The 50865-nt window shown below is 31.0% G+C and overlaps 3 protein-coding genes across 3 annotated transcripts; 1 reads left to right on the top strand and 2 right to left on the bottom strand.

Annotated features, from left to right (window-relative positions):
• Positions 1–11073: 11073 nt before the first annotated feature.
• Positions 11074–12871, bottom strand: LOC100807292 (RING-H2 finger protein ATL34). Its single transcript, XM_003518195.3, has one exon. It carries the CDS (start codon positions 12542–12544, stop codon positions 11384–11386), a length of 1161 nt encoding a protein of 386 aa, XP_003518243.2. The 5' UTR covers positions 12545–12871; the 3' UTR covers positions 11074–11383.
• Positions 12872–33328: 20457 nt separating this feature from the next.
• On the top strand, positions 33329–36813 carry LOC100803240 (transcription factor bHLH94). The gene is made up of 3 exons (XM_003519136.4): positions 33329–34448; positions 34985–35419; positions 36293–36813. Exons 1-3 carry the CDS (start codon positions 33939–33941, stop codon positions 36386–36388), a joined length of 1041 nt encoding a protein of 346 aa, XP_003519184.1. The 5' UTR covers positions 33329–33938; the 3' UTR covers positions 36389–36813.
• An 8770-nt stretch (positions 36814–45583) lies between these two features.
• LOC100805705 (RING-H2 finger protein ATL54) lies at positions 45584–47188 on the bottom strand. Its single transcript, XM_003518193.4, has one exon. It carries the CDS (start codon positions 47106–47108, stop codon positions 45963–45965), a length of 1146 nt encoding a protein of 381 aa, XP_003518241.1. The 5' UTR covers positions 47109–47188; the 3' UTR covers positions 45584–45962.
• Between the last annotated feature and the right edge of the window lie 3677 nt (positions 47189–50865).

Here is a 50865-nt window from a genome sequence, read left to right as displayed (position 1 = left end):
TTTGGGATTCTAGCTAATAAAAGGGAGTAATACTTCAATAAGAAAATGTTAAAAGCTTTTGTTATTTGGTACGAAATAGTTTGTACCAAAGCTGTTATAAATGTCTCAAGTAATCAAGGTTTAATTAACGAGTAAATACATAAGGCCTAAAAAAAATACATAATTTCAATAAAAAAAAATACATAACTAATAAATTATGAATTTTTTCCCCATAAGAAAACGCATCTGTATTATTTTTTTACAAATGCTAATTAAGGACACTCATTCTAATATTAGTTGTTAAACATTCTAATATTACATAATCTCAGTCTCAACCTAACTCAACCCAACAATAACCCAATCCATTTTTTAGCATGTTGAGAGCCGTGCGTTGTTGGGTTGACCCATTTTACTATCCTATTGCAAATAGATTGAGTATTTTTTTTTCTTAAAAAAAAAAAACTCTTTATAAGAAGAGCAATTCCTATCAATCTTTAGTTTGCGTGGGATTTTTCAAGTTATTTGTGAGTAATTTATAGGAATCTTTTATGCAGTTTTCCCCTTTTAATTCATATGCTTCCATGCTTTAGAAAGTACGTATAAAAAACACACCAAGTGTTTTCTTTAACCAAGGGTTTGTTACTTTGGTCTTTTCAACTGAAACCCAGTAGTCTGCAATATTAGTGCCCAGTACTCAACAATCACATTGATTAATTATGCATGTAAGTATGATTCTATTGGGCTATAGTATTCTATTGGATCGATCTTATTTGAAATTTCTTATATATGCATAATGATCGAATGCTTTTAACTTCTGCTCAAAGTTTTTTCGACATGTTAAACTTATGACTTAAATTAGTTAATTTGACTAACTTAACCAAATTACCAATATATGCAAGGAATGATATATAAGGTTGATCTGGTGATTGGTGAACGATAAAAAAAAGGAAAAAAGATAAGTTTAAATCATTCAACTCATATTTTTAATAAAACTAACAAATTAATATTTATGAATAAAAAAAGAAAAAAAAAATTATGCAAGGGTTGGATTGGTTCATGCCGTCAAAGAATGTTAGCCTTTTTATTTTAAAAAAAAAATGTGGACAATATGATTTGTTCTAGTCTTAATTAACTCGTGAAAAGTGGGGTAAATTTCCCACTTAAAGGAATACTATGGAATAATCTGAAATAAGCACCACATTTTGGCGCAAGGAAACAGAGAAATTTAATTAATTGCAATTTATTTCGAAAATTCCACATCTACATGATTGATTGGGCCATCACACGGGTCAGTTTATCCCTATTTATAGTTTTATAATACGATTAGCTCAATTAGAATGATGTTATGATGGAGATTAGGATAGAACATTAAGTAAGTTACTCAACACTCATCGTATAAATTAAGATAAAAATGATTGATTGGTATGCACATTGAAAACTTGAAATATATCTGTGGGCGATGGCATGAGACGAGGAGCACCTGTTCACCTAAACGTGGGTCGCATCTCATGTGTGTTCTGTCGATTTGTTTAATTTGTAATATAAAATTACAAATTTTTAAAACAATAAACTGTGAATCCTCGATCTGAATTGTGGTCGAATACCAATCTTTATCTTTGTAAGATGGATATTATAAGATACATGTTTTGTTATTTTAGCACAGCTAAAGTATGATCAATTTACTTATGATTATGGATTTTTTTACTGCACTTTAAGATTACGGATTTAATTACCAGAAATATAAGATTGATATTGCATTAATTATAGTTGGTTAAATTTTGAATCTTACTTTTTTTTTAATTTATTTTTTTATGTATAACTTATGTAATTTTTCACTTACAGATTTGATTATGTTACTGTTATCTTATTCAATATGAGGTTAATACAAAATTAAATTATATACAATAAAAGAATAAAAGTGCGCTTACAATATATCAAAATTAGCTCTTATCTTTATCATTATATAATTAAATGACAAAAGATCGATCAAAAGAAAATCTAAAATTTATAGGTATGTTTTAAGTGTTCTCATTGGCCATTCGGCATGTAGTATATAATATAGATTAAAAAAAATCTCATTAGAGGTTATAATCAGAGATTCAGAGGCGTGCTGAGTCTTTTAATTTTCGTGAGTCTTAAAATTATTTTTATCGTATAGTGATTAATTTTACTTAAACATTCTTAATCGACAATAAATCCAATCCATTTAAGTTATTCTCACTAGTTATGATTTTAATTTATTAATTTTTATTTTAAAAATACCCTATCTCTAAATTAATAATTATTTGACATTGTTAACATTATTTCAAAAGCAAAATATATGCGTTTGAAAAAGAATAAAGTTTTTTTTTGAAGAATAAAGTTTATGAAATTAATATATCAATTGATGTATTATTATTTTTTATTTATATAATCACTATTAGAAATTTTCATATTAGTAATGGCTAAAAGTAAATAAATTAAATAAGCTAGTATAAAACAAGGTAGAAATTTAACTAGTCAATAATATAATATAGACCAGGAAAGGTGGCAGAGCCTCCTAATTATATTATATTATATTATATTAGAAATAAAAAGATAATTAAAGAAATACACAGTTAAGAGTAAACAGTAAGTTAAAGGAAAGATCGATTTAGATGAATAGAGGAAAAAATAATAATAATAATAATAGAAGAACCTTTTAAATTTTCTGGATATTAAGTCGAGTACTAAAGATTACTAACAGTCCACACTCTTTGGATCTTACGAAGATCTTATTTTCCTCTAAGTATCAACCTAACTGTAAAGGACTTCCATCGTTTTCAAAAACAGATATCAAGGGCACATCTTTGCAGGCATACAAATTCCAGGTTTTCTTAAAAAAAATAAGCAAAAATAAAGTAAATGTCTAGGTTCTAAATTATATTTTCATTTTTTAAATGAAGATAACTAAGGTCCCTTAAGGATGACTTCGAAAAATTTAGCCGATCATAGTAGTTAACATACTTACAGTTAGAAGGAAGAACAAATGGGGAAGAGGAGGGGGGGGGGGGGGGGGAGATATGAAGAACATTGGATATTATTGCTCGCAACAAACTATTACAAACATTTTTCTTCTTTTTCTCTCACTATCTTTTTAGTGTCTGTGTGTGTTTACAATTGAGCTTCAAGGCTCCTTTTATAGAGAAAGATGAAGCAATCAAACAAAAGACCCCTTCAGTCAAGAATAGTAAAATTACTATTCCTTTACTTTGTCATAGGGCCTGGTGATTCTGTTTCATCAATCTTGAGACCTTTATAAGATTCAGGAAACAAAACTAATGATTTTGTTTCATCAATCTTGAAATTAATTTCTAAAGTATTTTTGAAGTTGATTTCTTTTTCGTAAAAGTCATGTAAATCAATCTTCTCAAGTAAATCCTCAATACTATCAATATTTGAATTTTCTTTATCTATTGATGAGAATAATTTTTGTATGAAAATATATTCATCGTCTTCCTCAGTGTCATTTGGATCTGTTTCATTATTTATGAAACTTTGTCCTTGACACTTCTTGTCTTCTTCCCATTTTTAAATTACTTTAAGGAGTTTTTGGGAAAGGAAATTTTTTCTTTTCTAAAAAAGAGTTTTTAGTTTCTTTGAGTTCCTCGTAGGGAATATATGATTCAAAATATGAGTAATGCCATAAATTCATCATAGACATTTTAGAGGGTTCCATCTCCTCTTCCGGAGGATTTTGTATGTCTTCATAATTAGTAAACCTTACTGAAAGACTATTTTATCGATTTGTTATTATAGTTGATCCAGGAGTGGTTATTGCACTCCTAGAGGATCCAGCATCGATATGTGTTTGCCATTGATTATTCTGATTTCTGGAGGAATCAAAGATTTCGGGTGGCAAAAATTGAATTCCATCCGATGATAAGGCTGCCATTAGTGGATTAGTGTTTATCCTATATCTAGGGGATGCTTGATCACTTATTATGCTTATGAAGGTGATATCTAAGTGTAAGTTATGTCCCACAAAGTTTCTTCCAAAACCTATTTTCTAGACTTCTAAGTTTATGTTTTGTATGAAATAACTAAGATTCATTGTGTAATTAGGGGCAATATACATCAGGGAGACTGTTTGATTTAAATCTACTGTATTTCTATCATCCCTATTATGACCTAAGAATTGTTATCTCTCCCACAAAGGATCTTGTTAAGAAGTTGTACTAAGAAGTTGTTGTCTAGTTTGTCCAGTTTGTTCTGAGATTAGTCTGATAATCTCGTGTCTCCCATCAGGAAGATGAAAGTCATCAATTCTTTTATATCTGTATAAACTAGTTCTATAAGAACTTAGCCAATTTAGATTATATAATTGTCTAGGATTGAATGAGTCTATCATAGAATTTGACCCAATATCAATATTTGATTCTATGTCTACTATTTGTTCCAATTGTCTGGTTTGGGAGTTTCTTCTTCTGAAGAACCTATCCAGGATTCTAAGATGTTGGTTTATAGATTCGGTCACAGGATTGTGTCCTGAGATTGTTTGTGAGGTACATGTGAAGGGTATAGTTCTCATTTTCTTGGTTTTGCTAAAACATATTTATTTGAGGATTGGCTAGTGTTCTTTCTTAAAGATAGTTTAGAAAGTTGTGTTATGATTTTGTCGAGTTCGTTTGAAGAAAAACGAATTTGTTGGTCTTTGGATTTAAAAATTTCCAAAATATCGTTGACTTTGTTTTCTAAAGTTTGGACTTTGTTAAATAGCAAATTTTGTGTTTTTTTAGACTTTCTAATTGTTCAGATAAGTCTTTAAAGGATTTGGTTGAAGAATAAAGTTTATGAAATTAATATATCAATTGATGTAGTATTATTTTTTATTTATATAATCACTATTAGAAAATTTCATATTAGTAATGTCTAAAAGTTATCATTGATTATGTAAAGTCATCGTTAACATTTACTTTAAAGTTGATATAATGTGTTTGCATAGACTAAAAGTTATTGGCATTTGTTAGTGACAATGTAGTCAACACACAATAAAATTGTGAGAATTCCTATAGGATTAGTGTAGTATGTGGAAAATAATTTATTTAGTAAAAAATTTGTATTTGATATTTTTTGTATTTATAGAAATAGTTTTTAATTCAATGAGTTGAAAAACACTTGGGAATCATAATCTCGGATGATCATGATGAGGATAAGAAAAAGAAGATAAAAATGCGAGCACAAAACAAAAAGAACATCGTCAATTGTTTTGTATCTCTCTTTCCCCAAACCCACTCTACCACCCGTCCATTCTACTGTCACTATTAGACAATAAACTTTTCACATCAATTTTTTTTTTTACTTTTAATATCGATTTTTAACCAATGTTAACATCACTAATATTAACGAATTCAATAAAAACTAACATGCAATACACAATATCAATTTTTTTACAAAAATTGATGTCGTATAATAAGTAATAAACTAAAAAATGTAAAATATGCAAAAAAAAAACATCAATTTTTTTAAAAAGTGATGTTATGGTGCATAAATAAACATCAATTTTTAGAAAATTGATATTGTTGTATACCTGACAACATCAATTTTCCTAAAAACTAATGTTGTCATGTGCAACAACATCAATTTTTAGAAAAATCAATGTTACGGTGCACTCACAACATCGGTTTTTAGGAAAATCGATGTTGTTAGGTGTATTACAACATCAGTTTTGCTAAAAACCGATGTTGTGAGTGCACCACAACATCGTTTTTTAGAAAAACTGATGTTGTGTTGCACATGACAACATCGATTTTTGATAACTGCTAAATAATTGTATTTTGATAGTAGAAAATTAGTCAAATATTGGCCAGAAATTAATTATTTAGCAGTTATTTGTGATTAAAAGTTAGAAAATTAATTAAATTGAATTTTTGGGTGCAGATATAAAAATTGGAGGTGTAACAAGCAAAAAGGGCAAAAAAATTGAAGAAAAGAAGAAAATTTGAAGAAGGCCCAACTTAATAGGCGCGTTCAACGCGCGTCACGGGCTAAGCGAGCTAGGAAGTACACGCGCTAAGCACGGGTGTCGCGCTAAGCGCGCCTACGAAGGTCCAAAGCCCACTTCAGCAGCTATAAATAGAGAGCCAGTCCAAGAGACAGAGAGACGACCACAGAACCCCCTCTCCTAGGGGTTTCATTTACTCCCTTTCTTTCTTTCACCCCCTTCTCATTGTAAAGCCCTCATGATCATGAGTGGCTAATCCCCTAGCTAGGGCCTGGCAGGCCTAAAAAGCCAATGATGTATGGAGCATTTCAAGAGTTATCAATAAAAAAGGAAATTCCCTCCAGGTTCTTTATTTATTTAACATTCTTTCTTTTTTACATCCTGTATCTCTGAACTTGTTTTCTGTTAGGGTTTAGTCCACTCGGAAGAGGGTAAAGCCTAATTAGGGGTAAGGAATGAATACTAGAATCTGTTTTAAGGGTTAGGCCACTCGGGAGAGGGTAACGCTTAAGAGAACACTAAAAGGAGGAAATTATCGGGTTATCTTTTAGAGGGTTTTTCTTCCAGTAACTTTTATCTGCTTTTCTTTCTTGCTTAGTTTGCATCTCGGACTTTGTTTTCTGTTAGTCTTTAGGCCACTCGGGAGAAGGTAAAGCCTAATTAGGGATAAAGAATGAATGCATGAATTGGTTTTAAGGGTTAGGCCACTCGGGAGAGGGTAACGCTTAATAGAACAATTAAAGAAAGAAATCATTGGGTTAGCATGACTTAATGCCTCAATGCCCTTGCTTTAGCAAACATCTAGAATGTAATCTTAAAGCATCTTAGTTATTGAGTCTTCGCAAAGGGCATTTGGAAGATAGGTAATTAAGGTAGGCTTGTCATCATGAGGCATCAGGGGCAAGTAGATGGATAGATGTGAGGCAGAATTAGTTCACTGGTATTGATAACAGACAAATCCAAAATCCATATATCTAGGTTAATTATACTTGTCAGATTTTAGCGATTTTAATATATAGATTTTATTCCCTATTTTTATTGTTGGTCTTTCTTAGAAGTAGTTATTCCTTATTTTACTGTCGGGTTTTAGGAGTAAGCAATTAGATTTAGTAGATTTAGATTTTATTTATTTGAATTTCGTAGAAGTAGATATCTTTATCATATCGCAATTTAAATATTTTATCTTCTATTTTGATCTTTCAATCTCTTATCTTTTCTTTTATCTTCTAATTTTATCTTTAAATATCTTATCTTTTCTTTTCTCTTCTAAGTTTATCTTTAAATATCTTATCTTACCTTTTCTTTATCTTCTGTCTTCCTTTATCTTTTATTTTAAATTCTTATCTCTTGCTTTTAAATTGGGTTTGCATTAATCTAAGTACAAAGAAAGTCCATGTGGATTCGACACTCGGAGTTCCGAGAACTTTACTACTTGTGACCATTTGGTACACTTGCCAAAGAGCTAACAATTTTTCAAAAAATCGATGTTGTTTTTTGCATTTTTTCTAATATCTTGTTTGTTTTTTTAATATTACCCAAACCTGAAAGTTTAAAAAAACCAATCCAGGCAGTTTCACAGTACAGTACAAATTTTTATATCACTATTCAATAATTACTATCAATTATAAGAAATAGTTAAAGAAAACAATAATGTTAATACATAAAATCATCTACCATAACCAAATCTAATTAAACATAACTATTTACAATCGTAAAATTTCTTAAACACCTAGTGTTTCATTTTTAACTTTGACATAAAATCTTTCCCACCGAATGTGAATTGACTTTAATATCTTTAGTTCCAATGGTGTTGGATTAGTAAAATACTACATGATATAATAAAATATAACTTAATCAATATAAATAATAACAAGTATAACAAATGAAATTGGTTTTGAAGTAAACAATTATCATTTCTCAATTATTCTTGAAACCTCCTAGGAGTATCGTTGACATCCAATGCATCACATAATAATCGGACTCAGTGCTTCCTCTTTGCTTATTATACTAAATTGAATAAGATATTCAAAGTTAACCGAAAATTAGAATACACAGTAATAAAATGTAATTTTAAGACATCAATTATTGTTTAAATGACTTACTTTAATTGCAATTTCTTTAGTAGTAGCCTTGGATTTTCCTTGAATGTCATTAAATCCCTTCAAAGTAATGGTTCAGAGAAACATGCATGCATATTGTGCAATTTTAGAATATTGATGTCAAATACTAATGATAAAGTAAATGTCTTACAAAATACAACTAACCTTTCAATAATTTCTTTCAAGTAGTTGGAAGCTTATTATGCAATGAATAGAACTAGACGAAAACACTGTCCTTGGGACATATAACGACCAGTTGTCAATGTGCACTGCATTGGAGAATATTGAGTTATTATAATGCATACATTATTTAAATTGATTTGTTCAGTTTTACTTACCCATTCAAGTAGGCTCCTAGGTAGACATCTTTATGTGAATTTTGCATTCATTTCTTAATATAATCATCTGATTCAAATTGTGATTGTCTAGATCTCTGTATGGACTGTGGCTCGAGAAATCCAAACACAGAAGCATTCCCCGCTTGCATACTTATCCTAGTCATATGACCATTGTTGTTAAAATAAAGTAAATTATGCATCAATTTAAAACAATCAGTTAAGTAATAGACAATAATGTAAAATGACTTACAAAATCTATATTTGTATAACAGAGATCCTGAGACATTGACCATCGAGTGCTAATTCAAAAAGATCTTCATGCTTTATGTACAAGAGGAAGTTATCATTATACACCCCAACACAGTTGCATCCCACGGCACTTGTAAAGGCTTGAGGAAAAGATGCGGGATCGTCAATGTCATCTGGTACAGTGGTTCATCATCAAGTTCTGGCCTATCTACAAGTTTCATCGGTCCCTCAGCTCCTTGATTTTCCTACACAGTTAATAAACATAAGTCAATGACAATCAACACTTTATTTGTAACAAATCTTTTTTTTAATAATAACAAACACTACAAAAGGCAATACATGTTTTGAAAAAAGCTGTACAAGATGTGTCAGCCAAGCAAGGAAGATGTTAAGGATCTACCCCACTAACTGAACCTCTTGAATGGGTATAGGGACACAAGCATCAACATCTTGAACTTCATCAACATCGACCTTCACTTGATCATTGGTCAAAGGGACATTGCGGATGATTGTCGACCCCTCATAAACTCTTCCAAGGGCAACCGGGCTAGAAGGATTTTCATCAACATACAACCCACATTTCATTGAGTCACCCGTGTCTGGGTCCTACCTCGAGGGATCGACATAGCTTCCCTTTGTGCTGACACGGGAAGCAGAAGGATTAACCTCAGGCTTAGGAGGCAGTGCGAGTCCTTGTGATTGCATTTGCGATTGCATCTGGGACTAAATTTTACTGAAGGACAACATTAGTTGTCGAGTCACTTTTTCAATGACCGACTCCTCTAGCTAGTCCTTGATTTTTTGTGTCAGTTGCTTCAGGTCTGCGGGGGTCATGGACGTAGAGGCGCAGGAGCTCTTTGGAGCCGGTCTAAAGTATTATTTGATTGTAACATCGGCTCTAGCAGCACAAACATTTGTACAACAGAGATGCTGAGACACAGTTGCATCCCACGACACTTGTAAAGGCCTAAGGAAAAGTTGCGGGATCATCAACGTCATCTGGTACAAGGGATCATCATCAAGTTCTGGCCTATCTACAAGTTTCGTTGGTTCCTCAGCTCCTTGATTTTCCTACACAGTTAATAAAAATAAGTCAATGACAGTTAACACTTTATTTATAACAAATCCTTTTTTAATAGTAACAAACAAAACAAAAGGCAATACATGTTTTGAAAAAGGTTGTACAAGATGTGTCAACCAAGCATGGAAGATGTTAAGGATCTACCCCACTAATTGAACCTCTTGAAGGGGTATAAGGACGCAAGCATCAACATCTTGAATTTCCTCAACATCGACCTTTACTTGATCATTGGGCAAAAGGACGTTGTGGATGATTGTCGACCCCTCATGAACTCTTCCAAGGGCAACCAGGCTAGAAGGATTGTCATCAATATACAACTCACATTTCTTTGAGTCACTTGGGTCTGGTTCCTACCTCGAGGGATCGACACAGCTTCCCTTTGTGCTGACACAGGAAGCAAAAGGATCAACCTTAGGCTTAGGAGGCAGTGCAAGTCTCTATGATTGCATCTGGGACTACATTTGACTGAAGGACAACATTAGTTGTCGAGTCACTTTTTCAATGACCGACTCCTCCAGTTGGTCCTTGATTTTTTGTGTCAGTTGCTTCAGGTCTTCGGGAGTCATGGACGTAGATGTGCAGGAGCTCTTTGGAGCCGGTTTAAAGTATTGTTTGATCGTGATACCGACTCTAGCAACACAGACATTTGTACAACAAAGATGCTGAGACATTGACCACTGTGTGCTATCTCAAAAAGAACTTCATGTTTTATGTACAAGGAGAAGTTATCATTATACACCCCAACACAGTTGCATCCCACGACACCTACAAAGGCTTAAGGAAAAGCTGCGGGATCGTTATCAAGTTCTGACCTATCCTAAAGAAAAGCATCAATGGATAGCTCTCCTTTTATTAGTTATGAAATTCGAGCTTCAACACTTGTAATAATGTTGATCATTACTTTAATTTCCAAAAGCAGGCTTGCTTGACGCCAATATGAAGATAATAGGGTTAGGAATTTCGCTCAGTTCACGTTCTTAATTAATGGGTGGAAAGGGAATAAGCTCAAGACTCAAGAGAATACTATATAGTACCATCCATCAATGTCATCTCCAAAATTGTTGCTGGTGAAAACCCGAAAAACAAGGTTATATAGTACCATATATATAGTAAAGAAAATAATTGGGTGGATATGGACTATTTCAGGGGCAAGTTGTTTGATATTAATTTGATCAATTAAAACAAACATTTTCTATTGTTGTAAAACTAATTAACAGAGTAATGATACACACAATAACAAATTCTTAACAGTTTCTAAAACTCATTTTTTTTCTTCATATATCTCTCTTCATTACACCACCTATTTTATCTCGTATTTTTCGCTTACTCTTTTATTATATGAGCTAGTGTAGAAAAAAACATAGGTAAGAGTAACATTATTCAAACTAATATATTTCTACTACACATGATATAAACATATATGATATATCTATTACACAAATAATAAAAACTACGGCTGATAATCTAGATATAAGTATACAGATAATAAACATAACAATTATTGCCTGGCTATTATTCTCTACTCATCAAACACATGCCGGAATAATCATCAAATTCTCCAACTTTTAAGTTTTTTGGGTATGAAACTAGGATTATCTTCAACACGAGATATTTTTGTTGTGGTCAAGTCGAATAAGACCAGCGGAAAAGAAGTGAGAGTATAATCACTTAGGAGCTACCCAAGAGGCAAGAATTCAGAGGATTTCTCATCAGCATTATTATTATCCAACACCAGACCCGAACGCTGTGATTTTCTCGTTGATCTATTATTATTCCAACCGTTCCTAATGAGACTCGGTGGAGTCAAAGTGAAACCCCACCCTTCATCATCACCACCACCAAATCTCTCGTACTGTACACACCGTCTCCCCGCGCTTCTCGTCGTCCTATACCCCCACGTGCCACTGCTCATCCTCGTAAAGCACACGCAGCTATTCGCACGCTGCAGCATCATCTGGCTCCGTACCTCCTCGGGTAACCTTAGCGTAAACCTCTCATAATTCTCTCCAGCGGCATTATGCGCCAATTGCATTTGCCCCAACGAGTTTGATCTCGAAAACAAAAGCGAAGACAAGAACCCCGTCGACCTCGACCTCGATGGACGGCTCTGATGATTCAACGAGCGAATCCTCCGAAGCAAATTCACCTTCGGTGATTCCACGACATTACCTCTCTTATGTTCCTCACCAACAACAACAGTCTCGTATTCATATTCATGTTCGTGTTCATCGGGTATCTGAATTGACAGGATTGAAGGGATATTCGTGTTGATGTTTACGTCTTCTGGTTGTGGAACGAGGTTGGCGCGACACACCGGGCACGTGGAGTGAGAACCTAACCACTCATCAATGCAATAGCGGTGGTACACGTGGCAGCATTTGGGGATCATGCGGAGGGTCTCGTCGTCTTCGAACTCGTTCAAGCAAACCGCGCATGCAAGCGTGTCTTTTCCGATTTTCAGACCCTTCACGTCGCCGTAGAGGAAACTTGGGAACGTTTCTATTGTGGCTTGGTTGAGGCCATTGGATTCAGCTTGCGACGGGTTACCGGCTGCGCCGGTGGGGTCCGCGCGGTCGAGGATGCCACGTGTCGGGGCCTGCCGGTCGTAGCACTTGCGGGAGTAAATGGAGAGGAAGACTAAGATGAGAAACATGATGGCCAAAATGGCCATGATTGTGACCATGGATTTGTTGCTGTCGGGTTGCACCGGCGGGGTTACCGGTTGACCGGTTACTGCGGGTGAGACGTGAATGAGAAGGTGCAATAGAGCCAGCCATGCATGGCCTTGGTCGAAACTGTGGAGTTTGATAAGAGGACTCTCCTTATGCATGTTCATTTTTTATTTTTTTTTATTTACGGGTCATATTCTTGCATGCATGTAATAACTAATTCCTTCAAGTTAAAAGATGAAAGTTGTGGCAACACCACCACCAAAGTGCTCGATTGTAACAAAGGGAGGGAATTAATTAAGCAGAGTTTGTGAGATATTATAATTGATTTATATTGCATGTGTTTTTGTTTTGATCTATTGAGCTCTTGGAGCATCAAGAAAGAAAGAAACAAAGAAGGAAGGGAAGAAATGTGTAGTAGAGTGTATGGATATTATAATTGTATTTGTGTATTTGATGGGTGGTTTTCGTAGAAAACTTGGGCTTTAGCCAAACGACTACTGGAAAGCGTGTAAATTTGGAATATGGAACTTATGTATTATTATTTTAGAAGTTAATTTTTCATGAGTTTGGGAAGCCAACGAGATTTGGCTCCTTTGTGTTGTGCATGGCCAAAGGATAATGATGTTACTTGTTTGTGTGGTGAAATATTAGTGGTACGTAGCTAACGCAAAGGGCAAGCATAGAACACGCCAAAACGATAATGCTAACGCAATAGATTTTGTTCTTTGTTTTTTTTTTTTTTTCTGTCTGGTTTGTTGTTTGTTTTCTGTCTTTTTTGTTTTTTGTTTTTACATCAAGGATATATCACAATCGCCAATAGAAAAAAGAACATTTTTCAAGACGTAATCATTGTTGAAATAGGTTTATTTTTCTTTATAAAATCTTTTCCATGTATGAAAGCACACTTGAAAAGTCATTTATCTACCAAACGAGAAAGCTAATATTTGTCATGTATATGACCGGTTACCACGTATTTGCTCGAGGCATACTTATAGACTTTCATGGCAAGCTTTTAAGATTAATATTTGTCATGTTTTCTCTGAGACAAAAAGCCAATCTTCACTTAATTTATTTACCAAAAAAAAAAAAGCATCCTCACTTAATTTGATAATCGAGTTATTGTATTGTATCATTTTGCCGAGGAGAAAATCAGATAGGACGGGCCTTTTTAGGTCCAAATAGGATATTTTTAAGGATAGATAATTTTGATATTATCTTTTTAACATTAGTTTTATTTTATATATTTTTTAAATATTATATTATGTCACTTGTATGTTGATATTATTTGCAATTTCCTATTTAATAGAGCATGCTGTACAAGAAATTATCAAAATGAAGAAATCATAATTTTATCTTGTTTATCTTTTTATAGTTTTTTTTCTAGTCTTTTGTGGTGTTTTCTTAGGAATAGAATTAAGTAGTGTAGCTCAAGGTTGGGCGTTTCCTAAAAAACACCATAAAATACTAGAGAAAAGTTATAGAAATATAAACAAGATAAAATTATGTTTTCTTCATTTTGATAATTTTTTGCATGGTACATATCTTATTACATAGGAAATTATCAAGAATATCAACCATACAAATAACATAATCTAATATTTTACAAAATATAAAATAAAAGTAAATATTAAAAGAATAATCTCAAAATTATCTATTCTTAAAAACATGATATTTGAGTCTGGAAAGACCCATCCTATCATAATCCCTCCGCTTTAACTATCCTCCCCTTTGTTATCCACTCTTGCGTACTCTTTCTCAATTACGTACTCTCTCTTGGTAGTTTAGAAAAACATTACCAATGTATATAGATTTCAAGTTATATATATATATATATATATATATATATATATATATATATATATATATATATAAGTTAGACATTGTTCTTAAAGAAGAACACGTTCATCGAAGATTCACAATGATTATTTAATATTCGCATCTTGTAGTTTGCCAAATATGGTATAACCATTAGAGGGGTCACTGGTTTTAAGGAACATTTGTCATGCAATATTTAAATGGGTATCTCTTATACCCTTTTTGGTTATATAAAAATATTTTTGCAGACCAAAAAAAAAACAATGTTCAGTGCGATTCTAAGAGTCTAGTGAGTTCCAATAACATGCAACCTAATGTGTAAGAGTTGATGAATCCTATTTAACGAGTGTATATATCCTCCTTTATTTAACCCTTCTAATTGTCTTTTTCGGGTTGGTGTGAATGGTGTCTTATAGGATTTAGAAACTGCTGCGTTGTTCTCAAGGATCAATGGGTTGATATATCAAATATTCCTCATGTTTTAACACCTCTCCCAGCCACTATTGTGCAGGCATTAATTTCATAATCATATGTCATGATATTGGCTCTGCAAATATGCAGACTAGCCTAAGGCCTCATTAAGAAGAAGTGAACTCCTTTTATAACCGAGAAGAGAAGAAAAAGTTTCTTGCAAAGGATCTATAGCCAATAGATACTAGAGAAAAAAATACTCAAGATTTTTTTTTCTTTATAGGTGATAGTTTATGCATGTTACCTTTCAGATAATTTTAAACAAAGGGGGGGGGGGGGGGGGGGGGGGGGGAATAAGACACGAGAATGTAAAAGTACTATAAGACATAATATTATTGCATATTTAATCATTACATTGCCATGGTGAATAATGTATATGCTCTGAATTATGTCTGATCTGAATTGTTTGATAATCTAATTTATTTATACATGCTCTTATATGATGATCTGATAATGTAATAATTTGTTTTATCTATGTTTATTCTAACATGAGTACATGACCAAGTGTGGACACACATATAACCTAAAAAAATAGTAGTATATTTGTTCTTACCAGTTTTAATTGTCCGAGATACTCCTTGAATCCCTGGGTCAATACGGTACAATATTGTATATCTTTTAATTAATCATTATTTATATATATTTATATTTTAATTAAATTTATTATTTTTATTTAAAAATACAGTCAGATTAAAAATATAAAATATATATTTATCCACGATATAACTCCCGATAATTCTTTTTTAGTCATTACCTCCTTTACTAATGATTTATTCAGAGCCATAGTTTGCTTTACACTTTTACTCATGGCATTGGTTGTCGGTAATAATTAATTTTCTTACAACAAAAATTAATCTTAGATATTAACTCATAAAATAACTTATAGAGTTGTAATATATCTTACAAATGAATCTAATTTCCGTTTATGTTTGGATATGTATTTTGTTTTATGTAGTAAATGACATATTTGACTTTTAAAGAAGTGGGGGTAGTAGTACTACTAGTCATTAATAGCAAAAGTGGGAGAAACAATTGCCAAGAAGATATCCTTAATTAGTAGACAGTATGTTGGGGACTGCTAAATGCATCCAGGACTGCTAAATGCATCCATCAGTTTTGTTGGTACATCCAGTGTAACAAGGAAAATTAAAGCAAGAATTGATCCTGTAACTTTTGCGTTGTTAACATAACATTCTAACCAACTGAGCTAATAGACCAATTGTATTATAAAATAATTAATGTTGTTATATATAATACTAAAATTTTTAATATATATTTAATGCACATGTAAATTTACATAATAAATTTTGTTATAATTAATTTTTATCCAATAATTAATTTGTTTACATATATAAATTATAAATAAAAATCATAGGTTTAATAAAAATTTACATATGTCAAAAAATACCAAATTTAGTTAATTATGAATTGTTGTAATAAACATCTAAATACATCATTCAATTAAATATCATATTTGTTTAATTTTCAATCAATGTAATAAACATCCAAATATATCATTAAAAAAAATTCAAAATATCATTGAAGTTTGGTGGTTTTTCATCGCCGGAGAAGAAGAAATGAGTATTAAAAAAAAAATCAAAATATTTGGATTGCCAGTCCGTATGTTTTGAATTTTTTTTTTAATTATAATTTTTTTATACATTATTTTATTTACAAAATTTGATATTTAAATGGATGTTTTTATTACAACAATTAATAGTTAAATAAATTTAATATTTAATTGAATGATGTATTTGGATGTTTACTACAGTGATTGAAAATTATGTAAAAAAATATCAAATTATGTAAATTTTTATTAAACCTATGATTTTTATTTACAATTTATATATGTAAACAAATTAATTATTAGATAAAAATTAATTATCACAAAATTTACATGTATATTAAATATACATTAGAAATTTTAATATTATATATAACGATATTAATTTTTCTATAACATAATTGGTTTATTAGCTCAATTGATTAGAGTGTTATGCTAATAACGCGAAAGTTATAGGTTCAATTCCTGCTTGGATCATTAATTTAAAAATTATATTTTTGAAAAAAAAAATTCTATACAGATTGCTAATATGTAAGCCTCATACAAAAGGGCAAAACTGACATTTCCCTGTTATGCTGGGTGTACCACAAAATTGTTGGGTGCGTGTAGCAGTTCCCAAATATGTTACGAAACAAAGCTGCTAGGGCTGGCCCAGTTAATGTGGGCTAATATATTTTTGAGCTGGGTTGAGCTAGGCTAAATTAATTTTGGAGTTGAATAGAGATTTACTAACTTATCCTAGTCGTTCATATATATATATATATATATATAGGAAAACGTGTCAATTCTTAGGCTCACTTTTTTATATATATAAAAAAGAAATAAAGTTTTTAGCTTTAATTCTATGGATAAAAAAAAGAATTACACATTCACACTTTCCATTTTTTTAAGTCTGAATTCAAGATTTTTACTCTCGTTTCATCCCAAACCCACTAGTCCAAATAAAAAAAAAAGTAACTTAAATGAAAAAAAAATCATTATAAAAATGAGGGGCCACAATTAGGCAAATTCAAATTTATGTCGGGTTAAGTCAATTAAATTGGATTAACATTTTAAACTCAATTCTAATTTATAATACGTTAAATCATGGCCAATTCATTTTGACAACCTCATTAGTTCTACTTTAAAAACACAGTATAAAAAAAATAATACACTTGAATAATTTGACTCCTGATAATACAATAAGTCAATAAATTATAATGTCACTATCACATTATCAGTTAACTCCTTAATAATACTGTAACTCAATAAATTATCAATGTGATTATTACATTATCATTTTAATGTTGTTATTTGATAACATAGACTAAAACAAAAGTACATCTTAAAAGAACTAAAATTTTAAAATAAACTTTAAAAAGCTAAAATAAGAAATTTTCCTACCTTAGAGGGGGAAAATCTTTTATATATATATATATATATAAAGAATAAAAACAAAAATATTACTGTCAAAAATAACATCAAACATGCGTAAATTTTTTATTATATATGCGGTATTCTAAAATTTATGTGGTGTATATCTTTTATATAATATGGGCAGGGTTACGTGGATTAAACTTTGATTGTAATGAGTTCTACATGTAAATTTTCTCACCATACACGGCTTATGACGGCTACACGCTATAAGTTTACAAAGCACCAGCTGGAACCTAGGGGTAAATTATTGAATTTCGTAGATTCAACTATATATAGCCATATGTGTAGATTTCTAGATTCTAATATAAGCCCTAGACTCATATTCTTATTGTTTCCGGTTGCTTAACGACATCAACTACAACATAATTAAATACTACATATAGCATGATTATGAGTTAGGGTAATTAATGCAAGTTTGAAAATCGCATGTAGGCATAGCAGAGAAAGTGAGAGGAAATAGCTGTCGTCTGAGGGAAGGGCAGAGGGAATCATGCAGAAGCAAAAGACACGTCAGGGAAAACAAGAGATACCATTGAGTCAGGCTTTGAGCCAAAGTATATGAGAGATGAACTTACTACGTATCACTGGTAACATTTTTTTATGAAATTATTAGATTTAAAAAACATATCTAATGATGATAGAAGATTACTTTAAAATGTATATATTAGTCAATATTATAAGCATTTATTAATATTTACATTCTTATTCTTATTTTTAGTATGACTATATCAATAAATTATATCATTATGTATGGTAAGATATCTTCTCATTATAGCTTGTTAAGACAATATATTAAAAAAATAAGAATAAGTAAATTATTAATATATATTATATTTATATAAGTGAAAATAATTTATTTAATAAGAGAATTTATATTTATGTAAAATTTCTTAAGTTAATAACAATTATACATCGTAAATAAAATCATTTTATTAAATCAATAACCATCACACATCACAAATGAAATTAGTGTTTTAGCAAGAAAAATACGTTTCATCCGTATTCTTTGATCTAGGAATATATATATATATATCCGACCAGATGTGAAGCACCTGGAATCTCCTTTTTAAGTATGTGGCACTGCAAGGGGTTGGGTTATTAATCATATCGCTGAAATGGTAGTTTCGATATGATTTTTAGCCATGTGGCTAACACTTTGTTTCCGTGGCATTGTCGTGGAATGAGGTTGACTGCCAGAATAATAGGAACTCTGTGTGAGGAGTATTATTTTTCGACAATAGTAAATCAATTAATAACGCGCAATTTTTGAAAGAGACATTTTCATTTATAAACCTTTTTTTTCCTTTTGTGGTAACCTCTTGTACAAGGTGACATGACATCGTGCTTGGAAACACTGATTTTTTGTTGATTTAAAATATTTAATTTCAGTCTTGAGAGAAAAGAAAAGGGAGTGAAGTGGTTGGAAAAGAATATATAATAAAATGTAGTATAACATTTACTAGTATATTTTACTTCTTACACATAAAAATTACTCATTTTATTTCTTATGAATAAAGTTGTACGTATATTACTTATAATATTTTCTATAAGTTCTATTATTAATATTTTAATTCAACTTAATTAAGTAATTATTATCTTTGACGAAATAGTTTTCAAAGTCCATTAAATAAATATAATTATTCATTTTTTCAACCAATTAGGTTTTATACGTCACTTCTCTTTTAATGATGCCAAGCCAATCTAAAATAAGTTAAACAACTAGCATTGAGAATCTTAAATTTTTATAGTTAAATGGATGTTGTATATGTACAAAAGGCTACTAGTATGCACGGTTGATAAGTTTAGAGAATTTCATTGATGATCATTCAAATATATAAATTATTCGCATAACAAAAGAAATATTCCTTTAATTTAATAAAAAAATCACTTTTTATTCAACATTGCTTAATTTTTGTTTTTAAAAGTCAGAAACTATCATTTTAAAAAAATATTACTTATAGTACCATTTCAAAAAACACTAAAAATTATTAAATAAAACTTATTTATCAAATAATTAAATAAATTTTTTAACTAATAAAAAAATAACTAAAATATATTATCAAACACACTTCTTCACTGTTATCCTCTTAAGAGGACAGATAAAGGAAAATATAAGTAGTAAAAAAAATTCGATGGGATTGTTCCGCTTTTAATTTCTGTTTCATTATGAATTCTCCTCGCATTTTTCATACCCTCATTCGATATTTTGGAGTAAGGTACTTCCCAAGTTTATTTCTGTCGTGAAAAGGAACTTATGGCTGCTCTTAAGTTCATACCCTTATATCTACTTCATTTTAATTTTAATTATTTGAACAAAATTAATAAAAACGAGAAACATGAATAAGCTATGGATGCTCTTAAGATTCTATATCTACTTCATTTTAATTATTTAAAAAAATTAATAAAAGACGAAAAACATGATTTATTGAATACTTTCTTTTTTATATGTACAGATCGAGAAGATCAAATGATGATATGAATATTCTCTCACAGATGAGGAAGGGGTTTTTATTCCCTCATCAGTACAAAGAAATTTTTATTCCCAACACTAATTAGTGGAATTATGGTTAGATACAAAATCCTCGTTAATAGCAACAGAACATCACTTTGTGACAAGTTTGAGACGGAATTATTCTGTCATAATGATAGATAAAATTTGCCGTCACTGATACTTAGCAACGCCTGGTGCAGTATTGATTTTTTTGTCCGTTACAAATTCCGTCGCTAATATATTTTGTGACAGATTTTAACATATTTAGCAAGAGAAATCATCCCTCTCTATTATTTTTTAAGGAGTTTAAAGCCAAAGGAATTGCTTATTCCAATGCAATATTTAACATTTGTTTATTATTCAATCAATTTGTTTTTTTCTAGATCAGAAATATTCTTTATTAAAGATAATCATATTTAAATTAGATAAGATTATTATGAATGATAAAAAATTTTCTTTGAATATCTAATGCAATTATATACATAGAATTCAAACTTTCCATTCAATAGTTTTATATAGAATATACAAGTTTTATCAATTAGATTGTAAAATTATTTATGATGTTGATGTTTATTTGTGACAAATCTTGTTTATATTAAACAATAATAAGAATAGGTCTAATAATTTTTATTTCCTTATAGTTAAAAGATTATATCATGTTAGTCCTGATGTACATCAACAAAATAGAAATTGATTTTGAATTGATGCAAATTTATATATATATATATATATATATATATATATATATATATATATATATATATATATATATATATATAACTGTATAATATAATGATTAAGAATTTTTAATTTAATTGTAAATTTTGTGATAAAATTATTAATTAAAACATTAATTAATAACGTTAGCAAAATTTTGACGTACACCCATATAAGGCTACATTTCTTTCTACTAAATTATTAGTAAAATTAATAATATTGGCTAAATTTCTTAATTTTTATAAATTAGTTAAAAGGATCGTGTATTCCTTTGTTCTAAGTTCCATGTATTAAACGAATTGAATTTGTCATTTCTGTAATTTTCATGTACCAAGCATAATTTACTAATGTGTCTATCTTTATTTTTGATACTTTACTAATATGTCTATCTTCTCCTAGCCATATGAGTCGGAGAATATCAATTATTGCTTCAGCCTTTATCTATACTATATACATAAAGATATGTCAATAATGGTGGACACACATGTTAAACGATTTGTGTTATTTAATCGAGTTGTTGAGAATTCGAATCTTAATTGAGTTTTATGTATAAAATAAATTTATTAGAAGAATAAAATTTATCTTATGTGTGTTTATGATTTTCAATAAAAATTAATCATGATATTCTGATGAGGTTATTTTTAACTAATACCGTGATGAGAAGAAAAATAATATATACACAGGACAAAAAATACTAGGAATAAATTTGGGATTATAAAATATTAAACTGAAAAAGGAGCTGGCAAAATGTCATGTAAGTGTAACCAACGTGACCTTTAAATAATTAATTAAAGTTTAATAACCAAGGCAGACAAAGCAACAGCTTGTGATAGCCAAACTTGAAACAATGGAAACAAAGTGGGATGGTGGCAATGGCTATGGTGTGCGGTGATATAGAAGAACCCTGAACCCTGTTCAGGCTTGATAATCTGTGCAGCAAACGCCAACGTATAAAACAATTCTCAGGTTCCCAGAATTTTATGAGGTCCCTTTCTTCTGAATTTTTCTTGAAGTCAATAAGTCTATGAGTTGAGATTGTAGCTAATTAATAAAACCAAATCTCTGACCAAATCAAGTTGCTTACAACATTATTGTCAAATGGCCGGTAATATTAATTATATGTGCCTTGTGCCCGGATGCCTCGGTTGGAGTTGATGGTAGCGTGTTTTGTGGTTGAAAACACATGCAGTTTTAGCGATTAAGAACATAATGACTTGTTAATTGCACAAAAATCTGGATTACTCGTGTTTTCATTGGGGACAGTCGTGTGTCTCAGAAAGGGACAAATATCTTAGATGTGATAGATTAGGAACGACGCGTCTACGCGTTTTATTTCTACATCAATAAGATGTTAAGTAATACTACAACTTGCTATACTAATTTCAAATGTGTCCCACATTAATATGACGATATAGACTAGAATATATGCATGATTAAGATATGAAAGCATAGTTTTATGCACGTAATGTGTGGTTTAGAGAAGAAAATGAGAAAGACAATAGAAAGATGATTTTTAGGCTTAACTATTTCCATTTTTTGGCAAATTTTATGCTAAAAAAATTAACTTGATGTAATTTATTTCTAAACTTTTTTAAAAATCTTGTAAATTTAAGTACACTATATTGATATAAAAATCTGTTGATATAGAATAATCATCCACATTGATTCTTTTTTTTAATCAATGCAAAATTTAATATCATATTTCAGTTCAAATAATAACTAATGTAGAATTGTTTTTACTCTTACAATTCCAAACTCTTTTCGGCTCTGGTTGTTAGAATTTGTGGTTTTATTTCCTTTGTCTCACATTCCTTGGTTTGTAAAAATTTGTGTCTCATTAGTGTTATATATAGAGACACCTTGTAAGCTTTTATATGCGTAAGTAATAAAAAGTTATCTTAGTGTAGCCGTGGACGTAGGCACATACATTGTGTGCTGAACCACGTTAAACTTTGTGTTTTCTCTCTTCTCCTTATTCTTTTCTCTTTTTATTGCTCTATACTAACAATTGGTATCAAGAGCTTTTGGTTACTCCACGGGATTTCCTTAGTTTAAAGGAATTAGTGGGAGTCTTTTCAGTTTAGGGGAGGCAGTGGGAGCAATGGCATTAGAAGAGGAGAAAATGAAGATCGAGAAGTTTGATAGCAGAGATTTCCTCTTTTGGAAGATGCAGATAGAGGATTATCTATATCAGAAGAAGCTTTATCAACCCTTATCAGGGGTTAAGCCTGACGACATGAAGCAAGAAGAATGGAACTTGCTAGATCGACGGGCTCTTGGCATGATCAAATTGACATTAGTCAAGAACGTCGCGTTCAACATTGTAAACGAGAAGACTACTGTAGGCTTACTGAAGGCATTATCAGATATGTATGAGAAGCCGTCGGCAACCAACAAAGTATACTTGATTCGTCAGTTGTTCAACCTCAAGATGGGAGAATGTATCTCTGTAACTGATCATATTAATGAATTTAATACTATTCTTGCCTAGTTGGAATCAATGCAGATTAAATTTGAGGATGAGGTGACGACATTGATTCTATTGTCATCACTACCGGATAGTTGGACTGCAGCTGTTACTGTAGTTAGTAGTTCTACAAGGGAGAACACATTAAAACTTAGTGACATCCGTGACTTGATCTTTAGCGAAGATGTTCGCAAGAGAGATTCAGGAGAATCTTCCATTCATGTTTCCAATTCAGCATTGAATATTGAAGGCAGGGGAAGGATTACCCAAAAGGGTCAGAATGGTCGAGGCAGATCAAAGTCAAGAGGAAAAGGTCAGAAAAAATTTCAAAGTAACATTACTTGCTGGAATTGTGACAAGAGAGGTCACTTTAGCGATCAGTGCAAGGCACCAAAGAAGAACAAGTCTCACAAAAACAAGAAGCGCGATGATGATGAATCCGCTAATGTAGCAACTGATGAATTTGATGATGCATTAATTTGCAGTTTGGATAATCCTGTTGATTCATGGATCATGGACTCAGGTGCATCGTTCCACACCACTCCTTGTAAAAATTTATTGTCTAACTATATTTCTGGAAGATTTGGGAAAGTTTACCTTGCAGATAGAAAATCTCTTGACATTGTCCGAAAAGGTGATATCAACATCAAGACCTCTAGTGGATCCCTATGGACATTGCACAATGTCAGACATATTCCTGCCTTAAAGATAAATTTAATATCTATAGGGCAGTTAGATGATGAGGGGCATCACACCACTTTTGGAGATGGAGCTTGCAAGGTAACAAAAGGCAATCTCGTTGTGGCTTGTGGAAAGAAGCGAGGATCTCTTTACATGATTACAGATGAGGATATGGTAGCAGTTACTGAGGCTGTCAATAATTCAACCATGTGGCATCAAAGACTTGGACACATGAGTTGAAAAGGAATGAAGCTTATGGCGACAAAAGGTAAGCTATCAAGCCTAAAGCATGTTGATGTTGGTGTTTGTGAACATTGTATCTTTGGAAAGCAGAAAAAAGTTAGCCTCTCAAGGGCAGGGAAGACTCCTAAAGTTGAAAAGCTAGAATTGGTGCACACAGATGTTTGGGGGCCAGCCCCAGTGAAATCTGTTGGAAACTCACGCTATTATGTCACCTTTATCGACGACTCTACCAGTTAGGTATGAGTTTATTTTCTTAAAAATAAATTGATGTGTTTTCTGTGTTTAAAAGGTAGAAAATAGAAGTTGAAAATCAGACAGGTCTAAAGGTTAAAAGTCTGAAATCTGACAATGACGGAGAGTATGATAAACAGGAGTTTAAAGACTTCTGTTCAGAACATGGGATCAGAATGATCAAGACAATACCAGGAACACCTGAGTAAAATGGTGTTGCAGAAAGGATGAATAGAACCTTGAACGAGAGAGCAAGGTGTATGCGGATCCAATTTGGCTTGCCTAGAGCATTTTGGGCAGAAGCAATAAACACAACAACATATCTCATCAATAGAGGACCATCAGTTTTTTTGAATTATTAGTTGCTCGAAGAAGTATGGTCTGGAAAGGAGGTAAAACTTTCACATTTGAAATTTTTTGGTTGTGTTTCATATATACTGACAGACTCTAATAGTAGAGATGAATTGGATTCGAAGGCAAGGAAATGTTATTTTATTGGTTATGGATCTGACATGTATGGCTATAGGTTTTGGGATGACCAAACCAAGAAAGTTATCAAAAGCAAGAATGTTACTTTTAATGAGAACTTAATTTATAAAGACAAATTTTTTGCAGAATCTACATGTGCAGGTAAACTGTCAAAAATTTCTAAGAAAGCAACACTTGAAGAAATTTCAGAAACTGATGTAGCCAACAGAAACCAGAGTACAAGTGTAGAGGTTGAGTCAGAACCAAAACCAGAACCATCAACTCCTCCAAGAAAATCTAGCAGAATTTCAGTACCACCAGATAGGTATTCCCCTTCATTGCATTATTTGTTGTTAATTGATGCTGGTGAGCCAAAATGTTTCAGTGAGACTACGCAGGGGAATGACTTTATTGAGTGGGAGCTAGCAATGAAAGATGAGATGACATCCCTTCAGAAGAATAAGACGTGGTCTCTAACTAAATTGCCAGAAGGAAAGAAAGCGTTATAGAATAGGTGGGTCTATAGGCTAAAGGAAGAATCTGACGGTAGAAGAATATACAAGGTGAGACTTGTGGTGAAAGGGTTTCAGCAGAAACAAGGAATTGATTTCACAGAGATCTTCTCTCCAGTTGTAAAGATGACTACCATCAGAGTTATTCTGAGTATTGTAGCTGCAGAGAATCTTCACTTGAAGCAGTTAGATGTTAAAACTGCATTCTTGCATGGGGATTTAGAGGAAGGCATCTATATGACCCAACTAGAAGGTTATGAAGTGTCAGGCAAGGAGAATCTTGTGTGCAAGCTTCATAAAAGTTTATATGGCTTGAAACAAGCACCGATGCAGTGGTACAAGAAGTTTAATGAGTTCATGAGCAACTCAGGATTCAACAGATGTGACATGGACCATCGTTGCTATGTTAAGAAATATACTAATAGTTATGTTATCCTTATCATGTATGTTGATGTTAATTGCAGGATCTAGTATGGCAAAAATTAATAGGTTGAAGCAACGGTTGTTAGAAAACTTTGAAATGAAGGATCTTGGTCCGGCTAAACAAATCCTTGGTATGAGAATTCTTAGAAACAGATAAGAAGGAATTTTGAAGCTATCTTAGGAGAAATATATACACAAGTTGTTTGACAGGTTTTACCTTGAAGATTCTAAGACCAGGAATACCCCTTTGGGATCTCATTTGAAGTTTTCAAAGAAGCAATCTTTGCAGGCAGATGAAGAAAAATGTTACATGTCAAGAGTATCATATGCATCAACAGTCGGGAGTTTGATGTATGCTATGGTGTGTACCAGACCTGACATAGCATATGTAGTGGGAGTTGTCAGTAGGTTCCTATCAAATCCAACAAAGGAGAATTGGGAAGGCATAAAGTGGATACTCAGATATCTGAAGGGTACTTCAGAGATGTGTTTGTGCTTTAGAAAAAGCAATCTCACTTTACAGGGATTTTCAGATGCAGACTTGGGAGGAGATTTTGATACCAAGAAAAACACCACAGGCTACATTTTTACTTTGGGAGGTACTGCTGTGAGTTGGAAGTCTAAACTTCAAAATCGAGTTGCTCTCTCAACCACGGAAGCCGAGTAGATAGCTATCTCAGAAGCAACTAAGGAGATGATTTGGCTAAAGAATTTTCTCAATGAATTAGGGAAAGAACAAGATAATGCTTCAATGTTTAGTGACAGTCAAAGTGCTATAAGTCTTACTAAGAATCCAGTCTTCCATTCTAGATGCAAGCATATTCAATTAAGATACTATTTTATCAGGGAGTTGATAAATGATGGAGACTTATCTTTGTTGAAGATCTTAGGATCAGAGAATCTAGTAGATATGTTGACTAAATCTGTTACAGTTGACAAGCTGAGGCTTTGCATTGCCTTAGTTGTCCTTTAAGGATAATTGAAGATGAAGGCGCTACCCTAGGTAAAGAGTCTATGAACTCATTGCTTACAAGGAGCTGCTAGAGTTTGGAACTTAGACTCCAAGTGGGAGAATTGTTAGAGTTTATGGTCTTAGTTCTTTTGTCCTACATCGCTTAGTTTGTAATAACTTGTGTCTCATTAGTGTTATATATAAAGACACCTTGTAAGCTTTTATATGCGCAAGTAATAAAAAGTTCTTAGTGTAGTTGTGGACGTAAGCACATACATTATGTGCTGAATCACATTAAACTTTGTCTTTTCTCTCTTCTCCTTATTCCTTTCTCTTCTTATTGCTCCATACTAACAACAGTCTCATTCCCTTTTGAACTCCACACCATTTTCCTTTCAAACTCTTCCATTCTTGCTCAAAATCTCAAAATCCTATCACGACACCACTTCCACCTACCCCTCACGCTATTACATCGTGCCACCACCACTACTACAACTACACTATTTTCCCTTCGAACTTTCTCTTGCTTTCGCTCATCAAACCCTTGAAATCCTATCTTCACGTCGCCACTACCACCACCATTGTCATCACATCAAGCCACCTCCGCCATCAGAATTCCCTTTCAAACTGCCTCTCATTTGTCACACCTTTGAAACCATATTACAACACCATCGCCATCACATTGCATCTCACAAACCCCTGCCATTGAGTTTATCATTGCATGCACTATTTGTGCACTTCTTGTATGCTTTGTAAATTAGTTTGTTATTTTATTATTGTATACACTAAGTGTGCTAGTCTTTTAGACTCTTTTTTGTATCATTTATTTACTATGGTGGGAATTTTTCTTTGATTTGGATGACTTGTGGTTTTTACTCTTGTTTTGAAGAGTTTTTGCTTAAAAATCCTTTTATATCTTATTAATATTGTAGTTTATAATATGAATTATCATAATTTTGAATCTACACTAAGTGATTTTTATGAGCCTAAAACTGAAATCTTAGATAGGAATGTAAAACATGAACATTTGTAAGATAATAGGAAGAGATTAACTATAAATAGACACATTTTTTTTTAAAAAAAGTAGTTTCTACGTGGGTTAGGAAAAAAATCAATGAAGTTATTTGCTGTTATTTTTGAACCAATGTAGAAAGTGACAAATTTATATTATCTATATCAGTTCTAGAAATCAATGTATAAAAAGCCTCCCATCATAGCATATGTATGTAGAAGGCTATTTATATAGCAATGTAACTTCTTTCCCATGAATATTAAATTTAAATGATAATAATTATATATTTTTGTTGTAAAGACAACATGCCTTTTACTATAAATGATCCAGTTTGAACTAATAAGACTATTATAAGAGATAAAATCTTCAATATAAGTATTTAATGTAATTGTATTACTTAAGGCTCGAATTCGAGATGATTAAGTTAAAATAACACCAGTTAATATGATGAAAAAATAATTATTCAATGTTATAAAATTTATCTTAAATCTATATTTTACATGATCAAAGTCTCACTTAAAGAGAGATATTTTACATGAATCTGTGATGCTCATCCGCCGCCAGGAATCATTGAGCATGCTACTCAGTCGTCACTGTCATCAAGAATCAATGTTATAGCAACAACGACAACAACACCCACAAAATTGTGATGGGGGATGGCACTACACGAGGCGCCCCAGGTGTGGAGACGGCGGTGCATATCCAAACGATGTGCAAATGGCCTTGATATTGTCATTGAAACGCTTGAAAGCGGTGATCTCTTCATCGATCTTTTCTTCGACGACGCACATCGTAATGATGTGTGGCCCTATCGGATTGTGCCAATCGTCGGAGCCACAACTACTTGTGAGCGGTGCCACGACGAATCCCGACAACGTCGTTGGTGTGGTGCAAATCTCTCACCCGAAACCTCTTCATTCCTGATTCATAGTTTCACACACACATTGCTTCTTTTTTTTTTTTTCTCTTTCTAACAAGCACCACTTACCCACTTGCTTGTTTTCCTCAAAGATTCAAACTTTGATACTTTGGTGTGATGGATAAAAAAACTTGTTTTCCTATGTTAAATAGAGCTTCCATTGACTGCAAAAAAAATTGCTTAAGGAACTTACTAAAGAAGATGAGATGCAGGCTTTTTAGGAAAAAAATTCATGTGCCGATCACATGACCCAAAAATTAAGCGGAGCTAACGTCCTTTTAGGTGTAGGGGGTGCTAGTATAGTGTAAAGGCAAATGTTAGCGGGTTTGCTGTAAGGGGTGCATGTATAATGTATTTAAAATCTCAGGAAATTTCTGTAATTTGCCCTAATTTTTTTATACTACACCTTAATTTAGTAATTAATTTATAATGACCATCTTAAAGCATTTTTAGAAGGAGATTTTGAGTTCAAGATCACAAGAGAGAAATCTAGGATCTCCAGCATGAAAGATGAGGTCTTTTACAAGATTTTTTTAAGATTCTTACCATTCTAAAAAAATAGTTTTTATTTTATTTTATTGTTTCCCTCCCTAACAAACAAATTATGGAGGAAAGCTACAGTAATGAAAAAGTAAGAGGAGAAGAAGATGAACTCAAAAAATCCAAATCAAACAATAAACAACAACAGATCGCCGGTGAAAAATAAGAAAATAAACAGAACTAATGAAAAAATAATAAACACAAGAATAAATAAAAAAATAAAAATGGAATCTTGTGAATGTTGAGGTTCATGGAGGGGCATTGTGGTGCGCCGGGTTACAGGACAAAAATTAGAAAAATGTCAATTTACAAAAATAAAAAAAAACACTAACTTACATAAAAAAATAAAAATGTTAATTAACATGATAAAAACATATTTAAACTAAAAATTAAATAATGAGAAGAAAATTAGAGACAATGGTATTTAAATATTAACTTAATATTATAATATTAAAAAAATAAAAATTGAATGAAGATATATGATTCTGTGTATATGTGCAATTCTGTCTATTAATATCTAAGACCAGTTATTAAAATCGAATTAAAATAAAAATTATTGAAAAATACAACATTTGGTATATTAATCATTAAAAAAAGAAAAACTTTGGTCATTCGTACGTAGTAGTAGCTTCAGGATTTCCATATTAGCAAGTTGCCCTGATATATGTTAAGTTAAGCGGTCATCGAATCTCATAATCTACAACTTTTTCTGATACATTCAAAGAAATGCCAGTTGGGTTTGGATTTTTGCGTATTAGATTAGTCATTCTGTACTCGTAGATCAAAGATTGCAGTGATATTTTATCTGTCTTTCTAAGGTTATTATCTAAAAATCAAGTAATATAATATTTTTTAATAAAATAATTATAAAATTTTCAATTTTTATTCTTTTTGTTTCACTCTACAGTAAATATATAAATAAATTAATTAAAGATTATGAGATTAATAAATATAATTGATAAAATTATAATTAATATGATTTTAAACTTTACAAAAGATAAGGATAAATTTTTTCTAAATATTAGACAATTAAAAAAACAAAATAAATAACGCTAATGGAATAACACATAGTTTGATTAGAATGGTCATGATTAAACTAGTGTTATGGTGTTATTAATATTGGGAAGAAGGGAGACCCGATAAAAAAGGGAAGAAACTTATAGAATGTCTTATCTAGATGTGGTCAAATGGTTAATTAGTAGTTTGTGTGAACCAAAACAAATGTGTCATTCAGCCATGCACGGGTAAAAGTAAGATATTTATGGGTCTTAGATTTTACATGAAAGAAGATAGGTAAAATTGTATTTTTGGTCCTCTAGTTTATTTTTCATTTTGGATTTGATCCTTAATTAATTTAATTCATAAATTTGGTCCTTTATTTTGTAAGATCGTGCAATGTTGGTCCCCAGACCATAATTAAATATTGACCGTTAGTCACATGTCATGTTCTGATTGGTCAATAAAAACAACAATTTTTTCTATCTTTGATGAAGTTGACATCCAATCAGAACATGACATGTGACAATCATCATCCAATAAAAACATGACACATGACAGTCAACATGACTTGTTAACTGTCAACGTTCAATTATGGTTTGGGAGACCAACATTACAATTTTAGAAAATAGGAGAATGAAATGAATTAAATTACTCAAGATGAATGAGAAATCAAATTTACAATTTTGGGAAGAAGATAAGTATAAGGTAATATTAATTGAGGATAGGGTATAAAGAACATAGAGAGAGAGATGCATCGTGTTCATTGTAGATTACATTACAGAGTGGCCCATGGTGTGGTCACATGGATTCCTCTGAAATCTGAACTTGTCCCGTTGCCTGAACTAAGTTGGTTTGACTGTTGCATGTTTTTCAATTTCCTTTTGCTCCCTCATTTCCTTTTGTATGGATCTACGACCTAAGAATCTCTGAGCTATTACCAGCTTTTTGTGACCTTTCTCTGTTCCATGTACAATTCTCGGACCACGTTATTACCAAATCAAAGCCCAGACAGACTTAATTAATAAAATAAAAGTTGTAAGACACACGCATATATAGAATTAAGTGTGGAACATTTTATGTTATTTGATATTTTTTAAAATTTCAATTTAACAATTATAATGGTTAAATCATATGATCCTACCTCCTGCCATTTTTATAAAAAAAATAAGATTTAGTGTATTATTACACTAAAACTTGTTTCTTGTAAAAAAAATCATAAGAAATATTATTTTCTTTTATTTTACAGGTGTAAAATATTATCAATTTTATTAATAATTATTTTAATAAATCTCTACTAAACTAAAAAGGACTGGTCCAATTAATTAAGAAAAATACATGAATTATTATAAATCTATTAATATTCATTTTTGATTTCTATAAATAATAAAGAAAAATAAGTCTTCATCGAACAATTTGACATATTTCCTTTTTAATAAAACTTTTTTTATCCAAAAAAATTTGAGTCCAATTTACTTAGGTCAACAACACATTAATAAATTATAAGTTATTATTTATACAATTATTATACTTATCCGTGTTAAGTTTCAAATAAAATAAATATTTATAAATTAATAATGGAATATTAAGATATATTTTTATTGCAAGTAGATTTAATTTTTCTCATACACACAACATACTATTTAAAAACTAGACTGATGGGCGACATTAATTTACCATTTATTATTTTAACAGTGATTGCATTATAATTAATTTGATAATAGTTATATATTATAAGTAATGAAATAATGTATAATTGCAATAATGCGCTTGTGCACAGTAGAAGGACTACATTGACCTTTAGCTCGCCGTAGTTAACAGATATCGACAATGAATCGGAAGAAAGAAAAAAAATAATCCACAATAGAGATGAATGCCATCACAGTAAAGACCCTGCCCCTGTTGACGAAATATATATGGATCTGATACAGTTTATCTTCTATATAATTTTCTATATGCTTTTGTCCCCTTACCTACCAGCCGTTTGTTTCACACCTAAATTGTCATTGATATATGCACCTACAATCACATTATTTTCGGCTATAATTTGTAATTCTTCTAATTAGAGTTGATTGTGATGCATTTTGGGGGATAAGATCGATCAAGTTATTCTAGAAACAAAAGATTGAAGATTTATAATTTTATGCAACTTGTGCAGTTAAATTGTTTTGTTTATACAAGAAAAATATTGTGCATAAATAACGAATATACGTAAAAAAAGAAAAGGTGGTAACCATAACCAAGGTAGCATTTGAAAAATTAATCCAACGAAATAAACATATTGTTTTGTTCTCAAAGGACTGTTGACAGAGAACTCTGGTGAGTATTCACTAGAATGAACTGTTGAATAGATCAAGGTTCAAAGTCTTCCTTTGTTTGAGAACTTTCTATCAAGGGCGTGATACTATGAGAAACGAATGAGCACCATGACATTCAATTTGATAGAGATTTCATTAGAGTGATAATATTTAATAAATGTTTATATGCTATAATAATGTTTATTTTATTTTAAAAAAATATATTTTTAATCCTTATGTTTTTATAAAATTGTTTTTAGTCCTCATAGTTTTACATCATTCAATTTAGTATTTTATTTTATAAAAAAATTATTTTTAGTCCTCCTCACTTAGTGGTGTTAATCTTATTTCTTACATAATAAATAAATTATAATGTTAATTTATCATTCAAATTCATAGAAGTAACATTTAAGAAACAAATAAAATAAAAAAGAAAACACATAAATAAATCTACAATATCGGTTAAAGAATGACGGTGAAAATAAAGATAAAAATAAAACTCTTACAAAGTTACCGTTTTATAGGTTTGAAGGAGATATTAATAATGTTTTTTAAGAAACAAAACAATTTTTTATATATTTTAATCAACTTTAAGAAAAATACACTTTATTTATCATATCAGATAAAAGTTAACGCGTTTTGTGAAAATTACATGAAGAATAACTAAAAAAAGAATTTAGAACAGGGTTTTCAGAAATATTATATAAATAATTGATATTACTTGTGTATTATTAGTCCATGACATGGAGGTTGTGTGTGTGGCATCACAAGGGGTTGGGGAAATTCATTAGTCTATTGCTTGTACTAATATAAATTTGAGTAATTAACAAATTGCCAAGAGAATCTTTCTGTGTGTTTGCCGGTGGTTAAGTTCGTGCGATCAAGGAACTGGTCTGCGACGAGAAAAACCTCACATGCATAGGGCTGTAGCTTTTTGTTTGTATGAACAAATCCACTTTTTGAGATTTGAAGGCAAAAGGGCATTGTTCTAATGTTCTTAAGGTGATAATGATATAAGGGTTACTTTGTTTGCTCTATTAGCTACCCTTGCTTTGGCCTTTGCTAAAGTAAGTACCTCCCTTTCTTCTCCCAAAACTGTTTTTAGTATCTAATCATTAACCTTCATCTTCCGTGCTTTCCCAAAACTGTTCTTAGCATCATCTAATCATTAACCTTCATCTTATTCTAAAAATAAAAAAATTCTTATACATCCCCCCCTCTGTCTCTCCTCGTCTCTGCTTTCTCTCCTCTTGAACAAAGTGGTGTCTCCCTTGAGAGCTACACTTGCACTTTTCCACTTGAAAAAAAATTTCAACTTTTTCCAACAAGTGACAATAAAAACAATGGCCCTAGAGGCCGTGGTTTTCCCACAAGATCCATTCACTTACGGTTGCAACAACAAAGACTTCTTGTACTCGTTAGTAGGAGGTGATGGTGGTGGTGGAGGAGGAAGCCACGAGTACGGTTTCCAAGCATCATCAGAAGACAAACCCCATGTGGGAATCATTATCAACAACAACAACATAGACCACACCCTGCATGCAAATTGGGATTCATCTTCTCCTTCGGTGTTGCAAAGTGTCAAAGAACAATGGGATTCACACTCCTCCCCTGAAGCTTGCACTGTTGATCAATCCCTCCCCAGAGCCTTCCCTCTTCCTCCTTCTTCTTCATCCCCCGAAGCCGCCGCCACCGGCCGCCGCAAACGACGTCGTACCAAGAGCGCCAAGAACAAGGAGGAGATCGAGAACCAGAGGATGACCCACATTGCAGTTGAGCGCAATAGAAGGAAGCAGATGAACGAGTACCTTGCCGTGCTTAGATCCTTGATGCCTCCTTCTTATGTACAAAGGGTCAGTCTAAATAGTCTTCATTTCGTCATTTAATTACAAATTACAAATCTAAATTAAAAGAGTTTTAAATTGCAGTCACGGTTACAATTTCATCACAATCTTTGATATTATAAGAAATTCAGACAAATGCAATTGATACAACTTTGATTACTATTGTGATCACGTTGTTGTTGCAATGATCCCATAAACCTTGACAGTCAAAATTGTGCTCATGAATCGTTTTTTAAAACCTTACAGAACAAAAGTACATGACTTTGATTTTTTTTACAATTGTTTTAACCTTATGCCAATTATGGTCACAGTTTTTAGTAGTTGATATGTTGTAATTGCCAGCGGTCAAAATGACTCCAAAAATCTTTGATGGTCAAAATTATAGTGGTAGACCGTTTTTAGAACCTTAAACACAAGTACACGAGTTCGATTTGTTTTACAATTGTTTCAACCTTAACTTACATTAATTTCCGAAAATGTTAAAATACTAGCTAGCCAACTAACCGTGCCACATGTGCGGTTATTAAAAAAAAAAAAAAAAACAGGGTGATCAAGCCTCTATTATTGGTGGCACCATTAACTTCGTGAAGGAGCTGGAGCAGCTTCTGCAGTGCATGAAGGGCCAGAAGAAGAGAACAAAGGAGGGTAGTGGCTTCTCTGACTCATCACCCTTTTCTGAGTTCTTCATGTTCCCCCAGTACTCGACACGTGCCACACAGAGCAGCAGCAGCAGCAGCAGCAAAGGCTACCCTGGCACGTGCGAGGCCAATAACAACATGGCACGGAACCCTTCATCATGGGCCGTGGCGGACATAGAAGTGACCTTGGTGGATGGCCATGCCAACATGAAGATACTCTGCAAGAAACGACCAGGGATGCTTTTGAAGATGGTTGTTGGTCTTTTAAGTCTTGGTCTCAGCATTCTCCACCTTAATGTTACCACTGTTGACGATATGGTCCTTACCTCAGTTAGTGTTAAGGTTGGTTTGTCTTTCTAACTATTTCTGCTAGCTACCTAGCTAGGTTTCTCTATTTTTTTCTTCTTGCTTTTCTAATTTTGATGGAAAACATGTACTCTTTTTTTCTTTTCTCACTTCATTTCCTTTCTAGTTTCTTCTAGCTATCACCTCATTTATCATTTTCTCTCTTGATCCTTTCTTTTTAAAAATTGGGTGGTATCTTGATAAATTTAAGAGTTCTTGTACAATTAGCATTTAAACCAATAGTTACATGTATTCCTGTTTAACGAATTCGAAGTCATATCATTTGTTTTTGTAATTTTGTTGACTTTGTTAAACAAAAAATCATATAACTATTGGTCTAAAAACTAAATGTACCAAAATTCTTATACCGCAAAATTATTAAGTGGTTCAAAATTTTTCAATCAATTTTTATAAAACTTTTATTCAAATTTTTTAATTTTAAAAAAAATTAATAACTTTTATTTACCTGCCATGTAGAGATTAATAAAGATCACCTAATCTAACACCAATAATAATTTTCAATTAGTTTGAGGGATTGTAGCAACTTGTTTTCTTCTTATTTATGTCTTCTTTTTCATTCAGAATAGGAGAATGGGCCTTTAACAGTGACTTTGTAGTTGCATGAGATCTTAGCATTTTAATAAAGTTCATCAATATAATATATTTTATCATGAAGTTAAGATTGAAAATAATAAATAGTGACATCACGACAATTGATCATGTCAAATTATTTACACTAGAGAAAATGTATTCCTCCCAAATTCGGGTGAACGTTTAATATTGCTCAATTTTGATTTATTTATAAATATTTAAAAGCTTTTTTTTTTCTTTTGTATTTTGTATTAATTTATTTACTTATTATTGGAATAGGTAGAGGAAGGGTGTCAGCTGAACACGGTGGATGAAATTGCAGCTGCTGTGCATCAATTATCACGCACGGTTCAGGAGGAAGCTGTGTTCAGCTGATCATTAAACTTTGAAATACTAAAAGGCTAGGTATTGCACCATCTTTTATCAATAATTGTGCAAAACAGCTTTGATACCCTTGTTGAAATGCGTTCAAGTTTGTAGGGTGTGGCCCGTGAAGGCATATAGAACAACAAGGGATAGGCATGTACATGCATCAGTGATCTCAAACGAGATATATAAATGTTCCATTTCAATAAGCTAGGAGATGCCAATTAAAGTATATAGGTTTACTCTTTTCTCATTTTATATTTTTTTTCCTCTTTTATGCTTTTCCTCAATTTATAACCCGAGAGGGAAAAAAGGTGTGTTGGAAGCGACAACCAATTTATGTTGTGGAGGCCCCCCCTTACTGAACTGTGTATCCACTTGTGAATTATTAGCGTTATTTTCCAAAGCATGGAGCTTTGTTAATTTCTTTGGAATGTCTGTGGACCTCTTACAATTATTTTCTCCTGTAGAAAGATTTCAATACATTAAACAATTTCATCATGCCTCTTATAACACGCATTTGAAGTGGGGTGAAATGATAAAGAATGTTATACCTATAAAAAGAAGGAATGGAATTTGATCTTAATACATTGCATGTATCTAATATTGAAAAATAAAAATAAAAACAAAAACTTCTCCGGCGGAAAAAATTGGCATCTAACATTATTATACGCGGTGGTGTATAATTGTACACCATTATATTCGTTGTCCTTTTTTCCACGAAACCCGATATAACATAACTACTAAAAATTGACCATTCTATGGCTTGTTTGATCACTCTACGGATTACAGAAGGCATAGTATTAGTGATATGTAAAGATCATGTTTTGGCTTATGATGATACGTATATATAACTAGAACCGAAGATACTAAAGAGGTATGAGAGGTCAATTTTTTTTAGATCGATATATAAAAATCAAAGACAGATGCCGAAATATCATATTCAACCAATTAAGATTAATTTAATTATTTAATTCAAGGGATGTTATTTCTTCCAAGAAGATATTCTTGTTACTCATATTTGAGTTAATTAATTATTCCCATTGTTTTTTCTTTTTTCTTTTTTGACGTAATTTGTTCTGTAGTTAGTTGGTTAGCTTTTAACAGTTTTTGCCACAGTGGTCAATTTAATTAGGGCGGAGTTGTCAAAACTAATAGGTGATTAACTCAATTGAGATATTACATTAATAGATCAGTAGTTAAATTAGGGAGTCACTTATTAAATCAGTAAAGTCAGTATATATTACAAAATTTAAAAATATTTAATAAAGCTAAAAAAATTAACCAATCCATACTTCAAATTTAAAATTATTGTCACGATCAAGTAAAGGGAAGCAGAACAAAACTTGAGTAAACTATTATTTAATTAAATATTTGTTATTTTAAATTATTTTATTGGGTATTATAATTAAATTACTAAAAAATGTTAAGTATAAAAGTTATCGAAGGATCATAAAAGAGTCTGATAAAGATGTATAACAAATATAAATATTAAATCTGATAAAGATATATAACAAACATAAATATTAAATTATATCAAGATCAAGATAATAATTATTATTATTATATACTATTATGAAGATCAAAATAATATTATAAGAGTATATTGTTACAAATTATTCAACAATGAGCTATTAACAATTTAATCTATTATTGGAACATATTATTATATTATTATATACTATTATTCAACAATGACCCATTAACAATACAAAAAAAGAGATTTCACCTCTTTGTTTTATATATAAAAAGCTTCGTTGGAATATTATGTATACCAAACATTCAACATTTGAATTATCAAACTTCTTCCGCAGGTTTCAAATGGTACCATCAAATTTTTTTCAAATAGCTACATCGTTTAAGGAATTATAAAAAAAAATTCTCAATCCAAGTCAGATCAAATTGATTTGAGTTAATTGTATAATCAATCCGATAATCAATTTAAAACAATCTTATCATTGGTTCTCGGTCTGGCCGGTTAATCCAAAATAATTTTCACAACATTGATTTAAAGAAGATAATAAGGTGAAATCAATACAAGTAGTAGTCTCATGTCACCTGTTTTTATTTGTCTAAATCTAAGTATTTATTTATAAATTTTATAGACTTAAATAAGATTTTGATCCCTATATAAAACATGGTGTTTTTTTGTCATTTAAAGATTTTTTTGTTTTAATTTTAGTATGAAGTTATAGTATTAACTGATAACATAACAATGATACTAATAATCTAACAAACAATCACATATAATTTTTTAATAAAATATATTTTTAAATTTCTCATCAATTATTTTAAACAAATAAGAATTTAAGCCATCAACTTTGAACAAATAAGAATTTAAGCCATCAACTTGCAGGACCAATTTAAATAGGCTAACTTGCAGAACCAATATAATATTTAAGCCATGATCTAGCCAATAATGCATGGCCACATTGACTCCCCAAAAAGTCTAATATTTTTGTAGAATTTAGATTTGCATGCAACTCAATCTCGAAAATTAGTTCAAGGGTTTATTCACAGAGTTGGTTTATCATGAAGTTTACGATAGGTAAAATTGCGCCATAAGACTCTTGCTTGGTTTATCATGCAGTCACATCTATTTGTATTATCCGCTTCAAGGTGTTTCTATCGTGCCTTCAACTATAAACGATGAAATGGATCGGAGCACACAGTCAGATTTAGGTCCATATTTAGCTTTAAATGTCTAAATTAATTCCCGGCACGATCATGATAGATATTCGATAACAACATGAACCATCTCTTATTGATTCATCAAAAGCATCGAATATATATACACACACCTTCCAAATTATCTTTGACGTGTGAATACTTTTGGTTTTGGCACTTTTCCTTTTGTCTGCTTCGCAGTAGCACAAATGACCCGGTTCGTAGTTTCAAAAATGGAGAGCAATATAAGTTTGACGACCACAAATTTCGAATTTGTATTTTTTGCCTCTAATCAGAGTGTACAAACTAGTTCGGTGAAAAAATTAAATTGAACTAATCTTAAACTGTTTTAATATTAATTTTATATTTAAATAGTCAAACTGATATAAAATCTGTTTCAAAATCAAATTGATTTTAAAAATTTAACTCTGAATCGAATTAATTTTTAATCAGTTTAAAATTAAGTTTAAGAGCTGAGTTAGTTTTAAATTGATTTTTGAATTATTTTTTCAAATAAAAAATATTTAAATAAAAATTAATTCTGTTAACCGAATTAATTTTGTAAATACAATTTGATTAACTGAATTGATCTTAAAAAGTAGGACACACTTTTTTAAAACTAGTTCATAAAAAATCAAATTAATTTAAGTTCGATTAGAATTCGATTCAATCCGAATCAATTTTTTTACTCACCCCTACCTTTGATCTATGCCGTCAATATATCATATATGTGTCCATTATTACAAATTGTATGTCATAATTGACGAGTTGCAGAAAAAAATTAACGAGGAATTTACATTCAACATATGAAAATATGCCGTCAATATTCAACAAGATTTTATTTTTTATTTTTTATTAACTTAGTAGAATGGTAACTGCTTTTTGAACGTGTCATTGGTCCATATTTTCTTTTAAATTAAATTGGTCTATATTGGTATGTCTTGCTATGTGTAGAATATTTAATTTCTGTATATGCCATTTCAGCAAAGATTCAGGTTGTTTCGTTTTATTTTCAGTTTGAATACAATACAACGTGCTACCTGTATAAGCCCATAGATTTGGGTAAGCATAATACTTTATGTACGTACGTCATTGTTAAATTATTAATTAATTATACATGCAAAGAATAATCTCGATTACTGCTTTGGGCCATTTGAGGAATGTATATAATGAAGCTTGAATACGATCGTATATCCGCAACAAAAAACGGACTATATATATATATTTTTTATAAAGAATAGGACCATGTGTATGTACAAAATTTATTGTAGTTATCAAGCCTTAGTTAAGCCAATATATGTTCTGTTTATATGCATGCTTCATCCCCCAAAAAACCAAACAAGTTATTGTTTGTAAAACTATATAATAAACTTTCAAATCAATGGCATAAAATCCATTAGATTTTGTTGCTACTTTTGGGGGGAAAAGATAGAGCTATAAAGGTGTACCTAGCATGCTCTTAAGAAGTTTTCCAAGGGGCGTTCTTATCTAGGGTATTCATTTCATTCATTCGAAACATGTCCAATGGAGCTATATTTGCCAGCTGATTAGTGTTATAGTCTATTTCGTAATGCTTCTGTGGGTCCCATACATAACTTTAATTTGTTGTTTTCTTGTCTTCCCTTCTGTGACCTCGAAATTTGGGCGTAAAATAAAATACACATTTTCATTTTAAAATGAGTAATATTATATATTTTCTTACAAATTCTTCCACTACTTATTAAAAAATATTAAATATAAAAGGAAATATATTTAATAGCTTTGAAATATAAAAATACATTCAATATTCATTATATAAAGGAAATAAGAATATGCAGTAGGATGATTTAAAATTATTCTCTTATAATCATATTTTTGTTCGTTTCAAAATAAGTGGTAAATGTACTTATTTAATAATATTAATTACTTTTTCTGTTAATATTTCTAATAAGTATTATCTTAGTTTTTAATGTATATTAATACTAAAATTAATTTTACAAAATTATTATTCTCTTCTATCTATTTATTTGTTTTTCTTATTTTACTTAAACAATCTAATATGATATTTATTTTGAATCGAAAGGAGTAATTAATTAGATCAACAAGTAAAATCCTAACTATGAGTGGTGTTAGTAATTTAAAGTTGGATTGAGGTTGATGGGGATGTTTGTTAATATAGTTTAAAGCGTGATTAATTATTAAGTGTGATTGATTGTTATTTACTTCAACGATTGTAGTTAATTATAGGTTTAAGTAACACGAAGTATAACAATTGGCAAACAAAAATAAGACCGATTCAATAGTAAAATAACTATAAAATAAAAAGAGTCGTATATATTAATAAAAATTTCACATATCTTAATAAAAAAAAACTATAACATATAGAAAATAATTTTTTTTTAAAAAAAATATTTTAGACTTGTTGTTTACTCACACTTGCAAAAGTGAAAATCCAAATCGTGAGGATTCGAAAAGGTTCTCCACTTCATTACGCTCCTGTGGCAAATGATATGACCTAAAAGTAAAATTTTAGGAACAGAATGTTCTACCCATACTTTTCGTAATATAATATGACAATGATTTCGTTTCCAATACATATAGGAAATCAGCTTTCACCCAGAAATAAATAATTTAATTAAAGTTGTAAACCGGCAAAGAGTTTACTCTGCATTCAGGATGCAATGCAGACAAAAATTAACAGACAGCAATTACATTAAAGTCTTGAGAGATAATTATTTAACTTGACAAAACTACAACATATGTCGCACGGATACATGTAATTAGGGCTATGCTTTGATTTGAATCAATTGTTTAGATATCATCTAATTCAATTCAATCGTAAAAATTAAACATAATTCCACTTGAATTGATTTGAATATAGTATAAAATATTAAACTCAATCTAGTTTAAGTTTTGCAACTAGCATATTAATTTATTCAGTTTTTAATCTGTTTAGAAACAACAAATGGTAAACATATTTAGACAAAGAAAAAGGAAAATGCCGTCAAAAAGGCTTACAAAATTTACAACATAAGAGTTGACTAACATATGGCAACATTAATATATTTTTTTTAATTTTTCTTTTAACAACATCATTAAACCATACACATTTAATACATGAATAACAATAGTCTATATATTGCCTAAGACTCGTAATTATAAAATAAAACCCCTAAATAAAAATAAAATTAGTTAAATGATATGCCAATTTTTTTTAGAACATACGTTCGAAACTGTCTTGCACCAAAAGAGACGTTCAAAATAATTGAGTCCACTTTTGAAGCCCGCATATGACGATGGATCCCTGGGAATTGCTTCCTGCACTGCTTTTTTGCTTCCTAGACCCCATAGGAAAAGTGAATGGACAAGTATTTCCTTAACCCAGGCATCCCCTTCCCTCTCCTTTGCGATTCAACATTTTTTGGAGGTGAGGAATATTTTTGTCCGTTGGAGTCTCTATGGAGGTACAGGAAGCAAAACTGGGGGGATCCGGAAGTAAAAGCATAGAGCCCTCCATCTGAACTCTAAATACAAGAATGGGCCTTCTTGTCTGCTTCACCATGGTGCTTGTGAATAAGTTACTTGTGGGCAAAAAAATTAATTGGGGGCAATCACTTGTCTGACTTGTGGTAAAAATTATTCTCAGTTAAATTCATGAAGTATAGGATTGACCCAATATGTATCTAAGCGTGTAGCCAATTTGTACCCTCCTGAATTTTCTTCTTTCTTAAACTCTCAAATTCTCACTTTCTATCTAAATTCATGGATTTATGATGGATTTCTGATATGAAATAATTTTAAAAGTTTAGAAGTCACAAATTAGTTTAATTTTGATAAAACTTTGAAAGATTTTGTAAGGTGTGAGACGATTAGGGTTGTTTTTTTACGGAAACAAACAAATAGCATTTTCTTAAACTCATAATGCTAGTCCATCTGCTTATCATATGAGATTATGGTTTGAAGAAAGGGAAATTTCAGATTATCGTAGCTAAAATTTAATGTTTTGGTTGATGAGATTTGAATAGAAGAGAACTTTAAAACAATTTAATTGATATAATCTATGAAAATTCTGAGTAATATGTGTGAATAACTGGAAACTCTTGATAATACTTTTGATTGTTATGGATAAAAATAAATAAAGATTTTTAGTGTAAATGGAAATGTGTGTGGTTTAATTTAAATGGAGAAAATGGAGAGGAACAAATTAACTAATTTTATAAATTAATGGGGGTGGCAAAAGTACACACATTAATGGGGGTTTAATTGGGCTCATTAATGTGAGAGACAAATTCTAAAATTTGCCCTGATTTCTTAAGGTAGAAACACTAAATTATTATGTTAATTGAACTCGATCATCTTTAAATATTAAAGTGAAATACACCCCAAGTTAATTCAATTAATTACACTTCTCATCATTCATTTAATTCGAAACTTGTGCTTAATGTAATCATTAATTGCACAATATGTACACATAATGTTATGCTAAAATAATATTTTTAAAAGATATAAAAACTCCCTTCACCAACAAGAGCGTAATAGAAGTGAAAAAAGATGCTGCTCTTTCACTTATCACATCTTCTCTGAGGATATCATCCTCTGTTGATATCTGGAATCTTAGTAGTTAGTAACCATGTCTCCATAAAAAAAAAATCTTATTACCCACGTTGAAGACAAGGATCAATCACGTAAATCAGCAATCTTATTGACACGTTATCTATTCAATTAAACAATTAATGCATGAATTTTCTTTTTGTACAGTTAATACATGAATTTAACTCTTGAAGGATGTCACTTAATTTTATTAAATGAAATTCATATTTGTCTACTTATTTGTGTTGCTTGGTAGTTGATAGGTAGAATAGAAATGATTCTCCTATATAATGTGATTTTATTTCATTTCTCTTTCAGATTAAAAAAGAAAAAACTATGGTCCTAATAAATTGCAGTAAATCTGTAACATTAAATATGGAATATTTCTTTGTCAAAAGATATATAGAATATTACAAAGTTATTCTCGTTACTCTTCTTTCTTCATTTCATTCTATATATTAGGAAAAAAATAGACACTCGGTGTCCAACTGTTCTTTATGTTTTTTAAAATAAATAAAAAATAATAAAAACTAGTGGGTGATTTGTAAAAGTAATTATAGGAATAAAATAACAGTTTTATCAAGAGTAGAAGGATTGTATAGGTACTGATGCTTGTTATTCTGTTCCCGGAACAAAAAAAAGTTGAAACACTAATGGGAAGAGAGGGGCAGTTATCCTTGTATTAATTTAATTGTGTTGTCGTTTTTTCGTATTTTATCATTTAACCAATGCAGATATTACGGTTGAAGTTGAAAGAGTTGGAGGATCAAATATAATTCAAGGATAAAAACGTTTAAATAAATGTGTATATAAAAAAGAGAATATTTTTTTATATAATTATAGATATTACAATTTTTAGGATGAATATAAAATTTTGCATAGGGTATTTTTGTCAAATAAATATATTATTTTATCAAAAGATCATGTGCATGACATGATGTAATGAATTCTGTTATTTTTTTTTTGAAAAAATGAGCTGGATTGTATTATTGAAAAATCAAATAATTTACATTAAATCAATTATGTTAAACTCATGAAAAATGAAAAGTGCAATCAATGCGTAAATATGAAAAATACCACTAAAATAATAACTTAAGGAGATGATTTTTTTTGTCTATTGATACAAAATAACCAAGATTATGATTCAATTCTTGAATTATATGTTTAAGAGAAATAAATTACTATCATTTATATTAATCATTGTTGGATAATTTAACCAAGATTATGATTCAATTATTGAATTATATGATTAAGAGATATAAATCACTATCATTTATATTAATAATTGTTGGACAATTTAAGAAGAAGATAAAATACTTCCTTGTTATTATAAAATTCAGATATGTTTTTAAATTTAAAATTACAATAGCAAAACACATTGGATCCAATCAGTTGGTGTTTGGTTGTACGTTACACAAGCGTGTCTGTCCATTTTTTTCCACGTCCAATCGTGTTTTACACATAAGCTACTACTATATGTAGCGTTAAGCGGATCCGAAATGACGTGACTTAAAACCAAATATATTATTATCTGGCTTCAACTCTTAAGAAAGGCAGTAATGCAAGTATGCAACTACCATATAGAATTTCATGGTCTAAGACTACTATAATCTTAATTAATCTCTTCCTAACACATGATTAATTGTTAGTAACTTTTATTATAATTGAAAAATTCCACTACATATCATCATGTAAAAATCGGTTAGAATCATAGACATACCATAATTCAAAACTACCTAATAATTTCTCACTATCACAGTTACAATCTAAAACATTAGTTGCTTCATATGATCTGCACATATACAAGAATCACAGATCAAGGATAACATTATCAATACAAATTTGTTTTCATCCACTTCAGTTACAGATTGAGCTGGTTGTGTTGTAGCATATCCAGTTTGTTATGGAGGAGCATGATAGTTTATCAGAACACAATATCATTGTGAGGGAGGAATTGAAACTTGAAAGTAAAGAATCGAAAATCTCGTATTCAAGTTATGAGCCCCCCAATAAAGGAAAACTAAACTTACACCAATACACAATGTAGAAGCAAAAAATAGTGCACTTAATGTACCTCATTCCCTTTTGTGGGAGCAAACCTGTTCTGCAGTGCCACTGGACATTGTGATTTTGTGATACAAAAATACAAGAGTTATTTTCACATGCCCCAGCACTTGATAAAACTTCAATTACAATTTACATTTTATTCTTCAATAAAATTGATCTCTTTTCTCTTTCACAATTTGCTGTTTAAACCATTGCCAAATGTTCAAACTCCAACCTAAGGGTGCCCTCAAAATCTGAGAGTAAAATGGACATCACACCATCATGTTACTCATCAATATGTTCATCTTTCATAAAATGAAAACTCTAATAGGGATGAATTGAGTTTAGAGTTTAGACTCATATAAACTCTCGAAGTTAGAATCCTTCTATTGCAGGAGGAGAACGACCTTTTCATAGATACCGGGTTTAAATGCAAACACTCTTCAATAGATGAACGACGCATTGCTTTACACGTTTTTGAGCAGTAGTACTCACCATCTTGCTCTTGCTTCCGTTGATCAACCGTGTTCAACATTGTGTCATCATGTTGTTTGTGATCATCAACAACACGATGGCTTTCACTTTCAGATTCTGTAGTTGAAACAGATCCCGTCTCTGTTAGAATCTCGATATTCAGAACCACATCGTTCTGAGTTTGATCATTTACCCTATCCTTAGAATTTGATTCATCAAGTGCTTCACTTGATTCCCCTGCAACCATGTTGCTGCTTAAATCACATTCATTATTCCTTGAATTCTCCAAAAGGGTATCTTGATTCCTCTCCAAATTTGCATTTTCTTGCTCCGAATTCGACACAGGTGCTTGTGCTTCAGAGTTGACACTACTAGAAACAATACCAGCCCGACAAAGAGGACAATTTGTGTGTGATCTCAACCAAGTGTCAATACAAGGAACATGAAAAGCATGGTTGCACTTTGGCAAGAGTCTTAAAGTCTCTTCTTCCTGAAACTCGTTCAAACACACCGAACACTCGGTTCCTTCAACCAACCTTTCATTCTTCTTGTACTTGCAAACCGTGATGGAGTTGATGATCGATTGTTGCAACCCCACAGTGGCAATGAGCCACACGGGGTGATCAACTTGGTTCTCATTGAGAAACTCCTCAGCAGTGTCTGATTGAGAGGGAACGGAACCGTTGTTGAATCTCCACCCGCACCATGCAGCATAGCACTTCACTTTGATCACGTAGAAACCAACCACAACAAAAATGACCGTGAATAGAGTAACAAGAATGATCAAGTAGGAGGATATGTGATTAACTTGGCTTGAATGTGAAATAGAAGGTGGTGGTGGAGAGAAGAAGTAATCAGGGTTATTGTAACAATTGTAAGGGCATGCAGGGTCACAAAAGCCATAGCAATCTTGGGTTTGGTTTGTGGTTGTTGTTGTTTCATCAGGGAAGAGTTTTCTGTGTTTGCTAGCCATTGGAGTGTGTAATTTTATGAAGAAACTTTTACGGACACAAGTGGACAGACATAGGAAATGAAAAAAAAAATGGGGTTAAGCGTGATGTGGAATTTGTTTAGATTAAAACATAATGAATATTTTTTCTTTTGTTATGATGTCACTTTCCAAGGTGTAGGAGACTATTGATGTGTTTGTTGGGTTTGGTAATCTGTAATGGGATTGAAAGAACCTCCTTATCTTGTTTGGTTTGTTTATTAGACAAGTAACAAAATTAGAGTAGTAGTTCAGGTTTATTAAACAAGTAACATATTAGAATGGTTCAGGTCTCACCAAAATGAATTTTCAAATAGTTCAGGTATCATAATTTGTCCCTATCCAACTTTGTTCAAATCCCTTGGCAATTTCTTCTAGTAAAAAAAGGGTTTTATTCATTTCATGCAGTGCAACCCCTGTGGCTATTTCTGAAGAATGATGCTTTCTACCTACTCACTCTACAAATGGAAAATATGAACCTGAATTTTCTTCTAAAATGAAGAAAATTGTAAAATACTACTAAAAAAGTAAGTATATTTAATATTTATCCTTAATTTGAAGAAAGTTAAGTTAACAAGCTATTTCAATTTAAACAATTTACCTTATTATATACTTCCCCAAGCTAAATCCCAACACATTCATTTATATTTAAGCAATAGAAAAGTAGTTCCTATAGAAGATGTTGCACAAATACATTTCTAAGTCAGAGTTACTCTGTTGTCCACTTTTTTCAGCATCAAAATATATTACTGGCTACTATATGTTTTACATATAATTTTAAACATTTGTTACAAAATTAGCTTTTGATAAATATCTGATAATCACTCTATCCATCAAGTTAAGTTGGTAATTCTCTTTTGAAAATTTAAAATTATGTAAGAAAAAGTACTTTTTTTAGAACTTTCTAATAAAAGGATTAATAGTATTTTTAAGGAAATACCTCGTCGATTAAGCTTTAAAATAAAATCATGAAGGATCGCTATCAATTTTAGAATAATGTTACCTTGGAAAAGTATACACCAACTGTTGTGTGGCTTTATTATTATTATTATTATTATTATTATTATTATTATTATTATTATTATTATTTAAGATTAAATAAAGTCATCATTACATTTTTAAAAGTCTGAATAATTTATCATTACTTGGAAAGTTATTGGTGTAAAGTCCTTATCAAGAAGATGTGACCATATCCCACCTTAAAGTTTGGTGAATTCAGAAATTGTCTTCAAAGCTCAAATCAAATTAAATTCAACGAAGTGATGCTGAATAGCTTGAGATAGCAATTTGCATCCTTAAGCACAACACAACTTTGTCCTCTCTTTCCGTGTGTGTAATTTCTCAACATCATTTGTAACTCACGTGCTTTCGCATGAGTTTAATTTTGTTATACTAAGATCTTGTTTTTTTTATTTTTTTAGTGATATTAAGATCTTTGGTGTGTGGACACAAGATAAGCAAGGATGAAAATATAAAAATTAGATAAAATATGACCTAGTAAACTTTTATCCCATTTTGTGTCTGAAATGGACAAAATAATGACATCGAATAATATAAATCAATTTAAAAAAACAATATTACTCTTTTGAGAGAATTACTATATATTTTTTTAAAAAAATAAGTTTAACATATTTTCTATTTACATATAGTATTTTAAATTATAAAAAAAATACATATATAAAAAATGTAATAAATTACTGAACTCTATACATATATAATTTAAATAAAATGTACTAAATTTCAAATTTATACTCTTATAAGACTGTGTATTGAATTAACAATTTTAAGTTATAAAAAAAAATAGAAATAACAAGAGAGTTGTAACCTCTGTGTGTGAGTATCCAAGTTGGATTAGGCTCCTCTAAAGTGAAGAGATACACTTTAGAGGCGATAAAGTGCAATTACAATTGTTGATTATAAAATTAATAGTTAAAAATTGAGTTAAAATCATATATATATATATATATATATATATATATATATATATATATATATATATATATATATATATATAAAATTAATTCTAATCTCAATTGTTGAATTTTAAATTAGTGGGTTATTGGTGTATTTTATCCTCTAAAATACATTTATTCCCTCACTTTAATGTTATGTTTGGTTGGGGAAGGAGAGGAATAGAAAAAAATGATAATGTGATACCACATGCTACATTTCCTATACTCTACTTAATTAATTCTTTTTTTTCTTTTCATTTCTCTATATTTGCATACTATCAACCAAACACAGCATAACGATGATGAGAGGGAAAGTACAATGCTATGATAATCATATTGCAAGCTGCCAACAAAGAGCAAGGGATGTGATGGTAACCTTAATCATAACATAACATGATGCATGTAAGTATCCAATTTGTATGGCACCAACAGGAAGCACTGAATCCTAGATGTGCCATTAAGCCTTTGATCCAACTCTAAGCATTGATCCATGGGGTTAGTGAAGTTAGAAAAAGGAAGGGGTGGGAGGAGGGGAAGAGGTTAGGGTAGGAGGAATAAGTTTTAAAAGTGGGGGTGTATTTAGTAAAAAAGGATGTGTTTAACAATACCCAAGTGGAAAGTTGTGCACAAAAAAGGACTAATTTTTACATTCTAGAATGGATAATCCAAAATGTAAATTAGATTTCGGAATGAGGTGCAAGAAGTAAATCCAAAGGTGCAAGAAGAAATTATCGAAAAGTAAAGCACTTTAACACCTTTCATAATTCTACAAGAAACTAATTAAGCATAAGGATAGTTGAAAATCAAGGCCCAAATATTTCACCTCTGGCATCATCGTTGCCTCCATCCTGTGCCACAAATAGGGGTGGGAATATAGGTCATGCTTTAAAAGACTTGAGCCTAGTCTACGATGAATTTTTTAGGTCTGAGCGTGGCCTATAGCCTATCAAAGGCTTTTATTTTGACTCGGTTTGACCTTTTTAAAAACTTAGCCTGACCTGATAATTTTTTAAAAACCTTCTTCACATTAAACCTTTAATATTCCTTTTATATTTGTTTTTACCAAAAAAAATAACACACCTTCTATAATAGGCTAAACAGGGCCTTAATATATAATTTGACTTAATTTTTAATAACACACCTTCTATTTGTTCACTAATTTCCAAGGGAGAAGACATATGCTAAACATAGTAAAAATATGAATTAAAACACGACATAACATAGGACAACAACAAGAGGAACCATTAAAATTGATGTCCCAAAACTACATTACCTCTGTAATGAAAAAGCTATCTAAATATAATAGTTATAATGACATGCAAAAAAGTATTGATAGAAATCATATATCACCAAGTAACAAAAAACCAACCTGAACATGCCTAAATCAAGACTCATAATAATGAAACTTGTTAAAGGAATAAGAAGATGAGAGAAAAAATGGCAAGATTTTGAAGTTTTACCTCTATAAAAGCTTGAAGTGAAAAGGATACGATTTTTGTTTCCTCTGCAATTTTTGTTAGTTGTGTTCTCTATTTTACTTCAGCAAAGAGAGAAAACCTAATAGAAAAAAGGAAAAGGAAACGTTAAAAGGAATAGGAAAATAAGCTAATAAAAATAACTAGGAATATAAAGGGAATGAACTGAATATCTTACAACTAGTAAAAAGAATGAAACGACAATCAACACATGACTCACACCACTTAAATTGTAATTAAAGTCTTACTTAATTATAGGAATGAAAGTTATGGAGCAATCGTGTGTAATCAAAGTCTGCTAGTTTCAAAAAAATA

This window comes from Glycine max, chromosome 2 (genome assembly GCF_000004515.6).
Source record: "Glycine max cultivar Williams 82 chromosome 2, Glycine_max_v4.0, whole genome shotgun sequence".
Taxonomy (NCBI): Eukaryota; Viridiplantae; Streptophyta; class Magnoliopsida; order Fabales; family Fabaceae; genus Glycine; species Glycine max.
The sequence above is the reverse complement of the archived record's forward strand: the minus strand, read 5'-3'. Positions and strand labels throughout refer to the sequence as shown.

Bases quoted from the DNA above. Each gene is read 5' to 3' on its own strand.
- LOC100807292 (XM_003518195.3), bottom strand. From the start codon at position 12,544: ATGAACATGCATAAGGAGAGTCCTCTTATCAAACTCCACAGTTTCGAC.
- LOC100803240 (XM_003519136.4), top strand. From the start codon at position 33,939: ATGGCCCTAGAGGCCGTGGTTTTCCCACAAGATCCATTCACTTACGGT. The intron at 34,449-34,984 runs GTCAGTCTAAAT...AAAAAAAAACAG, and splicing joins CTCCTTCTTATGTACAAAGG to GGTGATCAAGCCTCTATTAT. The intron at 35,420-36,292 runs GTTGGTTTGTCT...TTATTGGAATAG, and splicing joins TTACCTCAGTTAGTGTTAAG to GTAGAGGAAGGGTGTCAGCT.
- LOC100805705 (XM_003518193.4), bottom strand. From the start codon at position 47,108: ATGGCTAGCAAACACAGAAAACTCTTCCCTGATGAAACAACAACAACC.